This window comes from Arachis hypogaea, chromosome 6 (assembly GCF_003086295.3).
Source record: "Arachis hypogaea cultivar Tifrunner chromosome 6, arahy.Tifrunner.gnm2.J5K5, whole genome shotgun sequence".
Taxonomy (NCBI): Eukaryota; Viridiplantae; Streptophyta; class Magnoliopsida; order Fabales; family Fabaceae; genus Arachis; species Arachis hypogaea.
Genome location: NC_092041.1, coordinates 41,874,730 through 41,946,818, shown reverse-complemented (window position 1 = coordinate 41,946,818; position 72,089 = coordinate 41,874,730). Strand labels below are relative to the sequence as shown.

General features: G+C 36.7%; 2 protein-coding genes, 1 non-coding gene and 1 pseudogene across 3 annotated transcripts; 2 read left to right on the top strand and 2 right to left on the bottom strand.

Annotated features, from left to right (window-relative positions):
- The first annotated feature begins 32,512 nt into the window (after window positions 1-32,512).
- On the top strand, window positions 32,513-35,856 carry LOC112696564 (probable xyloglucan endotransglucosylase/hydrolase protein 32). The gene is made up of 4 exons (XM_025749374.3): window positions 32,513-32,953; window positions 33,057-33,157; window positions 33,238-33,455; window positions 35,327-35,856. Exons 1-4 carry the CDS (start codon window positions 32,758-32,760, stop codon window positions 35,691-35,693), a joined length of 882 nt encoding a protein of 293 aa, XP_025605159.1. The 5' UTR covers window positions 32,513-32,757; the 3' UTR covers window positions 35,694-35,856.
- A 1,702-nt stretch (window positions 35,857-37,558) lies between these two features.
- LOC112805538 (fibrillin protein 5 homolog) lies at window positions 37,559-39,363 on the bottom strand (annotated as a pseudogene).
- A 10,009-nt stretch (window positions 39,364-49,372) lies between these two features.
- LOC112699827 (small nucleolar RNA R71) lies at window positions 49,373-49,480 on the bottom strand. The gene has a single exon (XR_003152764.1). It is a non-coding gene; the product is annotated as a small nucleolar RNA R71 (small nucleolar RNA).
- A 13,049-nt stretch (window positions 49,481-62,529) lies between these two features.
- On the top strand, window positions 62,530-63,597 carry LOC112805535 (protein FAR-RED IMPAIRED RESPONSE 1-like). Its single transcript, XM_025847908.1, has one exon. It carries the CDS (start codon window positions 62,530-62,532, stop codon window positions 63,595-63,597), a length of 1,068 nt encoding a protein of 355 aa, XP_025703693.1.
- Window positions 63,598-72,089: the final 8,492 nt, after the last annotated feature.

Below are 72,089 nucleotides of genomic sequence, written 5' to 3'. Positions count from 1 at the left end.
ATCGAGGAAAATACACTTCCTTGCCCTCCATCACACAACCAATCAAAAGTAGCATCTCCATAGGGATCTCAGAAAAGTGGGTGGTGGGCAAGATGTAGTGAGCAAATATCATATGCCAAGTCTTGGCCTCTCTAGTCAGATGAGCAAAGAGCATCCCTTTAGGCTTAGTGTTGGTCGCATCCATGACCCAAGTGGCATCCGGCAAACCAATCACGCGCCTAAGTGCCTCAAAGTCAAAGGTCATGCTGTGAATAGCTAACTCAGCCTGCTGATGAGCGCAGGTGCCATCAGTGAGATGTCGGCACTGCAATGCCTCCTCTATGGCTAACTCAGTGATCATAATCTCTCTACCCCTCACCTGAACTGAATCCAAAGTGGGACGGAAGAAGTTGCAATAGAATTTCTTAACCCAAGAAATGTTGATATCTCCCAAATCTCTATCAACAAAGTCCATACCCAACTCTAGGATGCGACTAGTAATGGCGCGTCTCACATCACTGGGTAGGAGTAATTTCTTCTCAGTATTTAGTTTCGTCGTCCGATATTTTTGGAAGCGAAGCTTACAGTAAAGATTGGGAAACTTTGTTGGATCGGTAGAGGGTAGCAACTGATTTTCCTTTTCTTCCTCATTCAACGGATTCTTAGCATAATTCTTGTAAGTGGAGGGGATAGAGGGTGTAGAATGTTTTCTTTTCTTGGAGGTAGTGGCTATGGCTTTTCCTTTATCCGACATCCTGAAAAATATGATAGAATATAAGCAATGAAACACTTAGCATGTAACAGAGAAAGCATGTTCAGAATATCAATTGACTAACAACAATTATGATGTGAACTGAACTTGAAAAGAATTGGTAAACAAGTAAGCCTAAGTGAACAAGGAAGCCAAGAATGCAATGTTCACTAAAGTCAACAACTCTTACTCAATAAGCAATAATATCATCATACTTTTGAAAGAATGCTTAAAGAGGGTTAAATGTGAGTAGAGGTTAAATGGTTAAAGAAATTAGTAAGTTAGAAAGGTGGATTAGTGGTATGATGATATTTAGGCTCAAATAAAAGAGAAGTTCTGGTTCATGTTCACAATGATTGGTGCAAATCCGGGAAGTCAAAAGGAAACGGAAATTAGCCCAAATTAAAATAGAGACTAAAATGAAAATAGATTTCTTGAAAATTGGGCAGCATCCCGGCTTAAAATTGGACGTTCCCGGATAGCAAGGTAGCACAAACAGCAAGAAGGCAACATCAATTAAGCACAGCAGCGGTGGAAATAGTACCCAGCAACACAAATTACATAAAAATAGCAACCCAAAATCAGCATACAACACCCAAGTAAACAAACAGCAAATATGCGCAAACGGAGCACTTATCAAGCCTAGAATCCTCTATCCAGTCCTAGCTACCTAACCGCAATTATTTCTAACTAACCTAACATGCAAAATTTCAATTCTAACTAACTAACAGAAAAATAATGGTAGCTAACAGTAATCAAAATTTACAGGAGTTGGAGCAGAAACCTGGAGCAGAGTGGAAATGGAAATAGCGCAGGGGAGTAAGGAAGTGAACGGGCAGAGCGCCGCCACGGAGGGTGGCAGGCACGGTGGAGCAGTGATAGTGCTCGGTGGCATAGAGGCAGAGGGAAGGGGAGCTCGCGGCGGTGAGAGAGGGAGAGTGAGAGGAGAGTGTGAATGGAGAAAGAGAGGGAGGTGCCGCCGAGTACTTGTCGCCGGCGGTGATGGCGGAGTGACGGCGGAGGTGGTTCGGGCAGGGACGGGTGGTGTGCAGAGCGAGAGAATGAGAGGTTGGAGATGAGAGAGAGAAACGGAGTGGTATGAGACGGACGAAGGTGGTGGCGACGGCAGTCGCTGTTAGTGGCGGGGGTTGGAGGAGGAAAGAGGAAGAAGACGGTAGGGGGAAGAAGAGATGTGCGCGACTGCGCAACACCTTCGCGCATTAGGGTTATCTTTTTTTCGAATCGATGCAGGCGCGCACCGTGCGCGTCCGCGTACATTGATGAGATTAAGGACCTACGCGTGCGTGTACAACGCGCTCAAGCGTGGATGGGAAAACTCTATAGGGGCGCGTGCGCGTACAGTGCGCGCACGCGTACATTGAGTTGGGCTAGAGGCTTAGAGTGGGCTTGACACATACCCAACTCTTTGGACAACGGCCTGGAGTGGCGGCATCAGCTAGGGGACGCGCACGCGGCAAGTGCGCGTTCGCGTACGTTGGTAGTGCAGCATAAAGCGCGCAAGCGCGACGCGTGCGCTCGCGTTCTTTCCTCCTTTTGGCATATGGGAGCGCAGCGAAGAGTGCGCGTCCGCGCGAGGTGAGTCGGGCTGGAGGCTCAAGGTTGGCCCAGATCTAGCACAACTCTCTGTAGATTGGCTCAGAAGTTGCAGCAGCAGATCGACGCAGACGCTGCAGGTGTGCGTCCGCGTGCACTTCCTTGTTCTCGTGATCGGCGCGCACGCACGTAGTGCGCGCTAGCGTGGGTTGTGTTGGGCTCAGGGCATAGTGTTTGCCCAAGAGAGGCCCAACTCTCTGAAATTTGGGTGATGATGCATCCGCTCATGGACGCGTGCGCGTACATTGTGCGCGCGCGTCTAACCCCCTTTTTTTTATCCTTTAAGCAGAAAAATTGTGCTCAGGTGCTCCCTACACTGCTCACAACTCTTTATTCAATCAACTATCATACAATTCACAAAAATGTAGTTTGATATTATTCATCTACTACTAAACACAACATACATGTGACTATGCTAACAATTAAGTTGTACAAACAAATTTATATGAAACATCTACCTACAACGGCAACTCAAATCACTTATTAAGCAAAATTAAAAGAGAATGGAAAGAGTTTACCATGGTGGGGTGTCTCCCACCTAGCACTTTTAGTTTAAGTCCTTAAGTTGGACATGTTGAGAGACTCATTGTCATGGTGGCTTGTGTTTGTACTCATCCTTGAATCTCCAAGGATCTTTGCTTCTCAATTGGTTGACAGAATTTCCAACCATCTTCACCAATCTAGGGTAGAGTTCTACCCAAGATATGAGTTCCCATAGTTGGTCTTCACTTAGCGAACCGGGATCCCATATCTTATCTTCACACCCATCCATGAGTTGAGTTTCATGATTTTCCCGTACCGGTGGTTGACATAAGGGCGATCGACACATAGAATCCTCTTTAGTCCACCCATTCTTCCTTTTAGACCCATACGAAGTGGTTCTTGTCCCATCATAATCCCTATACCTTAAAGCTTTGACCTTAGTGAGCTTTATACCAAATTTCCAACCACTACACAATTCTCTTTTTCCTTTAAGTCCACAAAGGGCTCTAAGTTGTTCATCCGTTTCAATCAAACCATATTCAAGTGAGAGAGTAAAGCTTAGGGATAAGAGTTTTATCCACTTAAATGTTGTGTTGGATGGTGACTTGGGAAGCGAGACCTCCCCACACTTAGACAATGCAAGGTCTACTTCCTTGTGCTCTTCTTTGTGTATTTCCACCTCTTTACGAGCTTCTTTAATTTCAACCTTTTCCCTTTTATCACTTGGCTTGGTGTTGTCTTCAAGAACCTTGATTTCTTGCCCAATAGGAGGTGCTTCAATTTTGGATAGGAATTCATTGATGAATGAATCCATTTCTTGGTCAACCTCTTCATATTCTTCAATTTCGATATACACCATGCCAACGTTTTCCTCTTGGTAGTTCTCTTTCTCATTGCTCACCAAGGGTACGGGAGGTTGTGCACACTCTTCTATAATTTCAACTCCATGTCCAATGGGAGAGGATTCCATTGTGGAGAGAAACTCATCCACGATTGAATCCATCTCTTGATAAGCCTCCTCCAAGTCTCCAACGATGATATGCCTTGGAGGTTGCGCACCCTCTTCAATATCAATATCAAGCTTCTTGGAAGAGTGCTCCATGATGCTACATTCCCTTGGACTTTCAACATCTCCTAAATCTTCGACCACTTCTTCCTTTTCTTCAATAATCATGGCTTCCTCTAGTTGCTCTAATACAAAATGGCATCCCTCATCCCCCACCGGAGTTTCCAATCTCTCCTTCATGCTTTGCTCTTCTTTAGGTTTTCCACATGTGGCTACAGGGGGAACTTGAGTAATCAAACATTGGTGGGCTAGAGCATGCACCACCTTGGTCAAATTGGTCACAAACTCAAATGTATCCCGCTTCATGGCTTCTTGCCCTTGAAGTAACAAAGTGAGAGAATCGTCCATTGGGGCTTGGGGTGAGTAGGAAGGTTCATTATTTTGGAGAGAAGGTTCATGGTAGGAAGGTGGTTCTTCTTCGTAGAATTGTGGAGATGGTGAGTATTGAGGTGGTTCTTGGGGGTATTCTTGATAGGGTTGTGGTGGTTCTAAGGGTTCTTGCTCATAATGGTCATAAGAATATGGCATGGATGATTGGTCATATGGTGGATATGGATCATAGAAATGTGCTTGATGTGGAGAGGCTTGTGAGTATGGTTGAGGTTTATGTTGAGGATATGGTTCATAGGCATATGGTGGTGGTTTTTGAAAGTCACAAGGTGATTCACCATAGCCATTGGAGTAATATGCATCATAGAATGGCTCTTCTTCATAGTGCATTGGTGGAGGTTGTTGCCAAGAGGATTGATCATATGCATATGGCTCCTCCCACCTTTGATTGTCCCATCCTTGATACACATCCTCATTGAAGTTCTCATCTCCTACAACATAGTTGTAATCACACTCATAGCCAAAGTGAGAATTCATGGTAGCAAGAGAAAATAAGAAGCAAAAACTAATAAGAAATAATGAAACAAAATACTAAGACTAGCAAAAACTAACAAGCAATCCAAAAATCAAGCTATTCACAATATTCAATTACTCAATTCTATGTTTCCACCACTCTTATCATGAATTCTTGCAAGTTGCTTCACTTTAATGATTTAGATCAATTCTCTAGATTTTGAATGCATTGAGCTACTTCTTTGCTTGGCCCTATATGTCTATACTTTTGCTTGGAATTTGATTGTTTGTTTTCACCAAATCAATAGGATACTATAGATAGATAGATAGATAAAGAGAGAATATACATATTTGCATGCATATAGATAGTTGTACTTAACAAGTTGATTACCCCTTTTCATCCTTCTCCTTATTGGTTTAGCATGAGGACATGCTATTGTTTAGTGTGGAAGAATTGATGAGTCCACATTTGATGATATATTTTGACTCAATTTGGATGGATTCTACACATAAACTCACACTTAAGCACCCAAATAGCATGCTTTTGTGTTTTGTCCCTAATTTGATCCTAATTGTGAAAAATGCAATTTTATGCTTGAAATGAGAAATTTAATTCTACTTTTATCCCATTCGATGCCATGAATAGTTTGTTGAGTGATTTCAGGATATTTGAGCAAGAATAGATAGCCAAAAGAGGAAAAAAGCATGTACAAGGGAGAAAACATGAAGAAAACAAGGAAAAGCACACACAGCGAAGTGTGCGTGCACACAAGAAGGAATTTTGATGTGTGCGTGCGCACGACCACCTATGCATACGCACAGGTCTCCATTCAGCGAAGTGTGCGTACGCACACATCTATGCATACGCACAGGACCCTGCACGTGATTTTATTAACGAAACATATGTTGTGCATTTTCTGAGGGCTTTTGGCCTAATTTTTGGAGGCTTGGAGCTGAATTTGGATGCTATATGAAGGGGATATCAACACAAATAAAGAGAACAAGCTTTAATTAGGTTTTAGTTTTAGTTTTTCATATAGTAGGAGTAGGAGTAGTATAGAGTAGAGAGCTCTCTTAGTGTTTATGCAATTTTAATTATTGCATTTTATAGAAGTTTTGATCTTTGATTTTGTTCATCTTTATTGTAAGTACTCTTAATTTCCTCTTTAATTAAAGCACTTTTACTTTCCTTTCCTTTTGGTTCATGTTACTTTGTTCATAATTGCAATTTTGAGTTTCTTGGAGTTTTGATTGATGAATTTAATGTTTTATGCTTTCTTTATGTTTGATTGCTTGTTTATACTTGGTTTTGTGAATAGTTGGTTATAGTTTATCATTTTTTTTGCAATTTCTCATGTTTTAGTTTTATGCACACAAAGTGTTTGTGAAAATGCCAATTATAGATTTTGAGTAGATTTTCACACCTTGGCTTGGGATTTGAGTTCCTAGGATACTAGAGTCATAATGTCTGACATTTAGTGGTAATTCTTGGGTAGTTAGTTGACTCTTGTTTCCATTGACTCTAGCTTTTTATCAACTAGTTTGGTAAGTTAGCTAGGACTTATGGATTAAGGTCAATTATGCTTGCTTGACTTACTCCTCGATGTTTGGGGTAGACTAAGCGAGATTGACTCATCATAATTATCATAGTTGTGGTTATGCGATGATGGGATTCCTTGGATCCTCATTCCCGAGTCATGGTTCTTTTTATGCATTTATAGCATTTTCACTAGTTTTGATCTTGTTGCCCTTTTCACTTGCATTAATTTCAATCTTAATCATTTCCTTGTTTTTTTATTTCTTAGTTTTTTTAATCTTTTGTTCTTTGATTTCAAAACCCCTTTGTCTTAACAATCGAAAGCGTAACACTCCCAATTGCCTCCCAACTCCCAAGGGAAGAACTACCCGAGCTTTAACTACTCTCGATTTATATGTTTTGTATTTGAAAAATCAAACTTTGATGATTTGGGATTGAATTGCCGGTTTGGACTATACTCACAACGAAAGAGCTATTTTTATCTAATTTCCAAACCGGTGGGAATCCCAAATCATCATGTTCAGATATATCCGATCGAATTAGCTCAATATAAAAAAGAACAGTTCGAGGTAACTCTTCATGCCCCCCACTATGTTGCTAGACAAATGGGTTTTTCTCAAGCCATCCTATTACCTGTTCCTAAAAAGGACAATGCTCGTTGTCATTTTGAATTCAATTCGAAAAAGAGTATCCAAAGATGTCTCGACGTCAATCAACAGCATCAAAACAACTACTCTCATCTTCTTTATGCACGCAATGCATTTGTTACCAAATCCTTTATCGAATGGTGGACTAAGTATTATTCTTGATACAGTTGCACTTTAGATGAGATCAAGGCATCCTCAACAGAGGCTCACCAAAAAAAGCTCAAAAAATGAAAATTGAAGCTACAGTACAGCCCAAGCAACCACGACAGAAAATCCAAAGAGTTTCAATAAAATCTTCTAAAAAGTAAGCTCTTATTTGAACTTTTTTCTAAACTTTCATTATCATATTTATCTGAATATACCTTTTCTGTACATACCTCATATTAACCTTTCTATCTTAATTTAGAAACAATCATCAAGTGAAAGCTCCACTGACGAAAGTCAACAATCATTCGAAAGAGGATTACTCAAAAGAAACTCTAGTCACAGCCTCTGAACCTCAAGATGTCGAGTTGGCTAAATTGGTGGCTATCTTAACCAAAATTACTCAAGAAGAAGTAACTCGCATCTCGAGTCTCACCACTGAAGATTTACCTACATCAAGTCTTCTTGTAAATCTCAACCAACAAACTTTTAAACAATTAACCACCATATTGAAGCTACTGACACATACTGCAAATGAATGGGGTGAGCAACATGATTTAAATGGCCTCTTGCCTGACATCTTAAGTTCTTCTCTTGAATTTTAGGTTCCTCCTTAGTTTTCTTCTATAGTAAAAAGATTTACAAAAGTCTCGAACAACTGCGCTATTATTCAAGATAGGTTAAAAGAAGCCAAGGAGAAGGTGGCCAAAATTGAAACAGAGTCAAAAGAAGTTAACACTATTCTCCAATCGATGCAAAATTCATACAAGGAATATGACTTGAGAGTTGCCCAGGCTGCTAGCACTCAAGCTTATTTTGACAAACGAGAGGAAGAACTGGAAAAAGAGCTTACTAGAATTTGAGAGAGAAGAGCTAAACTGGCAAAGCCCTATGCTATAGCGCAACAAAAGAAACAAGAACTTTTTAAGGAAGTTTTCATAGTAGAAACTAAGCAAGAGGAAATTAATAGAAGGTTCAGTAGAGCTCAAGATGAAGAACATGATGAAGTCGAAGCATATTCTGCTCTTGATGGTGAAAGAGCTCAACTTCATTCCAAACTTTGGGAACTGTTCTGAGGGTTACCTGAAACAGAAGGTCGATCCCGAACGAGATCTGCTGTTCCGGCCGGAGCTGTCGTGTCTGACTTGTTGGACTTGTTGGTGCTGCTGATCCTTGATCACCGGAGGATGGTGGTACTTGCAAGAGACTCTGATGCTTAAGTTAGCACGTGCTTTAGGAAGGATTTTGTGTAGAATCAGAGTATGAGTTATACCTGGGTACTCCAGCGTATTTATAATGGTGTGGGGTGACCTTTCTAGAGATAAGTTAGTTATCTTATCTTATCTTCTGTGTGAAGTCACCTTATTTTTTTTAGGGGAACCGTCTTATCTTTTTAGGCTTTTGCTGCCTTTAGATTGGGCTGTGTTCCTTTGTTTGGGTCTATTTTGGGCTCCCGTGGCGATTTGGCCAAACTCTTTCAGAAGAGGTCGGTGGTGACCAACCTGAAGAGGTCGGTCGCTTGTGTCTTTGGACAGCCCAGGTCGTACAGCTCGATCCATGGTATGAACAGGAACCTTTAGCACCTTTCTTTCCCAAAGTTTAATTTTTATAAACTCTTTTTTACTATTTGTACTTCTTCATATATTTAAACTTCATCCTCCATGCATCGAAATTGCTTCAAATACTTTCCATTAATCGACTTAATCGCATTCCTGAATCAATATCTTTAATTTGATACACATTTTCGGAATACAAATCAATCACCTGAAAAGGCCCCTCCCAATTATGGGACCATTTACCAAAAAAATTTGACTTTTTCTCTATTGGTAAAATAACTTTCAAAACCAACTCTCTTATACCAAAACACTTTCCTTTCACACGATGATTATAACTTCGAGCAATATTATCTTTTTGTTGAACTATATGTTCAAGTGCCAGAATGCGATCTTGGCTTAAGTCATTCAATTAATCATACATTGTATTCCAATAATCCTCAATTGGTAAGTCATCCTGACTCATTACTCTTAAAGTATTAAGATTAATTTTTAATGGCAAAACTGCATCATGACCATATACTAACTTATAAGGAGATGTACTTGTTGACCCTCTCGGTGAATTTCGATAAGCCCATAATACTTGCCTTAAAGTTTCATATCAAGTTCGAGGTTTACGACCAATTTGCTTTTTTTGTCAAATTGATCAATATTTTATTTTCTATTTCAACTTGCCCATTTGCTTATGCATAATATGGAGTTGAAGTTATCATAGTGACATTTCTCGAAGTTGCAAAGTTTTTAATACATTAGCCAGTGAACATAGTCCCCCGATAAGTACTTAATGTTTGAAGAATTCCAAATCGATGGATTATATATTCCTCAATAAAATCAATGATTTCATTTTAACCTGCCTCTATTAAAGGAATAGCTTCAACCCATTTTGTTAAATAGTCAATCGCCACCAAAAAAACTTACGATGTTTAAACGAAGGTGGGTGTATAACTCCAATCAAATCCAAAGCCCAACCTCGAAAAGGCCATGGCTTAATAATCGAATGTAATTCAAAAGCTGGAATCTATTGTATCACTCCATAACGTTGGCATTCTTGACATGCTTTTGCATAATCAATACAATCTTTAATCATGGAAGGCCAATAAACACGATCTCGTCGAAGTACCCACTTCATTTTTATTCCAGCCTGATGGGCACCACATATACCCCTATGAACCTCTCCCAGAGCAATATTTTTATCTGACTGACTCAAACACCTAGAAAGACTTCCATCGATGCCTTTTCTATACAACTCATCAGCCATCAACACTAAATTCATTGCTTTTAACTTTACTTTTCGATCGACCTGAATATTGGAATTTTTTTATTTTTAGCAATTAGCTTTCTCCAATCATCATCATCCTATTCGGCTAAAGTCAATGCCTCTCTTTCTTCGATGAGTAGTAGGATTTGACGCACTTTTGCCAATTTTTCCAATGTTTCCGGGAGTATTTTATATCTCGATGCAGTTTGGGCTAACTCATTAGCAATTTCATTTCAAATCCTTAGAATATGGACCAATGAAACTTTTCAAAATGATACCAACAACTCCCATGCTATTGATAGATACTTTTGCAACTTCTCATTATTACACTTGAATACCTTAAATAACTGTTTTAAAACCAACTGGGAATCACCAAGGATTTGAACGTCCAAAGCCCTTTTACCAATCAAAATTTTAAGACCTAATATTAAAGCTTCATATTCAATCACAGTATTCGAACAAGGATATTTTAATTCAAAAAGAAATTCTGATGGAACACCTTCTGGAGAAATAATTAAAATTCCAACTCCAACACCATCTTTGTGTTTTGAACCATCAAAATATAGTTTCCAACAACCAGACAGTACATCGATTACATTTTCCCCCTAGTTATTGGGGTTGTTTGAATGATCCACTAAAAAATTTGCAATGACATGACCGTTCACAGCCTTAGCTGGTACATGTTGCAAATCGAACTCTGTCAAAGCTAGCATCCATTTTCCTAATCAACCTCTCAACATAGGATAGGATAACATATACTTAATTAAGTTAGTCTGTGCAATTACATTCACAGGTTTTGCAACCATGTAACACTTTAACTTTGTGCAGGCATAATAAAGAGACAAACACAATTTTTTGATAGGAGAATACCTTGTTTCTATGTTAGTTAACACCCTACTAAGATAATAAATAGCCCACTCATGCACTTCCTCATTATCTTGGACCAACATACATCCAATAGTATTCATAGATGCAGCGACGTACAATTTTAAAGGCTCATAAGGACGAACAGTTGCCATCACTGGTGCTGTTGATAAATAAGCTTTGATCGAATCGAAAGCTTTTTGATGTTCTACTATCCACTTGTACTATGTTTCATCTTTTAACTTCACCAAGGGTACAAATATTCGAGTTCGCCTAAAAAGGTTTGAAATAAACCGTCAAAGGTAATTGAATTTTCCAAGAAAAGATTCCACTTTCTTTTTTTATTTAGGAGGAGACAAATTTAAGATTATATTAGACTTGTTTTTATCAATGGCAATCCCTTTTTTATGAACAACAAACCCTAAGAAATTTTCTGTAGACACACCAAATGCACACTTCAACAGACTCATCTTTAACCATTTTTTTCGCATTGTCGTAAATGCCTACTATAAATGATCAAGATGTTGATTCACTGAATTCGATTTAACCATAACATCATCGATATAAACTTCCATAAACTTTCTAATAAATTCATGGAAAATGGTATTCATTGCACGTTGATATGTTGCACTAGCATTTTTTAAACCGAATGGCATTACCACCCATTCATATGTTTCCAATGCCCTAGGACATTGAAAAGAAATTTTAGACACATCATCTTCTGCAATGAAAATCTGATTGTATCCTAAGTAACCATCATAAAACTCAAAATTTCATTACCCGCTGTAGAATCAATTAACATATCTGCTATAGGCATAAAATATTCATCTTTTGGAGTAGCATTGTTTAAATCTCAAAAATCAATACATACTCGTAAATTTCTACTCTTTTTCATCACGGAAACAATATTTGATACCCATTACACATAACGTGCAGTCTGAATAAATTTTTCTTTAATCAAACATTCAATTTCTTCTTTAATCTTTTGATTAATTTCAGGAGCAAAGTGTCAGGGTGTTTGCTTCAGTGATCGAGCAAATGGTTTTAATGCTAATCTATGTTCCACAAGAGAACGATCGAGACCAGGTATCTCATGATAATCCCAAGCAAAACAATCTTTAAATTCATGTAAAAGACTAAGTAATTCTGTTCGAAATGGTTCCACAAGGTTCTTACAAATATAAGTAATTCGAACATCATCAGTAGATCCCAAATTAACTTGTTCTAGAAGATCTTGCGACTAAAAACCTTTTACGTCATCATTATCTTTTACTAAATATTTCTCAAAACCCAAAGACTCTAAATCATAGATGCAATCAAAAGATAAATCAATAGATTCATTTAAACTGAAACATACTTTATTATCAACCAAGTCAACAACTAAATTACTTTCAATACAATGGTCTTTTGCTATATCAATAGCAGCCTAGTTGATAACATCATTAAAACCAGAAAAACAAAACGAAATTAAACCATGACTGAATTCGATTGAAGAAATCGAATTTGTACTACAAACTGAAGAAGCTAAAATTAAATTCCTATGTGATTCGACTTCATCAGAAGAACCACTTTTATTTTTAACAGAAGAGAAATTACTTAAATAATTACTTAGAGTTGCCAAGTAATTCGAGACATCTTTATCATCAACCATGGGAAGATGTCTTCAAACTACCGCCTATGTAGAGCAATCCCAACCAGTCGAAGAAAAGTCGAGCTGTGGATAACGGAGCTTCACATTCAGTCCATCTGAAGTCAAAAAACAACCATCACAATTAAAAAAATTGAGCACCTTGTCAAAATTCATAGGCTTTAATTTATTATTATACACCTTGAAATCAACGTGCAACTGCTCAACATATAAACTCAAATCAGCTTTTATGACTTTAGGCTTTCCTTCATCTGTCCACAGAAGGACACTTTGATGCACAGTCGATGGAACTGCTCCAACACCGTGTATCCAATTACACCCTAGCAATGCGTTATAACTTGCCTTCGATGATACCACCACGAAGACCGTGTTTTGATCAGAAGACCCAATTTACACCCCAAGGGTTACCAACCCTTTTGCAGAAGTGGACACTCCACTATAGTCAATCACATAAATATTAGTAGGGATTAAATTATCTGGATGTTTCCCTACTTTCATTAACATCCTCTCAAGCAATAAACTTATTGCTGCTCCTCCATCGATTAAAACTTTATTCACCTTGATTCTACCCATGGAAGTTGTGATATGTAAGGGACGAACATGAGATTTTTGTTTTCGGTAGGCCTCTAGAAATAGCCTTGTTCATCCTCATATCGAATGAATGAAAAAACCTCCTCATCTTCTACATCATAGTGTTCACCAGGATTCCCCTCATATTCTCCCAGATATTCAGTTGGAATTATCGAAATAGTGCTCACCATTTCATCATCACCCTCTTCCAAGTACTCCTCATCCAAATCAGCATCTTTCTCTTTAATAGCCTCTAGGGCTACTATCACAGCCTTGCTTTTATCTAATTTAACAGGGGATGGAATTTTCTTCAAATATGTTTCTCCATCAGTAGGGAATACCACCCTCAAATGAACAAAAGGAGTTGCCTCCTTAACTTTTTCACTCTAAGACGCCCTTGGAACTTGACATCTACCCCTTCCTCTTTGATATGCTCTTGCTCAACCTTGAAAATAAGGATAACAACCACGAGGAGGACCTCGATGGCCCCATTATGGATTTCACCTGGATTGGGCATCCCTATTACAAACTTCTTGGCAATTTTGTATCCATTGGATACTTAAAGCTATGAATGGTTCAGAGGTGCAGCAGGACATCTTCGAGGGCCACCAGAACTCTGCCTCTCTATTCTTCAATTTGGTTGTCTTTGTCTTACCTGATCTTCTTTGTGGGCCATTTTTTTCTTCATTCTTTCCTTCTCGAAGATTGCTGCAGCCTCAACATTAAAAACTGCATTACATCGAGGACACAAAGATACGTCCCAATTTTTTATTTTTATTGCATTAAGAATTCCAACAGCCCATCACCCACTCCAGAGTAGACCGCTCGAACATTAGACTCGAAGTCTCCCAATGCAGTATTGAAATCAAAAGTAAAGCCAACCATATTTACGCCAAAGCATGGTTCAACAAAACTAGCCACAACATCAAAGGGATCAGAATTAACCTTCATCTCTTTCTTTCCATCATCGAATTTCAACCACCCTTCCATGATTGCTTCTTGTATCAAGTCCCTGAAAAGGACAAAATTATTAGTCGAATGGCTAGTTGCTTGCTGAAACTTACAGTAAGGTTTCCCTTTTAAATCTTTTATCGAAAGCAAAGCTCTGCCTTCAGGTAAAACTAACTATTTATCTTTAAGCAACACATCGAATATTTAATCCAATTTTGAAATATCAAAACTATATTTTTTCCCACTCTTATGTTTTGAGTCACTCGATCTATCACCATTTGGGATCTTCCTAAGTAAAGAACAAACCTTAAGCGGTCCTTTCTTTAGTTCAGCCAAATCAACTTCTTCTTCTAAATTTGATTCCTCACACGAAGATTCCATTGCTACATATGATACCTTCTCTTCTCGAGAAAAAAAACTTACTTTTCATCTTTCTCTCATCATTCTTATATTTTTCTTTTTCTTTCCTAAGAATTTCTACCTAACGCACCCTTTCTGCCAAATGAGCTAAATCAGGTATATGAACGTTAAGCAACTTTTGACGCATATAAAAACTTAGCCACATAGTTGCTATTTTCACTACTTCACTCTCAGGAAGAGACACATAACATTGACTTCAAGTGTTTTTGAAATGAATCATGTAATCATCCATTGACTCTTCATCATCACGTTTCAAAGCCACTAGATCGGTAACCGCTACATTTAACTCTCTTCTATAAAACTGAGCATGAAAAGCATTCTCTAACTGTGCCCAACTCGTCATCGAATTAGGCCTAAGATTTGAAAACCAAGTAAATGCATTCTTTGTTATCGAAGAAGGAAAAAAATTCATTTTCAAATTCTTATCATTCGCCAGATTTTCGATTTCAACTAAATATCTAGCAATATGCTCAGTAGTTGATTCGCCAACTTCTCCAGTGAATTTTGTAATTATCTTAGGATTCTTCACTCTTCTAGGTACTTCTGCCATTCGAACAATAGCAGAGAAAGCAGAGACAAAATAGGGTCGATTCGTAAAACCCATATTGAATCCAACCCTGTTAAAAACATCTTTAACAATCCTCCTAACCTCATAACATTCACCAATTTGATTGACATGCAATCGAGCCAACACGTCATTAGCGTTTTGACCACGATGAACCATCTGAGGACTTTTCCTGTCCACAAGAGTATCATTTTCATTTTTAAATACATTCTCAATTCCCTCATGGTTTCCTCATATATTTTGTCTCTTACCCTCATCATAATCAACAATTCGAGCAATCCGCTCTACTTGCATAGTAAGACGCTCAAACTTTGTCTCATGATCTGCCATCAAAGGATTTAAGATTGTAGTCATTTGTTGGGCTAACAAGTTAACCAAATCATGATGACTTTCTTCTACATGTTGTCAAAATACTGTTATTGAATTAGAAACATTCGATGTAGAATGATGATCGGATTTCCTGTCGGTAAAGAAATTCACAAATATCATTGTGTTGTAAGTATAGCTTCTAAACCAACAGAAAATTCTTTCGTACAAATATTTTGGTTGTCACAAGTAACAAACCCAATAAAATTTATAAACCGAAGTATTCAAACCTCGGGTCGTCTTCTCAAAGAATTACAGGAAAGTATGATTTATTATTGGTTATAGAAAATGGTATTTTGGGTTTTGAAAGGGTTTTGAACAGGAGAAATAGATTGAAGGAAATAAATAAATCAACAACTAATAAAACTCTTGGTAATGTATGAAAACTGGAAGTCCTATCCAAATTATCCTTATCAATGGTGCTGAGAATTATATTTTTTCTCCCACTAAGTCAACCTCTAACTATGAAGGTCAGTTAAGTGGACAAATTAATATAACACCTAAAGTCCTAGTCAACTCCTTAAGGAAAGACTAGAGTTATAGGAATCTAAATTAATCAGCAAGAATAACAATTATCAATCACGATGAGTTTGATAACTCAAGAGTTACCAATTAATCAACCAAAGCCAAGAAGGGGAAAATCTAAATTATTTACATAAATAAAGGAAAGCAATCATGAGTCTGAAATATCTCAAATTATATTAATTAAGAAAATTACAACATGAATGGTCCATAAGCCAATTTGGCAACATATATAATTAACAAATAAGAGAAGTCAAAATAAATGAATATTGAACCTGATACGAAGATGAGATAATCCTAAAGTTAAGAGAAACTCTAAATCCTAAATCCTAATCCTAAGAGAGAGGAGAGAACTTCTCTCTCTAAAGCTACATCTAAATACTAAAACTATGTATGAATGTATGTTGTATGATCTATTCTCTCCCTCATGAATGGATGGATTCCTCCATTTATAACCCTTTAATATGTGTTCTCTGGGCTTAGATCTGGACCAAAAGGGGTCCAGAAGTTGCTGGGACCAACTTTTGCAAATTCTGCAGATCGTGCATGTCACGCGTCCGTGTGGGTTACGCGGTCGCGTCATCTGGAGTGTTGCTCTTCCACGCGGTCGCGTCAGTCATGCATCCACATCAGTTGTATTTCGCAAGCCACGTGTTTGCGTCGTTCATGCGTTCGCGTCGATGCTAATTTACGCAAAGCACACATTCGCGTCGTCCATGCGGACGTGTCGCTGCCAGTTTCTCCAAAAACTCCAATTTGTGCTTTCCTTCCATTTTTTATGTTTCCTTTCCATCCTTTAAGTCATTCCTGTCCTATAAAACCTGAAAGTGCTCAACACACAAATCACGGCATCGAATGGTAATAAAGGATAATTAAAGTTGATTATTTTAAAGCATAAGAAACATGTTTTCTCATATGTCATATCCTAAAAAAGGAATTGTAAAACCATGTAAATTTATATGAATAAGTAGGTGAAGAGTTGATAAAATCATTCAATTTAAGCACAAGATTTATCATAAAATAGTGGTTTATCAACCTCCCCACACTTAAACAATAGCATGTCCTCATGCTAAATCCAAGAGAAAAGAGTAAAGGTACAATGGTGGAATCATGTGCATTGCAATCTTTTATAAATGTAACTACCTAAATGAGTCATGTAATTCTAGTTATTATTCACCTATATATAAAGCATACATGTAGTTAAATTAATTCATATCTTCAAGGAATCGTGTATGTACAATTAAGGCCAAATCATATTAAAGCATAATCACAATTGAGTTGAGTTAAGATAGTCCACAACTTGCAAGACAATTAATAGTTAAATATGGACACATGAGAATGAGCTGTTGAACCCTCACTGGATTACGTGTTTATTCTTTAGTCACTCAGTGTTTGGGGTTAATCACTCTCTTCTTTTCTAGTCATGCTTTCTAAAACTTTGTTTTTCCTCTAATCAATCAACAATTATTGAATATAGACATACAAAAATCATAAAGTCTTTTCCTAGGTTGTAATGGGGCTGAGGTAAGGGTAAGGATGTATATGTAAGGCTAAGTGAGCTAACAAAGTGAATCCTTGACTAGTCTAAGATCTCACCTAACATATACATATTTAATTTCATAATTTTTCACCTAGCTACCCAAACCTTTCCACTTTTGTGTTACATGCTCATGCATTTTATTTTTTACTTTTGTCCCATGTGCATTGATTATTTTGTAATCGCATTCGGGGTAATTCTTGTATCCCCTTATTTAAACACTAAAATATATATTTTTTTCAATGCACATGGTAATTTAATTATTCTGATTTCACATAAGCATGCTTCCCAAATAATTGAAACATATTTTTTAGTGTAAATCCCTACTTTTTTCTATCATCCCATATTCCCATAAAGTTTCCCACACTTAAATTATACACAATACCTATCTTAAGCTAACCAAGGATTCAACTTGGAATTTTTTATTTTGTTTTTCTGCTTAAGGCTAGTAATGTGGTTATAAAATGAAGGGGATTAAAAAGCTCAAGGGGGCTAACAAGGATGGCATAAAAGGTAGGTTTATTTGGGATAAGTAGGCACAAATACAAATAATGGCCTCAATCATCTCTTGGTATATATCTATATTCCATAATTGGACATATAGATTAAAACAAAATAAAGATTGCAAGCATAAAAAAAGAAGTGTGAAACACACAGGAATGAAATTTATGGTTTGATGTAACCATACAATTAAGCTCAAGACTCACGGGCTGTGTGTTCTTTAAGCTCATAAATCACATATCAGTTATGTATGTCATGCAAGTAGAAATTAAGAGTTTCCATTCAACTCAATATAAATTTTTAAGGTGCCCCTTAAAATCTTAGTGTTTCTCCTTGATGAAATGTTGTTAACTAACTAACATGTAATGCTATATATACAAGGTGTGTGGATTATTTTAATGTACTACGGTTCCTAGCTTACTCTTTTTATTTTTCAATTAAACCAAACTATCATATGCTAAAAAGGGTAAACTATACTAATTAATCCACTTAATATATAACTAGTAAACTAAGATGCAAATTAAGCTAAAATATCCAAGATATATATAGCCCAAAGTACAGAATGAAAAAGTACAACAAAAGTAAAAGAGAGAAAAATGTGCAAATAAAATACAAAAAATGAACAAAATAAGATAAGAGTTTGTAATGTTTCACCAAAAGATATGCCAAAGATGGCAACCTCCCCACACTTAAATAATAGCATCATCCCTGATGCTCACTCAAACTGGGTGCGAAGAAGTGTCATCTCTGGAAGGGTAGGATACCGGTGTCTCGGTAGTGGTCTGAAGATCTGCAGTCTCTGTGAGTGTAGGCGGAGCGGTCTGCTGAAGCGGAGGCTCTGTCTGTAGAGGAATGTCTGGATCAGTGGCCTGTAGCTGGTGGTGCTCCTCATGATGTGGGGCAGTGTGCTCGGGACCTCCCTACTCAGCCTGGGTAGGTGCCTCCTCCTCATGATCGCTTACCTCCTCATCAGATGTGTCGGATGGCGTGTCGGGCTCGGAGGGTATGTCACCACCGGATCGGATCATCAGCTTGAGGTGCTCATAGCGTCGCTTGTGGCAACGCTCAGATCTCTCATAACGTCGCCTATTGCGACGTTCAGACCTCTCAAAGTGCTGCTGGTGACGGCGCTCTATCTGGTCTAAGCAGTCAAAGAGTCGGTGTACTAGAAGATAGACGGGCTCAAGAGCAGGTGGGGGTGCAGTGGGTGGTGCTGGGGCAGTGGAAGCAGAAGGAGCATCTGAAGATGTAGCTGCCTCAGTAGAGTCAGTGAGAAATGGAGGTCGGTAGCTGAAAGCCTGAAACTTCCGACTGTGAGGGATGATCTTTCTACAATCCGCGGCGGATGGCTTTTCATCGACAACCTCTTAAGGTACCTTAGCTTGGCGACCCAACTGAGTAATCCAGAAAGGAAAAGGGAGGGTGCCTCTGACATGGACTCTGGTCATGTAATGCCAGATGAAGCGGGGTAGATATAAGTCTTTACCCGTCATCACACACCAGAAGAGGGTAATCATAGCAGCTGGCACCTCCGTCTCATGAGTGCTCGGCATCACGTAGTTACTCAGAATCTGTTGCCATAGCCGAGCCTCATCATTCGGATATATTAGCCTGATTCCCTTGGGTACCACTGTGCTCTGTCCCATGACCCATGGAACAGTAGGATCAAGAGTGATATCCCGTTTCACTGCATCCCAATCAAACCTCATGAATCTCATATCCTCTTCAGCTTTCTGGTAATCGTCAGGCTTATCTGATTTAGGTGGGAGCTAGAGGATGTCTTCAATTGCTTCCTCAGTAATCAAAACTTGCTTGCCTCTGAGTTGTACTGTGTCCAAGGATGATAAAAAGTAGTTACAGTAGAATTCTCTGACCCAGGATGAGTTGATCTCAGTCAAGTTTCTCTCCAAGAAGAACCAGCCTATTTGTTTGATTTGATCTGAAGTGTACTGCCTGAGTTCCTCTGAAATTTTGAGTGTCCTTTCCAGGTACAGGTTCCTGGATGTGGCAAAAACTGGGTATTTTAGCTCACAGTATTTGTTTGCAAATTTAACCGGGTCAGCCGCAGGTACCAACTGATCAACTTCTCCTGCGGGGTAAAGTTCTTCTCCCGCCAGGAATCATTATGTAAGATGCCAAGGATGGATATAGAGGATTCGCCTCTTTTCCTTTTGTCGGTGGTTACTTTGCCCTTTCCTCTGCTTTGAAAGTCAAACATCCTGAAAAATAGAAATTCCAGGATATAATTGAAGAATAAAAGCAGGAAAATAAGTAGGCAAATAGGATAATAGCAATATAAGCACAGAGTGGCAAAAGAGCAAGAGAAGCATGAATTGAGTCAAATATGTGTGCATTCGGGATTGTGTTCAAGGGAAAAAGTCGGAAAATAAAAATGACAATCCAAAATACATGATAATTGGAATTCATGTTAATAAGGAAAATAGTGATCATGCCTTGAGTTAGACAGTTAAAGTAAATAAAGAGAAACCGAAAGGAGAAGTTTGAAAGTTAAAATGGTTAGGATGGAAAAAGGAAGTTAGAAAGTTAAAGAGTGAGTTAGTGAAAAGAAGGTAAAAGTAAGTGGCATGAGAATGGTTTCCTAGGTAACAATAAATTCACAAATTTAAAGAATAATCCACTCATATTCAAGCAGGGATAACAGGGTATTGATGATGATTCATATAGAAACAGAAGTAGCAAAAATTAAAATCAAATCATCAATAATGCAATTTATTAACCAGGAAGCCGAAAGGAATAAGAAAGCAGGCCCGTACATTCATGAATTGGTTTGGTTGTCGCTAAGTAGTCCAAAATAGAAAATTGTCAAAACCAATTCTCGAATGTAAAAAGGAAACAATTTACAGAAAATTGGATAGCATTCCGGCTAAAATTGGATGTTCCCGGGAAACAAACAGCAACAAAAAGCAGGTCATATAAATTGAAATAAGGATACAAATAGACACAAATAACATGAACATGAAAGAGCAGTGTAACAGCAGCATGAAACAGTAAAGAGCAGCATATGAACAGTATGAACATCACAGCCAGAGCAAAATTACAGAATAGGTAAAACAAGCAACAAGTACGGCGCAATTATCAGGCCTAAATCCACTAACCACATCCTAACTACCTAACCACCTAGAATTCACTACAACATGCATCTCTAACTATCCTAATTTGAACATAAACTGGAAAATATGCAATTAATTACGAAGAAAAGAACAGTGGCAGAATCGGGTGCATAGAAGTACAAAGATATGGAACAGAAATGAGGACAGAGAGGTGGTGGTGGTGATGCAGCGGCGGTGGGGGCACAGCGTCGCGGTGGTGGAAGATGGCCGTCAGAGGTTGGCCGCGGTGGGGGCAGTGGCAGAGGAGGGTGAGAGGGAGGGTTGGGAGTGGTGGAGGAAGAAAAGAAGGAAGAGAGGGGGTGGGTGTCGCGGCGGGGTCTGGGCGGTTGGGGGTGGTGTGGCAGTCGGGGGTGGTTGGCTGGGGGAAAAGGAGTTGTAGAAGGGAAAGGAGAGGGGGTTTGGGGTTTGGGACGCGATGGGTTAGGGTATGCGTGATTTGGGGTTAGTGATCGCAAATCCACGTGAACACTTGAAACACGCAATCGCGTGAGTAAGGGGGAAAGATGGGTGACGCGGACGCGTGAAGCACGCGAACGCGTCGCTGGAATTTGTGCTAGATGCACAGTTCCAGCGTTGTTTTCATGCAACTCTCTGTTTAATTTAGGGGCCATAATATCCATGCGACGTGATCACATCGCTCACGCTTTCGCGTGGGATGGGTGTTGTGCAAGTGACACGTTCGCGTCAGGGATGCGCATGCGTGGGTCATTTTTTGCTAAATGCACGCCAGTCACACGATTCCAGCCCAAATTTCTGGGCGTTGGATCTTTACGCTGATATCCAAAGGACGCATTTGCGCGAGTGACACAAATGCGTGGGAGGCATTTTTCTCAACTAACGCTAGCGCGTGGGGCACGCGGTCGCGTGGAACATTTTGTGCCAAACGCACGCCTCCAGCCATGCTTTTGCGTGACTTTCTGTTCACTTTCCTTGTCTTCCTAATGCACTTGTGACGCGACGCGTCAACAACACTGTCGCGTCGCGTGCTCTCTTTTTTTTATGCACTATGCAGAATGCAAAATGCAATGAATGTCATGCGAAAATTTCAGGTTCAAACAAAATTCAAAAACAGAGTAAAATAGAGAAGGAACGATCATACCATGGTGAGTTGTCTCCCACCTAGCACTTTTAGTTAAAGTCCTTAAGTTGGACATTTGATGAGCTTCCTGCTATGGTGGCTTATGCTTGAATTCGTCCAGAAATCTCCATCAGTGTTTGGAATGCCAGCATCCTCCGGGGTCCCAAACAAGGCACGTAAAGCTTTTGAGCAGTTTCAAACAAGTTTCCAAGCTCCCGGGGTGTTGAATGTCAGAATAGATTCCCGGATCCCAAACTCTACTTTAACACCATCTTTGTCTTGATCTGCATTTTTCAAATCGGGTGGTGAGTGATGAGTGGATATTTTATACGCTTTTTGGGGGGTAATTTCATGTAGATTTTAGTATGTTTTAATTAGTTTTTAATATAATTTTATTAATTTTTAAGCAAAAATTATATTTCTGGACTTTACTATAAGTTTGTGTATTTTTCTGTGATTTCAGGTATTTTCTGGCTGAAATTGAGGGAGCTGAGCAAAAATCTGATTTAGGCTAAAAAAGGACTGCTGATGCTGTTGGATTCTGACCTCCCTGCACTCGGAATAGATTATTTGGAGCTACAGAAGTCCAATTGGCGCGCTCTCAATTGGGCTGGAAAGTAGACATCCAGGGCTTTCCAGCAATATATAATAGTTCATACTTTGCGCGAAGATAGACAACGTAAACTGGCGTTCAATGCCAGTTCCATGCTGCTGTCTGGCGTCCAGCGCCAGAAACAGGTTACAAGTTGGAGTTCAACGCCCAAAATACGTTACAACCTGGCGTTCAACTCCAGAAACAGCCCAGGCACGTAAGAAGCTTAACTCTCAGCTCCAATACGCACCAAGTGGGCCCCAGAAGTGGATTTCTGCACTATCCATCTTAGTTTACTCATTCTCTGTAAACCTAGGTCACTAGTTTAGTATTTAAACAACTTTTAGAGGATTATTTTGTACCTCATGACATTTTCAGATCTGAATTTTATATACTTTGACGGCATGAGTCTCTAAACTCCATTGTTGAGGGTGAGGAGCTCTGCAGCGTCTTGATGAATTAATGCAATTGTTTCTATTTCTCCATTCAAACGTGTGTGTTCCTATCTAAGATGTTCATTCGCGCTTAATTATGAAGAAGGTGATGATCCGTGACACTCATCACCTTCCTCAATCCATGAACGTGTGCCTGACAACCACCTCCGTTCTACATCAGATTGAAAGAGCTTCTCTTAGATTCCTTAATCAGAATCTTCGTGGTATAAGCTAGAATTGATGGCGGCCACTCTTGAGGATCCAGAAAGTCTAAACCTTGTCTGTGGTATTCCGAGTAGGATTCAAGGATTGAATGGCTGTGACGAGCTTCAAACTCGCGATTGCTGGGCGTGATGACAAACGCAAAAGGATCAATGGATCCTATTCCAACATGATCGAGAACCAACAGCTGATTAGTCGTGCTGTGACAGAGCATCTGGACCGTTTTCACTGAGAGGATGGGAGGTAGCCACTGACAATGGTGACACCCTACATACAGCTTGCCATGGAAGGAATTTTGCACTTTGGAATTGAGTTGAATATTACATTACAGGAATTCAGAAGACAAAGCATCTCCAAAACTCCAACATATTCTCCATTACTGCATTACAAGTAATTAATTCACGCTCTTTTATTTTTCTAATAATTCAAATTGATAATTTTAATTGAAATCCTGACTAAGAATAATAAAATAAACATAGCTTGCTTCAAACCAATAATCTCCGTGGGATCGACCCTTACTCACGTAAGGTATTACTTGGACGACCCAGTGCACTTGCTGGTTAGTGGTACGAAATCACCTTAAGATTTTGAGATTGGGATTAGAATTTCGTGCACTAGTGAGTAACCTGAATTCTCACTGCAGTGACCAAACAGCTTCTGAGATCCTTTCAATTAAGCTTGACACCAATCCTTGCACCTCAAATTGAAGTGTGAAACATCATTGAATCTTGCATACTAGCACTGAGTGCAAGTCATTTCCCCTTTGCTCTTAAAGCCGCAAAGAGCTCTAAGCTGGCCATCTATTTCAAGCAAACCATACTCAAGTGGAAAAGTAAAGATAAAGGTCAAGAATTTTACCCACTTGAAGTTTGTATTAGGTGGTAATGGCCTTGGGATAAGTGTTTTCAGTGGTTCTGCAAGCTCTACTCCCTTGTGGTCTTCAGTGAATTCCTCGACATCTTTGCAAATTTCTTCCATTTCAACCATGTCTTGATCAAAGTCATTGATATCTTCCTCATCACTTGAGTCATAATTGGAAGGTTGAGAAAAGTCTACCTCTGCATCATCTTCGTATTCACTTGGGGAAGATTCTTCTATCTCAAAGAATTCACTTGCGAATGTAAGTTCATTACTAAGAGAACTTGACTTGTGATCATCATCATCAAGGAAACATGTGTCTTGGGTTATTCCGTCCAATTCCTCATAAGATACCTGCCTTAGGGGTTGTGCATTATCCTCCTTAGCATTAATTCTAACGTCTTCGACAGAATTCTCCACAATTCTGGATTCCTGCGGAGGTTCGACATCTCCTAAATCTTCAACCAACTCTTCTTTTTCTATAATGACAGCTTCCTCTACTTATTCTAGTACGAAGTTATGCTCTATACTGTCCACTGGAATTTCTAGTGTCTCCTTCATGCTATGTTCTCCATTATATTTTTCACATGAGGCCATGGGAGTCTGTTGAGCGTCCAAATGTCTGGAAGATAGTTGAATTATTGCTTGCTCCAGTTGATGAAGGATTGCATGAAATTGGTCTACTGATTCTTCGAAGTGAACTTGTGATTCTTGGCTTGATGGATATGGACATGGTGCATAAGGAAGTGGTGTTTTTTGGGAGTAATTGGATTGGCATTGGGGTGGATAAGGATCATATGGTGGCGAATGGTGAAAAGAAGCTTGTGGTGTGGTGGTTCGAAGCTATGTTGAGAGGATGGTCTCTGAGCATAGGGTGGGGCTTGTCGGTAGCTACAAGGGGGTCCACCATATCTATCGGCTTGGTATGCATTGTAGAATGGTCCTTGTCCATGATATTTAGGAGGGTGTTGTTGCCTAAAGGGTTGATCAGATCCTCTTGGCTCCATCCATCTTTGATTGCTATGACTGTGATGCAAAGTCCTATTATAGCTTCCATTCCTTTCAACAAAATTAGAACCAAACTCAAAGCGAGAGGGGTGAGAATTCATAGTAGCTATCAGAGACAAGAAAGGAAGACAAAAACAAATAAACAAGTAAAAGAAAAGTATTTATGATAACCAATAATAAGGCACACATTTGTAATTCCCCGATAACGGCACCATTTTGACGATCGGATTTCCTGTCAGTAAAGAAATTCACAAATATAATCGTGTTGTACATATAGCTTCTAAATCAACAGAAAATCCTTTCGTACAAATGTTTTTGTTGTCACAAGTAACAAACCCAATAAAATTTATAAATCGAAGTATTCAAACCTCGGGTCGTCTTCTCAAGGAATTGCAGGGAAGTATGATTTATTATTGGTTATAGAAAACAGTATTTTGGGTTTTGAAAGGGTTTTGAATAGGAGAAATAGATTGCAGGAAATTAATAAATTAACAACTAATAAAACTCTTGGTAAGGTATGAAAACTGGAAGTCCTATCCTAGTTATCCTTATCAATGGTGCTGAGAATTATATTTTTGCTCCCACTAAGTCAACCTCTAACTATGAAGGTCAGTTAAGTGGATAAATTAATTTAACACCTAAAGTCCTAATCAACTCCTTAAGGAAAGACTAGAGTTATAGGAATCTAAATTAATCAGCAAGAATAACAGTTATCAATCACGATGAGTTTGATAACTCAAGAGTTACCAATTAATCAAACAAAGCCAAGAAGGGAAAAATCTAAATTATTTATTATTTAGCAATCATGAGTCTGAAATATCTCAAATTATATTAATTAAGAAAATTACAACATGAATGGTCCATAAGCCAATTTGGAAACATATATAATTAACAAATAAGAGAAGTCAAAATAAAGGAATATTAAACCTGATACGAAGATGAGATAATCCTAAAGTTAAGAGAAACTCTAAATCCTAAATCCTAATCCTAAGAGAGAGGAGAGAACCTCTCTCTCTCTCTCTAAAAGCTACATCTAAATACTAAAACTATGTATGAATGTATGTTGTATGATCTATTCTCTCCCTCATGAATGGATGGATTCCTCCATTTATAACCCTTTAATCTGTGTTCTCTGGGCTTAGATCTGGACCAAAAGGGGTCCAGAAGTTGTTGGGGCCAACTTCTGCAAATTCTGCAGATCGCGCACATCACGCGTCCGCGTAGGTCACGCGGTCGCGTCATCTGGAGTGTTGCTCTTCCACGCGGTCGCGTTAGTCATGCGTCCGCGTCAGTTGTGTTTCGCAAGTCACGCGTTCGCATCGTTAATGCGTTCGCGTCGATGCTAATTTACCCAAAGCACGCGTTCGCGTCGTCTATGCGAACGCGTCGCTGCCAGTTTCTCCGAAAACTCCAATTTGTGCTTTTCTTCTATTTTTGTATGTTTCCTTTCCATCCTCTAAGTCATTCATGCCCTATAAAACCTGAAAGTACTCAACACACAAATCACGGCATCGAATGGTAATAAAGGATAATTAAATTTGTTTTAAAGCATAAGAAACATATTTTCTCATATGTCATATCCTAAGAAAGGAATTGTAAAATCATGCAAATTCATATGAAAAAGTAGATGAAGAGTTGATAAAATCATTCAAGTTAAGCAAAAGATTTATCATAAAATAGTGGTTTATCATAGAACCCACATTATAATCCCGAGAATAATTGGGATGTGGTTGTGGCAGTTGAACATTATTTACCCCAACTATACCTCTAAATCGAATTGGAGGAGCAAAACCACCTACTGGTGGTGTATACCTTGGAGGAAGGCTATAAAGAGGCCAACCAGTGATTACCGGGGGTTAAGTTTGTAATGTGTTACCACGTGGGTATCTATTACGCCCATTAATTCCCATTTGGGAACTAGTAACCACTACACTTTCACTCACTATATTTCCTTCCGGACGTGAAGTCACGTCCGAAGATTGTGCAACTACAGGTGCACTATCAATTGTGGATGAACCACCGTTAACATTCGAAACCTTGTCTGCCATGTGTACAATTCTTTCACTTCTCAATTGCATACACTATGGCAACATATAACCATTTGACACACCTGAATTTTCAAACTATTCTACTAGGTGTGCCAATTTATTTTGTCGATTTTTAACAAATCGAGAGTGGTTTGATATCTAGTGGCATGGGAGCAAAACCTACTCCTCTTTGTGGCACCAGTTTTCTAAAAGTGCATAAAAGGACATTTCAATTGATTAAAATAGAAAGAAAATTTGAAAGACAAACAAAGCAATTTTGAAAATAAATTGACTAAAATTGAAATAAATTGCATTGAATTTAAACGAAAGAAATAAAGTGCCTTCGATCAAATCAAACGGCTTTTGAAATTGAAATCAAAGTACTAAAATGTAAAATTGAACATGGAAATTAAATGTTGCTTTAAAAAGTAAATTTGCAAAGAAATTAAAGACAACAAAAAATGTAAATGAAAGTGTAAAAACAATGGAAGGTATCCTACAGAAAAGTAATTCGAGGCAGATTCAAAAAGTCTCTGGGATATGAGTGTGCTTGAGTGTTTTTTTCTGAAAAGATTCCAACCCTTGTTCCTTCGAGTCTTCTCATACTTATAAGAATCTTCGACCGATCAGATTGAGATGTAACTTCTACGTTCATTAGCCTTTAAACAACTGTTTCCGCTCTTTTTGCCTAACATAAATAACTGTTAGAAATAACCTTCGACACTTGAACTATTCGATTCAAACATATTAATCAATATCCTCGACTAAATTCATCGACTAACTCTTACTTCATATTCTCTGTCATAAACTTTTTCGATACAAAAATTTATTATTTTTTAGGACACAAACTTACTAAATCTCAAATTCAACATTTTTTAAAATAGAATATTTTCGGCTAACAATATCATATATGAAATGCTTCACCAAAGATGTGAAAAACTACTCTCTCCTTAAATAATTATCTCGTTTTCTTTTTAGATTTATTACATCATGTAGTTAATGCACAAACACCATAGCGCATTTTCCCCATTGAGAGATTTCCCACACCACCGGCTTTTCTTAATGCAGAATAGCAGCAAATCTTAGTGTCGGTAAGACTTTATCACTTATTTTGGATGGGGTATTTAATTTGTTCAATGATTGAATGCTTTTAGCTAAGCTTTTGTTTTGTTTTGTTTTTCAATGCATGCATGCTCTGTGGATGATGTAATAAGCATCCAAAGGCTATATTGAAAATTCATTTCAAATGTTTATGATTGAGATTACCCTCATCTTGTCTCATCATCATTTAATCAACTTGTTATGTTTGTAGGATTATCCTTTTTCCTCTTCCCTTCAATAATGTTGTCACATAATGTATATTCTTGGATAGATTATCCTTTAATTTCTTCTTATTGCTTTTTAATTTAATTTGCTTTTAACTCCCATCAGAAAAATAAAACAAAATAAAATTGCTTTTTCCATACAAGCATCTCAAATTTTCTTTGCTTGTGAGACAAGTAGATATACATAGAAATACAAGATAAAAGACGCACAAAAAAAAAGACATTTCACTTTGCATGTAACTGAAGCTTTTTATGGCCCCCTCCTTGTTTTTTTTTTCCTATGCGATGTTTGCTCAGTAAATTAAACGTATCGCTATCAACCTCTTTCAGCAAGAGAAATCATTCATACTAATTAATTTTCTTCCCTTTACGGTTACAATCAGACATAAAGTACTAACTATAGCACTATTTGGGAGTAGCGCTAATAAGTAATAACATAGTTAAGGAAGACTTACATTGATAGTCACATAAATTTTCGTCCTTAGAACTTTGAATATATCAGCGTATTTGCTTTACGGAAATGTGAAACTTAGTAAAAAAAATCATAATTTATTTTATTTAGTATTTATTAATTATTATAATAATTAATAAATATTAAATAAGACAAATTCTGATCGTGTTTTTAACGTAACAGTTAACAATAATAATATGATAATATATATATCCAGCCCTATCAATAATTTAGAGGTAATGTATAATGTAATTTCTAAAATTATAATGCTCATTAAAATGATCTTTGACTTTTAAAAATAATTAAATTATTGATTCTTAAATTTATAAATTATTAATTTTTATACTAAAATTTTAGTCATTATTTTATTGTTGAAAATATTATATCAATACTGTGACATTCTATGTCAGTACTATATTAACAGTAATTGAAGTAAAGAAAAAAGAATTTATAATTTATAAATCAGACATCAATTCAATTATTTTTAAGAAACAAGAGTTATTTTAATAAGTGCTGAGAATTTTATACCAATCTGAGCATTACCTCCAAATATATATGATTGGGGTGATGTAATGTAACAACAATATGTAATGGGAGCTAGGTCTAATAATAATCCATGATGAATGTTATTTTTCATAGACAAATTAAATCCTAACAAGTTGTGCATCAATAACATACACATCTCTGATGATATATAAAACAATCGGTTCTAAATTTCTAATTCAAGCTTCTTAGAGTCTTGTGAGTTTTTTATTTTGTCGGATAAGGGTGGCCCTACACCCAATGTGACCGACAAAATAGTGCACTTCTTTTGAAAAATAAATAATAAGCTCTATGCACTTATGCGGTGTTTGAAAACTTGAATTCAGTGTATATATATGTATTTCTCTTAGCTAGGCTTACTACCACATTAATAATTATATTATATATGTTTGCTTCATCTATCTCTGACTGCTAGCTATATGAGGCTGAATAATTCAATAATAATGGCTCTTCTTGTGTCTTGTGACTTTTTGGTATGCTTCCAGGGAGCCATGCCTTTAGTTCATGTTGTTGACAACTCTGAATTAAGAATTCCACATATATTGTTATATCATACAACATAGATGCATGGAGGCACTATATTGGTCCACAAGATCAATTTTTTTATTTTTAATCTTTTGTGTGTCTAGCTCCACAAGAAGACAAATTAAAATAAATTGGATCTCAAATTATTGATGGCTGGCCAAGCACAAATTAAAGTCCTTAGCATTGCATTTTAATTTGATTTTACTATCCAAATTTGCTCAAAATCTTTGTTAGTTGCATGTTTGGGGTTATAGTAATATATGTACTACCATTTATAGCTGAACAAAGTTTGTCTAACATGCCAAATCATGAGTATACCTGAGGAATCATTGACCTAAATATGGAAAATGAAATGTTGCATTAGAGCATGATGATATATTAAAATAATGAAGCATGCATGTTGCCTAGTGCTATTTATCATCACCAATTATTTGATTGTGTTCTTTTCCATATAGGATATTATATCTAATGTGGTTGGTTGTGATAATTTTGGACTTCTTTATTTAATTGATCAGTGTTAATAATTAAGATCACAAAATATTTGTACAATATAGATAGATTATCACTAGCTGGTAGCAAGGGACATATATTGATGATATACTATATATTATATTCTACGTGTCAATCAACCATTGTTGTGCCCCACTGATTAATGATTATATCAAATCAAAGTATTTGGGGTCCCTTATTGGATGGTTCATGACCCACTCCATTGATGAAGTTCACAGGATCAAGCACACCTTTCCTCTCTTTGATTCATGACATAATTGGTTCTATTAGCACCTGACCCACATTTTTTTTTTTTTTTTGCTATCCTCATCCTATCAATTGAAAAATCGACTTAATCATGTTAAATGTAAATTTTCACGCACTATTATATTAATTGAGTACAATATACTTGTGAAACGAATAATGCCATGTGTTATAAGTAAAGTAGAAAGTGCAGCCCTAGTTAGAAGAGAGAGAACAAACCAGTGAATCTATTTAGAATTATCAATTTACTTATGAAAGTACCTTTTGAATTTGTTAACCACACAAAAATTCTCAATATATTTTAAAATATGACAAATGTATCGAATCATTAAATATGATTAAAAAACTATTTTTTAAAGTATAAAAAATATAAAAATCAAATTTCTGTTTTTTTATGTATTTTATAAATAATTATCTAAATATTTTTACAAAATAGATCAAATGCACAGACGATTTGCATCCTAAATTTAAATTTTATTTGTCACTTATAAAAAAAAACTAATTTTTTATATTTTTCTTATATTTTTAAATACTTTTAACATATTTTTATTTCTAAGAAATTTGAAAGATACTTCTAATATACAGTGACTTCCCAATTGAGGGGGACTTATGTTGATTTACTTTATTTGAGAAATAATAAATAAAGTAGTAGGTTATAAACTTTAATTTTTTACATGTTTTATTAATCTGATTTGTATATATGTTATTTTTTAAATGTCGACTATTCATATAAAACATAATAAAGTAGAGAAATAAAATTTGTCTAGTAAATAAGGAGTGTAACATTCTTTATTTAATAAGAGCATTTAAAGTTAAAATACTTTTGTAAAATCTTATATTAATAAGGCTGATATTATTAATTAATAAAAATTCACATATGATATGGCCTAGGCTGAATGGTAACAAGGACAGCGAGAAAGGGAAATGGCAATGGTGAGTAGCACAGAGAAAAAAGATGGGGGTGGTTGAAATTCAGGGTTGAGTCACAAATTTCTGTAGCCTTGAATGAAATTGGAAAGCATAGAGGTACAAGCTATAAAACTTAATTGGTTGGAATAAAAAAAGGCCATGCAAACACAGAAGAAGATGACATAAATAAAGATCCACATTTAAGACACATTCATCTACCCTCTTCTGTATACCATCATCTTTTTCTAACCTTTCCAACCAAGCTAACAGGTTTTCTGTCATAACCAATAAAGAGAGGTGGGGATAAAAAAAGATGAAAGAAAAAAGAAGTAGCAATAACGGCAGAAAATGAAAAACAAATAAATTGAAAATATCCTAAGTTCCCTATGATGATTTACAAATCATTATTGCTATGTTTGCTTTATCCAATCTATTTGACCAGTGTCATTTTGAAATTCCACAAGCTTAATATTCTGATCTGTTGCAAATTTATGTTTGTAATAAATGTAGACTTTTATCTTAAACGTGGTTATAGAAATTATAAGAAAATAAACTGCACTTTTTCTAGCAATTATAATTTTTTTTATAATTAACTTAGATTAATATACTAATTAGTTCATTCATCTATTTAATCAAGTCTTATAAATTTGAATTCTTCTTTATATATGCAATAATTTATTGGCCAACAACAAATATTTAAATAAAACTTAAATTTTAGACAAATTAATGATTCATCTATCAGGTTAAGAAATATAGAAAAAAATAGAATAATAATATCTTTTAGATATATTATTGATCAACGTTTAATTCAGCTTAATCCATCCACAATTACAACTCACCATTAATTCTCTGAGGGACTCACTAATTTCTTGTTATTTATACCAAGCTCACTGCCATTACCATAACTCTTATTCCACATATATATATATATGCACCATAATTTGAGCAGTTTTCCCTTAACATTTGTCTTACTTAACAGTTAGGAGTTAGAACACGCACCCCTTGCATTGGTACACAACAGAATCACTCTGCTTTCTACTAGACACTTTTGCTCACTGGCCATTGCTTTCTTTCATTCATTCATGGCTCTTTTTGTATTTGCTATTTTAATGTTGATGGCCCCTTCAAGCAATGCTGAGTGGCCACCTTCACCTGGCTACTGGCCAAGTTCCAAATTCAAGACGATGAACTTTTACAAAGGTTTTAGGAACCTTTGGGGCCCCCAGCACCAAAGAATAGAACAAAATGCATTAACAATTTGGCTTGATAGAACCTCAGGTTGTAGTTTCAACACACTTCACTTTATATCATATGCTTAATTATCCAATCTAATTACTAACTTTTATTATTAGTTCAATGCTTTTCTGTTCTGCTTAAACAGGAAGTGGCTTCAAGTCTGTTGCTCCGTTTCGATCCGGATACTTTGGTGCTTCCATTAAGCTCCAACCTGGCTACACTGCTGGAGTTATAACAGCTTTCTATGTAAGTACATTAAGGAATCCCACTAATCATGTTTATCTAACTCGTTGCTAATTAACATGATTTTATTTTCTTAATCGAAGCTTTCCAACAATGAAGCTCATCCTGGATTCCATGATGAAGTAGACATTGAGTTTCTTGGGACTACGTTTGGAAAGCCTTACACTTTGCAGACCAATGTTTATATCAGAGGAAGTGGAGATGGTCAAATTATAGGCAGAGAGATGAAGTTCCATTTATGGTTTGATCCAACCAAAGATTTTCATCACTATGCTATTCTCTGGAGTCCTAAGGAAATAATGTAAGTCACTAATTGTATGTAATACATTGTTTTTCATTACTTCAATTCCTATGATCCATACATTAATATAGGTGCCATATTAAAAAGTTAATGTTTCTTCTAAATAAAGATAATTAAGAGTAGTAGATTACTCGAAAAAGAGTAAGCGTTATTTAGGATACGTTTGGTTTAGCTTTTAAGTCTAAAAATTCACATTTAATTTTTTTTTTAAAGTCTCAACTTTTTGTTTAGCTATTTTTCTTATTTTTAAACACAAATGTAATTCTATATTTAATTTCCGTTCACCTGAATTAACAAATTGTACCTTTTACTTTCAATTGTTATGGTTAAAGAAGTAATTAAAAATTATTTTTTCTTATCAATTTTATCCTTCATTCTTATACGTAAAAAGAGATACAAAGAACAATCATCAAAATTCTCATATTTAATGTTTTTATGATTATGTTTTACAAGTAAATATTTTAATTTTTTCATAATATTATTTTTAGTATTTTCTTTTAAATTTTGATTTTTTCTTATCAATTTATCGTTTATTTTTTTTGTTCATACTTCATACTATGAATGTTGTTTTTTTTAGCTTTTTTATTAAGAAGACCAAATTAATAAAAAAAATAAAATACTAAAAAATTATGGCAAAAGAATTATTAAATTTCAACACATAATTTTTTTAATTATAACAAAAAAAGTGTTAAAAAATATATAATTTTAAATAATAGAAATTCATATCTTTTTAAATAATTTTTATTTAAAAATAATTTATTAATAATATAATTCAAATAATATTTATTTTATTATATAATTTATTTTAATATAAAATTATCAAATATAAATTACGTTAATATAAAATATTTTTAATCAAAATTAATTTTATAAAATTAATTTGACACAGCGTATTTATAAACATTAATCCAAATCAGACGGTTTCGTTTTCTGCCGAAAGGATATGGAAGAAGATAAAAAGAATCCACAGTATGAACTTGGATTGGACTCTGTGTATGTGGCATCGATTTGATTGGTTCGTTCTGATCATTTTTGCTGTCCCGTTTTAGGAGCGAGCACTGTTTGATATTTTGGAAGATGAAAGAGAAAGGATTCCTCTTTCTCTGAAATTAAGATAGAAAGCTAAGCCAATAGAAATTTGACAGATTTTTAATACTTAATAATACGTTCTAGTGTCACATAAAAAGTATATATAGAATCAAGATCCCATGAATGGCACAAAAATCATCGTAATCTTGCAAGTGTGGGGTGAACAAAATCTGATATAACTTGACTAATGGAAAAAAGTTAAAAGTAACATTAACTAATTTATTGATGTAGCTATTCTTTTTGTTGACAGCTACTGAAACTATCAAATTGAGCACAACAATAAATCCGCATTATTAGAAAAAGGTGCATGCTATGTGCCTATATATTTATCTAATTTATTAACAAAAATAAAAGTTAATATTTAATGTAAAAAATATAAAAATAAATTATTTTTAAATATTTAAAATTTATCATAAAAAATACCAAATTTTTTATACACACTAAAAAATTTGCCTTGGAAAAATACAATCACCATATACTAAATGTTAAAAAGTGGCCGTTAATCGTTCCTTGCCTGCACATTCATATAAATGACTAAATGAGAAAATATTTTATGTACTCGTTATGACTCACATAATAAATTATTGTATATGCATTTAGAACAGGTAATTATTGATAGGAATAAATAGGAAAATGATAATGCAATTTTAAATTTTAAAAGTGACATTATATTTTATAAAAGTAGCATTATCATCTTTGGAATAAATATTCGTAACTTTGAAATATAATACGAAAATAAATATAAATAACTTGCATTTACTGACACTGAAATATGTGATCAGATTCTTTGTGGATGATGTGCCAATAAGGAGGTACCCGAGGAAAAGTGCAGAGACATTTCCAATGAGGCCAATGTGGCTTTATGGTTCAATATGGGATGCATCATCATGGGCAACCGAGGATGGCAAGTACAAAGCTGATTATAGGTACCAACCCTTTGTGGCAAGGTACACAAACTTCAAGGCCAGTGGTTGCACGGCGTATGCGCCGCGCTGGTGCCACGCCGTCTCAGCCTCGCCCTATAGGTCCGGCGAGTTGAGTAGGCAGCAATATAGTGCCATGAGATGGGTGCAAATGTACCACATGGTTTACAACTATTGTCAAGACTCCAAAAGGGATCATAGGCTAACACCTGAGTGTTGGAGTTAAAATAATAAAAAAAAAGGTTAGAAAAATTTAACATTCATATATGGACATTCGAAGTTGGCCAAATTGAGGTGTTGATAAATTGTTAATGGACTCTTCATTATAGGTTCCAAAGAAACACTGGTGCCTTGTGGTTTTATTTTATCTTTTTCCTATGTTTGACAAAGTTTGTTTCTTTTTTCATTTTCTTTTCTAAAAAGAAAAAAAAAATTATGAGGGGTAACTTCGATTTGAGATTGGGCCCCTCACATGACAGCAACATTGATGCAAGTGTTGTTTGAGCGTCCAAGGCTCTCAAGACAGGAGAAAATTTTGGAAGATTGTGAGGGATTTGTTCTTTTCATAATATATATATTTGGTTTCTTTTTTTCTATAACTTCTGAACAATAGAAGAAATTAAGAAGAGCGGAGGAAGAAGAAAGGGAAATAATGAAAGGGGATGCTCCCACAAAGTTAGAAAAAACGTCTTTTTATAAAGACGCCTACGTGTCGTCATATTATTGGATGTGTTTAGTGAACCGATTTTTTATAAATTTTTTAATTAATCAAAATAAAATCAATTTTAATATTTAAAAATCCGGTCAGACGACCGGTCTTACCGATTCAATCGAAAACCGACTTAAAAAATGGTCGGATTCACTTTCCAAACTCACCCCTTCTCCCCTAACACCCACCCATTTTTCCTAGTACCCACCCCACCCTCCAATACGTGAATCATATATCACTATCACCTGAAGTCTGAACCCATAGCACCTTCCTAACTCACCCTACCAAAATCCTAAGTTCACCCTGCAACGGGTCTGCCGCGGTGCCGCCGCCGTCCGTGCTGTCGGCGCCTCTGCTTCCTCTATCGTAGTTCGGCGTCCTCCTTCCCCCTGTCGCCGTCCTTTCTGGATTCTCTCGAACTTGGAGCAGCTCGCCGCTGTGTCACCACTCGCTGTCGTCTCGCCGGGCGCCGTCCATGTCACCGTCGAAGGTTAGCGGCACTGCCTTCACTTCTTCGGTTCTTCTCTTCCTTTTATGTCCTGTCGTTGATTTTTGAATGTGGCCTTGTTGATTTTTGAATGTAAAACTGTGACTGGGTTAATAGAAAATAAAATAATTGATTTTGTGCTGTTGCTCTTTTTTTAATTCCTAAAGCTTTTGTTGAAATTTTCTTGCTGCTGCTAAAAATAGAAATCAAATCATTATTGAAATTTTTGTTTAGCTTTATTGATTTAAAGTTTAGTGTGATTAGGGATTACTTGTTACTGATTTATGACGATTGTTGCTGAATGCTAAAAATGGAAATCAAATCAAGTGTTGTTTGCCTGAATCTCTTGGTCTCAGTTTGTATGTCCATGAAGGGCTTCTTCTCCATGTTTTCCTTTTCGCATTCCAACATCCTTTGCCTCCTCACCGTCGCCATCGCTGCCACCTTGTCCTTTGGTTCTTGGTGTTTCGCCTTTTCCTGCACGAAACCTCTGTATAAGTTAGGAATGTTCCGCAGCGTAGACTCCAAATTTTAACTTTGTAGAGAGTACAAGGCTGTCCAAAAGATTTTACTCAGGGACCACTTATTCAAAACGCAGTTGAAGCATAAAAAAGTAAATAACTAAACAAAGCATGAAGCAAAGATCATAATAAACCATACTCAAAAGCCTTCAAATATAGGAAAAAAACAACATAGGAAAAAGAAAATCTATGAATAAACTATAACAACCAAGTCTTGTCCAGTAGATGTCTAGATGAGTCAGTTATGGCCCGATTTGATAAAACTTTAACTTTTCAAGATTTGTATTAGCTATGTTTGGTAAATTAAAATAAAAGTAACTTTTAATATGCATAAGCTACAAAAAAATGCATTTGGTAAAATTACTTTACCATTAGTGAGTACTAATACTCGCAATGCAACAGTAATTATAATCAATATATCACAAATTTTCACCACTAGTTTCTATCAAGAAAAAAAGGGGACAAAACACTTAAAAATGGATTAATAAAAATATACATGTCTAACTCAAACCTATCGAGTTATGTTAAGACGACATAACCTTTTTAAACTCATCTTTAACTCCTTATTCATTCACTAAAGGATGGATGAAGAGTGAACTCACCATCAAAGAAAGTTCCACACTCTATCTTATGATGATGTAGTGATGAGTCAAAGTATGAGTTTTTAAAAATTGTCACCCCAACATTTATCGTAAATAAAATACTACTTAACCTTGAGGATTACGACTTCTATCTTCAATTTTTTTCAGCACAAAGATATTACCCTTGTTGTCCCTTCCAATCCTCATGGTGTCATCAACATATCTATGAGAAAATTGAAATAAGAAACAACAAGAATTTTCATCAATGATAGAATAAAAGACAGAGAAAAACAGCAAGTTTCACAGCCCTTTAGTTTGTCCATGATATGATCTTAGGATACGTGATTTCCAACCATCCCTCTGGATTGAAGATGCCCAATAGAAGATTATAGTTTTTCCGGAATACATGCATCAACTGTGAATGCAAGGAAGAAAGTAATTTGAACTTGGAAAAATCAGACAAATATTCAAATACAATTAATTAGGCTAGAGAAAAAATGCAGTATCTAATAGCATTACCTGATCAGGAGTAATGGTGGAGCTTTCAAAGTTAATGTCAACCCTCTGTGAATTTCAAGTATTATCTAATTAGGTAGTTACTCAGCAGCAATAGTTATAGATTACAGAGAGATAAATTAATATTGGTCAAACAAGAAGGTAGAGCTTTAACTGTTGCTGAAGCAATCTTGAAAGAAGCCTCAATACTAAGCTGTCCTGAAAACAAACTCAACCCCTTTGCACTGAACTCGACCACGTTAACTGCTTTGCTCTCCATTTTAGAATCAAATGACCAATGCTCAAACTCAGTAGATAAAAGTTACAAAGATGAAATACTGGAAACACAGTTTGCATCTTCTAATGTCAAAAGTTATATACAATCTCTCAACTCAAAATTTTGTAGTTTGTACCTTGGCTATGTCAATGGTTTGAAAAAACTCATCCAATGAGATAAAGTCTCTGAGACCTAACTTGGTTCTCTTTGATCTTAGAATTGTGATTGTGCTATAAACAAGCCTCTAGCACCCAGCCACCTTCCATGTAATAGAAATTATTGATAGGGATAGATCATAAATTATAATCACAATCATATATCAGATAATTTAGGCAGAGTTGAAGTTACCTTGTCTAGTTCTAGAGTTGGCTCTGGAGTTGGATTCTGAGATTCTAGCTGCTGCACCAAACTCTCAATTTCAAATTTCTTGGCAGATGGGAGTCCAAAAATTCCCCTGTTGATTCCTTGAAACATATTTTTTAGTGCAATTGATTTCAAACATATCACATACCCTTTCTTCATGGTTAGACAATGCTAAAAGCTTATAATGAAAAAGAAAATGAAAAAGTAGATTCAATATTGTTGAAATGGGATACCTTCCACTGCCTGGTAAAGCTCCCTTTTCAATACAGCAAGTGTGTCATCCTTAACCAAGCCTGAGCCAAAGTTTTGTACCCCAACTTTAACTATGGTGAAGGGTCTAAACCAGAGAGGTCTGTCACCAATTCTCATGGTGTCCATCCTTGAAAGATTTTCAGGCGCCTCTATCTTGTTTTTGTTGATAAAGACCGTGGTTCCTATTATTAGTGCCATCATTTTTGCTCTATCAAAACAGTGAACATGCATTTAGAGCAAGGTTGCGGTTTGTGGGTAGGGCTTTTGAGACATGTGGTTCAGAAATCAGAATCATTATGCAGTATTATGTGGTCCAGGAGATACCTTATGCTTTGGTCTCTCACTTGCCGAACTCATTAAACTCCTTATCCTAACAGTGACGGCATGTTGGGACACATTTCTCTCTCTTAAAATCAAAGTGCAAGTGTTGCGAAAATAACAAAACTCAAACCAGGAAAAACTTTCGAGTAAAAATGTAAAATTGTAAAATTTAACTATTTAAGTTAATAAGTTTTTATGCAGATTAAGTTCAATGGAAGAAGATTGCATCAGTATTCCTAGATTACTTTTAAGATTGTTTCCACCTTTTAACAATTTTCATCATCTAAACCAAGCATCCTCAAGTCAAAAAAGAAATTAAAAACATGAATCATTATTGAAATATTTGTTTAGCTTTATTGATTTCAGGTTTAGTATGAATAGGGGTTACTTGTAATTATAACAACGAGCATTAGTCAGTCACTTTCAAAGGTTTTAATTAATTAATACTAATAGCATTTAATCGAAAACTGTTATTCATTGAATACCTGTTATTATTTCATCTCATTAGGGTGCAATGGATGTTGACTCGGAACCACTCAGTTCACAAGACAACGTCGAAGATCCCATGATGACTAGTGTGGAAGAAAATGTTAACTGCACTTGTGATTGTGGTGGCAATAGTAGTAAGTGTATGTCTGTGACGGCCGATGATATTATAAACCAGACCTTTGAAACATCAGATGCAGCTTATAACTTGTATGTACGTTATGCGAGGTGTCTCGGGTTTGGAGTTCGCAAGGGTGATACAGCACGTGGAAAAGATGGAACACAGCGCAGAAGGAGGTTTTTTTGCAGCAAGGAAGGAAAGAGAGCCGAGAAATACATATCTAGTTTGAGTAGGAAGCGGGAGCATAGAGCGCTGACTCGCACTGGTTGTGAAGCCATGCTTGCGGTGTATCTTGACACTAAAACTTCGACTTGGAGGGTTAAAAAATTAGTCGAGAAGCACAACCACGATCTTGTCCCATAATGCTTGGTACACCTAATTCCAAGCCACCGAGGGTTGACTAAGCCACAAAAAGCTCAGGCGAATACCATGCATGATCATGGTCTTCCAACCTCTAAAATAATGGGACTAATGGTAGGCCAAGCCGGTGGTTATGCCAATGTCGAGTTCACAAAGAAGGACCTAGATAATCACTTTCAAAGAGCTCGTCGTGCAATGCTCATTGGTGGGGATTCCAATGCGACGATTAGCTATCTACTTGGGAAAGCAGATGTCGACCCGATGGCCATGACAAGGTACAGTGCTACTGATGAAGGTTGATGAGCGGATATTTTATACGCTTTTTGGGGGTAATTTCATGTAGATTTTAGCATGTTTTAATTAGTTTTTAGTTAAATATTATTAGTTTTTAAGCAAAAATTATATTTCTGGACTTTACTATGAGTTTGTGTGTTTTTCTGTGATTTCAGGTATTTTCTGGCTGAAATTGAGGGAGCTGAGCAAAAATCTGAGTTAGGCTGAAAAAGGACTGCTGATGATGTTGGATCCTGACCTCTCTGCACTCGAAATGGATTTTCTGGAGCTACAGGAGTCCAATTGGCGCGCTCTCAACGGCGTTGGAAAGTAGACATCCAGCGCTTTTCAGCAATATATAATAGTCCATACTTTGCGTGAAGATAGATGACGTAACTTGGCGCCAAGTACATGCTGCTGTCTGGAGTTAAACGCCAGAAACACGTCATGATCCGGAGTTGAACGCCCAAAACACGTCATAACTTGGAGTTCAACTCCAAGAAAAGCCTCAGCTCGTGGATAGCTTTAGTCTCAGCCCCAGCACACACCAAGTGGGCCCCAGAAGTGGATTTATGCACCAATTATCTTAGTTTACTCATTTTCTGTAAACCTAGGTTACTAGTTTCTATTTAAACAACTTTTAGAGACTTATTTTGTACCTCATGACATTTTCAGATCTGAAATACATACTTTTTGATGGCATGAGTCTCTAAACTCCATTGTTGGGGGTGAGGAGCCCTGCAACGTCTCGATGAATTAATACAATTACTTTTGTTTTCCATTCAAACACGCTTGTTCTTATCTAAGATGTTCATTCGCGCTTAATTATGAAGAAGGTAATGATCCGTGACACTTATCACCTTCCTCAATCCATGAACGTGTGCCTGACAACCACCTCCGTCCTACATCAGATTGAATGAGTATCTCTTAGATTTCTTAATCAGAATCTTCGTGGTATAAGCCGGATTGATGGCGGCATTCATGAGAATCCGGAAAGTCTAAACCTTGTCTGTGGTATTCCAAGTAGGATTCTGGGATTGAATGACTGTGACGAGCTTCAAACTTCTGAAGGCTGGGCGTTAGTGACAGACGCAAAAGAATCAATGGATTCTATTCCAACCTGATTGAGAACCGACAGATGATTAGCCGTGCTGTGACAGAGCATAGGAACGTTTTCACTGAGAGGATGGGAAGTAGCCATTGACAACGGTGACACCCTACATAGAGCTTTCCATGGAAGGGACTTTGCGTGTGGAAAAGGATTTCAAGAAAGAGTTGAAGTTCAGAGGACAAAGCATCTCCAAAACTCCAACATATTCTCCATTAATAAAGTAACAATTCCTTATTCCAAATACTTTGACTTCTTACAATTAAATCCAAATAACCTTATTGGCATCCTGACTAAGATTAATAAAATAAACATAGCTTGCTTCAATCCAACAATCTCCGTGGGATTCGACCCTTACTCACGTAAGGTATTACTTGGACGACCCAGTGCACTTGCTGGTTAGTTGTGCGGATTGCAAAAAGTGTGATTGCAATTTCGTGCACCAAGTTTTTGGCACCGTTGCCGGGGATTGTTCGAATTTGAACAACTAAAGGTTTATTTTATTTCTTAGATTAGGAAGATTTTGAAAATTGGGTCAGAGTCTTTTATTTTCTTTTCAAAAATATTATTTTTCTTTATTAAATTTTTATTTTTCTTTGAGTCTAGTGTCTTGTTATAAGTTTGGTGTCAATTGCATATTTTATATTTTTCTTTAAAATTTTCGTATTAGTGTTCTTTGTTCTTCCTTGATCTTCAAGTTGTTCTTGTTTATTTTTCTTGTTTGATCTTGAGTTTTTCTTGTTTTGTGTCTTTTCTTGTTTTTCTTGTACTTTTTCAAAACATTAACTTTCAAAAAAAAAAAATTTATACTTTTATCCATAAATGTAATACATCTTTAAAATCAGCACTGAAGTTACTGCCCAATTGGCTGGAGCTTTAGTAGTTGTTCTTGATAATTGGGTATCCTCTTTGGAATCTTTTTCAAAAATAATTTTTCTTTGATTGAATCTTGTGCCAAACTCTAAGTTTGGTGTTTTCTTGTTAATTTTTCTTTAATTTTCGAAAATTTATCTTGGTTTTCTCAAAATTTTAAGTTTGGTGTTCTTTCTTTTGTTCTTGGTGTTCTTGTGAATCCTCAAGGTGTTCTTGAGTTTTTCTTGTGTTTTGATCTTAAAATTTTTAAGTTGGTGTTCCTTGGTGTTTTCCCTCCAAAATTTTCGAAAATAAGGAGCATTGGATCTAAAAATTTTAAGTCTTGTGTCTTTTGTGTGTTTTTCTCTTTCATCATAAAATTCAAAATTCAAAAAAAATATCTTTTCTAACTAATTTTGAACTACATTTTCGAAAATTTTATATAAAAATTCAGATTTCAATTTCAAAATATTTTCAATTTCTTTTTATTTATTTCGTTTTTATTTTATTTTATAAAAATTAATTTTTATAAAATAAATAATATCAACATACATATCATCTTTTTTATTCTATCATGGAATTAAGTGGGAATGAACAGTCCAGGAGGACTCTGGGGTCATATGCTAACCCCACTACTGCTTCATATGGGAGTAGTATATGTATACCCTCCATTGGAGTTAGTAGCTTTGAGTTGAATCCTCAGCTCATTATCATGGTGCAGCAAAACTGCCAGTATTCTGGTCTTCCACATGAAGAACCTACAGAGTTTCTGGCACAATTTTTGCAAATTACTGACACAGTACATGATAAGGAAGTGGATCAGGATGTCTACAGATTATTACTGTTTCCATTTGCTGTAAGAGATCAAGCTAAGAGGTGGTTAAATAACCAGCCTAAGAACAGCATAAAAACATGGAAACAGCTGTCAGAAAAATTCCTGAATCACTATTTCCCTCCAAAACGGATGACACAGCTAAGGCTAAGTATCCAAGGCTTCAAACAAGGAGATAATGAATCCCTTTATGATGCTTGGGAGAGATACAAAGAGATGCTAAGAAAATGCCCCTCTGAAATGTTTTCAGAGTGGGTACAATTAGACATCTTCTACTATGGGCTTACAGAAAAAGCTCAGATTTCTCTAGACCACTCAGCTGGTGGATCTATACATATGAGAAAAACAATTGAAGAAGCTCAAGAGCTTATTGATACAGTTGCCAGAAATCAGCATCTGTACCTAAGTAGTGAACCTTCCATGAAAGAAGAAGCTAAAACAGGAACTGCTGAACCCAGTCCTATGGATCAGGCTAATGAATTCAATCAGCAATTAGACTTTCTAACTCAGCAGCTAGCCGAATTCAAGGAAATACTACAGGAAACAAGAATGGCTAACAGGAATATGGAAGTACAGTTAAGGCAAACAGAAAAGCAACTGTCAAAACAAATAGCAGAAGAATGCCAAGCAGTTCAGCTAAGAAGTGGGAAAACATTAAATACCTCACTTCAAAGCAGCAGGAAGCCAAGAAATGAACAAATGGCCAATCAAAATCCCTCTGAGGACAATCAGAGCCCGAAGAGGAATAATGCGGGCGCTGAACGCCCAGACCATGCTCATTCCTGGCGTTCAACGCCAGAAACAAGCATGAATCCAGCGTTGAACGCCCAAAGGGAGCATAGTTCTGGCGTTCAGACGCCAGTAACAAATGGGGAGATGGCGTCTAACGCCACTCCAGCTTCCACCCCTGGCATTCAAACGTCAGTAGGGGATCAGTCACATACAAGTGCTGATGACAACCCTTCTAAAAAGGCTTCCCAACCCACTTTTGTAGGTAATAAACCTGCAGCAACTAAGGTTGAGGAATACAAAGCCAAAATGCCTTATCCTCAAAAACTCTGCCAAGCGGAACAGGATAAGCAATTTGCCCGCTTTGCAGACTATCTCAGGACTCTTGAAATAAAGATTCCGTTTGCAGAAGCACTTGAGCAAATACCATCTTATGCTAAGTTCATGAAAGAGATCTTAAGTCATAAGAAGGATTGGAGGGAAACTGAAAAAGTTTACCTCACTGAAGAATGCAGTGCAGTCATTCTGAAAAGCTTACCTGAGAAGCTTAAAGATCCTGGGAGCTTTATGATACCTTGCACATTAGAGGGTACTTATACCAAGCAAGCTCTATGTGATCTTGGGGCAAGTATCAACCTAATACATGCATCTACTATCAGAAAGCTTGGTTTAACTGAAGAAATCAAACCAACCAGGATATGTCTTCAACTTGCTGATGGCTCCATTAAGTACCAATCAGGCGTGATTGAAGACATGATTGTCAAGGTTGGGCCATTCGCCTTTCCCACTGACTTTGTGGTGCTGAAAATGGAGGAGCACAAGAGTGCAACTCTCATTCTAGGAAGACCTTTCCTAGCAACTGGCCGAACCCTCATTGATGTCCAAAAAGGGGAAGTAACTTTGAGAGTCAATGAGGAGGAGTTCAAGTTAAATGTTGTCAAAGCCATGCAACACCCAGACACCCCAAATGACTGCATGAGTGTTGATATTATTGACTCTCTGGTAAGAGAGGTCAATATGGCTGAGAGTCTCGAATCAGAGCTAGAGGACATCTTTAAAGATGTTCAGCCTGACTTGGAGGAATCAGAGAGAATGGTAGAACCTCTGAAAATCCCTCAGGAAGAAGAGAAACCTCCAAAACCCGAGCTCAAACCATTACCACCATCCCTGAAATATGCATTTCTGGGAGAAGGTGACACCTTTCCTGTAATTATAAGCTCTACCTTAGAGCCACAGGAAGAGGAAGCACTAATTCAAGTGCTAAGGACACACAAGACAGCTCTTGGGTGGTCCATTAGTGATCTTAAGGGCATCAGCCCAGCAAGATGCATGCACAAAATCCTATTGGAGGGTGACGCCAAGCCTGTGGTCTGATGAGCGGATAATTTGTACGCTTTTTGGCATTGTTTTTAGTATGTTTTTGGTATGATATAGTTAGTTTTTAGTATATTTTTATTAGTTTTTAGTTAAAATTCACTTTTCTGGACTTTACTATGAGTTTGTGTGTTTTTCTGTGATTTCAGGTATTTTCTGGCTGAAATTGAGAGACCTGAGCAAAAATCTGATTCAGAGACTAAAAAGGACTGCAGATGCTGTTGGATTCTGACCTCCCTGCACTCGAATTGGATTTTCTGGAGCTACAGAAGCCCAATTGGCGCGCTCTCAACGGCGTTGGAAAGTAGACATCCTGGGCTTTCCAGAAATATATGATAGTCCATACTTTGCCCAAGATTTGATGGCCCAAACCGGCATTCAAAGTCACCCTCAGAAATCCCAGCGTTAAACGCTGGAACTGGCACCCAAATGGGAGTTAAACGCCCAAACTGGCACTAAAGCTGGCGTTTAACTCCAAGAAGAGTCTCTACACGAAAATGCTTCATTGCTCAGCCCAAGCACACACCAAGTGGGCCCGGAAGTGGATTTTTATGTCATTTACTCATTTCTGTAAACCTTAGGCTACTAGTTCTCTATAAGTAGGACCTTTTACTATTGTATTTAAAAGACTTTGGTAGCTATCTTCATTTTTATGCTATCTTAGATCACTGGGAGGCTGGCCATTCGGCCATGCCTAGACCTTGTTCTTATGTATTTTCAACGGTGGAGCTTCTACACACCATAGATTAAGGTGTGGAGCTCTGCTGTACCTCGGGTATTAATGCAATTACTATTGTTCTTCTATTCAATTCCGCTTGTTCTTGTTCTAAGATATCACTTGTTCTTCAACTTGATGAATGTGATGATCCGTGACACTCATCATCATTCTCACCTATGAACGTGTGACTGACAACCACCTTCGTTCTACCTTCGATTGGGTGAATATCTCTTGGATTCCTGATTGCACGATGCATGGTTGATCGCCTGACAACCGAGTGCTCGCCTGACAACCGAGCCAACTATTCCGTGAGATCAGAGTCTTCGTGGTATAGGATAGAACTGATGGCGGCATTCAAGAGAATCCGGAAGGTCTAACCTTGTCTGTGGTATTCTGAGTAGGATTCAATGATTGAATGACTGTGACGTGCTTCAAACTCCTAGCAGGCGGGGCGTTAGTGACAGACGCAAAAGAATCGATGGATTCTATTCCGGCTTGACCGAGAACCGACAGCTGATTACCCATGCTGTGACAGAGCATAGGCGACGTTTTCACTGAGAGGATGGGAGGTAGCCACTGACAATGGTGAAACCCTACATGAGCTTGCCATGGAAAGGAGTAAGAAGGATTGGATGAAGACAGTAGGAAAGCAGAGAGACGGAAGGGAAGGCATCTTCATGCGCTTATCTGAAGTTCCTACCAATGAATTACATAAGTATCTCTATCTTTACCTTTATGTTTATTTCGTTCATCATCATACATCCATTTGAGTTTGCCTAACTAAGATTTACAAGATGACCATAGCTTGCTTCATACTAACAATCTCCGTGGGATCGACCCTTACTCGCGTAAGGTTTATTACTTGGACGACCCAGTGCACTTGCTGGTTAGTTGTGCGAAGTTGTGTAATGCCATGGTACTGAGCTACCAAGTTTTTGGGGTTCATGACCGGGGATTATGAGAGTTGTGAAAAGTATTGTTCACAATTTCGCACACCAAGTTTTTGGCGCCGTTGCCGGGGACTGTTCAGTTTTGACAACTGACGGTTCATCTTGTTGCTTAGATTAGGTATTTTTTTTTCTTCAGAGTTCTTAAGAATGAATTCTAGTGTTTCAAGGTGATGTTCTTATCATCACCAAAGCTGATTGATCTTCATCAATTTAGCTCTTGAATGCAATGTTCTGCTGAAGCTTGGCTGACCATGTCTAATTCCTTTAGACTGAAGCTTTAGACTAACATTGCGTGATTCCTGGGATTCTCATTAAGAATTTTGATACCTTTTTCCACTTAATTTTCGAAAAACACAAAAAAATTTACAAAATCATAAAATCCAAAAAATTTTTCTTGTTTGAGTCTAGTGTCTCATCTTAAGTTTGGTGTCAATTGCATGCATTCATTCATGTGTCTTAAGAATGTTCAAGCAATTCTTGATGATTTCTTATTTTGATCTTTGAATTCAATTGACTTGAGTGTTTATGTGTCTCATATGCATTTTGTTAGTGTCAGTAGTATACAAACTGCCAAGTTTGGTGTCTTGCATGCATTGTTATTTAATTCTTGTTGCATTTTGATTATTAAAAATCCAAAAAATATTTTTAATTTGTGTCTTCTCAAGTCAATAATACAGAAAATTGAAGATTCAGAACATTCTGCAGAGGAATTACACAGAAAAAGCTGGGCGTTCAAAACGCCCAGTAAAGAAGGACAGACTGGCGTTTAAACGCCAGTCAGGGTACCTGGTTGGGCGTTTAACGCCCAAAGAGGTATAGTTTTGGGCGTTAAACGCCAGAATGTGCACCATTCTGGGCGTTTAACGCCAGGATGGCTAAAGGGGGAAGATTTTGTTTTCAAATCAAATTTTTTTTAGTTTTCAAAATCCTTTCACAATCAAATCTTTTTCAAATCAATTTTTCAATCAAATCTTTTTCAAAATCAATTTCTTTCCATTTTCAAAGATACTTGCTACCAATTAATGATTTGATTCAACGTTTCAAGTATGTTGCCTTTTCTGTTGAGAGAGGTTTAATGTTTGAATCATATCTTTTCTTGTTAGTCAAGTTTTTAATTTTCAAAATCAAATCTTTCTAAAATGTTTTTCAAATCACATCTTCTCAATCACATCTTTTTAAAACCAATCATATTTTCTTAATCACATCTTTTTCAAAATAGTTTTCAATCAAATCTTCTTGATTTCTAATTTCAAAACTTTTTTTTCAAAAAAATCACTTGATTTCTTTTCAACTTTCATTTTCGAAAATTAAGTAATGTTTTTCAAAAATATTTTCAAAATTTTTCACTTAATTTTCGAAAATCACTTCCCTTCTTCTCACATCCTTCTATTTATGGACTAACACTATTCCTTAATGCAAAAATTCGAACTCCATCTTCTTTGATAAGTTCGAATTTTCTACTTCTGTCTTCTACCTTTCTCTTCCTCTGACACTTCAAGGAATCTCTATACTGTGACATAGAGGATTCCACATTTTCTTGTTCTCTTCTCTTTCTTATGAGCAGGAGCAAAGACAAAAGCATTCTTGTTGAAGCTGATCCTGAACCTGAAAGGACCTTGAAGAGAAAGCTAAGAGAAGCCAAAGCACAACTCTCTTTAGAGGACCTGACCGAATTCTTCAAAGAAGAAGAACACATGGCAGCCGAAAACAACAATGCCAACAATGCAAGGAAGGTGCTGGGTGACTTTACTGCACCTACTCCCGATTTCTATGGGAGAAGCATCTCTATCCCTGCCATTGGAGCAAACAACTTTGAGCTTAAGCCTCAATTAGTTTCTCTAATGCAACAGAATTGCAAGTTCCATGGACTTCCATTGGAAGATCCTCATCAGTTCTTAGCTGAGTTCTTGCAAATCTGTGACACTATCAAGACTAATGGGGTTGACCCTGAGGTCTACAAACTTATGCTATTCCCTTTTGCTGTAAGAGACAGAGCTAGAACATGGTTGGACTCTCAACCTAAAGAAAGCCTGGACTCTTGGGAAAAGCTAGTCAATGCCTTCTTGGCATAGTTCTTTCCACCTCAAAAATTGAGTAAGCTTAGAGTGGAAGTCCAAACCTTCAGACAGAAGGAAGGAGAATCCCTCTATGAAGCTTGGGAAAGATACAAACAATTAATCAGAAAGTGTCCTTCTGATATGCTTTCTGAATGGAGCATCATAGGTATTTTCTATGATGGTCTCTCTGAACTATCCAAAATGTCTTTGGATAGCTCTGCTGGAGGATCTCTTCATCTGAAGAAGACGCCTACAGAAGCTCAAGAACTGATTGAAATGGTTGCAAATAACCAATTCATGTACACTTCTGAAAAAAATCCTGTGAACAATGGGACTAGTCAGAAGAAAGGAATTCTTGAGATTGACACTCTGAATGCCATATTGGCTCAGAATAAAATATTGACTCAACAAGTCAATATGATTTCTCAAAGTCTGTCTGGAATGCAAAATGCACCAAGCAGTACTAAGGAGGCTTCATCTGAGGAAGAAGCTTATGATCCTGAGAACCCTTCAATGGAAGAGGTGAATTACATGGGAGAACCCTATGGAAACACCTATAATCCTTCATGGAGAAATCATCCAAATTTTTCATGGAAGGATCAACAGAGACCCCAACAAGGTTTCAACAACAATAATGGTGGAAGAAACAGGTTTAGCAATAGCAAGCCTTTTCCATCATCTTCTCAGCAACAGACAGAGAGTTCTAAGCAGAATAACTCTGACTTAGCAACCATGGTCTCTGATCTGATCAAAACCACTCAAAGTTTCATGACTGAAACAAGATCCTCCATTAGAAATTTGGAGGCACAAGTGGGACAGCTGAGCAAGAAAATTACTGAACTTCCTCCTAGTACTCTTCCAAGCAATACAGAAGAAAATCCAAAAGGAGAGTGCAAGGCCATCAACATGGCCGAATTTTGGGAGGAAGGAGAGGCAGTGAACGCCACTGAGGAAGGCCTCACTGGGCATCCACTGGCCTCCAATGAGTTCCCCAATGAGGAACCATGGGAATCTGAGGCTCAAACTGAGACCATAAAGATTCCATTGGACTTACTTCTGCCATTCATGAGCTCTGATGAGTATTCTTCCTCTGAAGAGGATGAGTATGTCACTGAGGAGCAAGTTGCTAAATACCTTGGAGCAATCATGAAGCTAAATGACAAGTTATTTGGAAATGAGACTTGGGAGGATGAACCCCCTTTGCTCACCAAAGAACTGGATAACTTGTCTAGGCAGAAACTGCCTCAAAAGAGGCAGGACCCTGGGAAGTTTTCAATACCTTGTACCATAGGCACCATGACCTTCAAGAAGGCCTTGTGTGACTTAGGGTCAAGTGTAAACCTCATGCCTCTCTCTGTAATGGAGAAGTTAGGGATCTCTGAGGTGCAAGCTGCAAAAATCTTACTAGAGATGGCAGACAACTCAAGAAAACAAGCCCATGGACTTGTAGAGGATGTTTTAGTTAAAGTTGAAGACCATTACATCCCTACTGATTTCATAGTCCTAGAGACTGGGAAGTGCATGGATGAATCCATCATCCTTGGCAGACCCTTCCTAGCCACAGCAAAAGCTGTGATTGATGTTGATAGAGGAGAGTTGATCATTCAAGTGAATGAAGAATCTTTGGTGTTAAGGCCCAAGGATATCCCTCTGTCATCATGGAGAGGAAGCATGAAGAGCTTCTCTCAAAGCAGAGCCAAACAGAGCCCCCACAGTCAAACTCTAAGTTTGGTGTTGGGAGGCCACAACCAAACTCTAAGTTTGGTGTTGAACCCTCACATTCAAACTCTAAGTTTGGTGTTGGGAGGTTCCAACATGGCTCTGAGCATCTGTGAGGCTCCATGAGAGTCCTCTGTGAAGCTACTGACATTAAAGAAGCGCTTGTTGGGAGGCAACCCAATGTTATATTTTATCTATTTTCTTTTGTTATTTTTTCTTTTTTGTAGGTTGATGATCATGAGAAGTCACAAAATCAATGAAAAAATCAAAAACAGAATGAAAAACAGGAAGAAAAACAGCACACCCTGGAGGACGCACCTACTGGCGTTTAAACGCCAGTGAGGCTAGCTGTTGGGCGTTTAACGCCCAGTCTGGCACCATTCTGGGCGTTTAACGCTAGAAAGGGGCACCAGACTGGCGTTAAACGCCAGAAAGGGGCAAGAAGCTGTCGTTAAACGCCAGAAATGGGCACCAGCCCGGCGTTTAATGCCAGAAATGGCTAAAAACGTGATTTTGTTTGCCATTTGGTGCAGGGATGACTTTTCCTTGACACCTCAGGATCTGTGGACCCCACAGGATCCTCACCTACCCTACCACTCTATCTCTCTTCTTCACCCAATCACCTCAACACCTCTTCCCCAAAAACCCCTCACCTATCAAGTCCCATCTTTCTCTTCACCACTCACATCCATCCTTCATAAAACCCCACCTACCTCACCATTCAAATTCAAACCACTTTCCCACCCAAACCCACCCTCAAGTGACCGAAACCTACCCTTTGCCTCTCCTATATAAACCCTCCTTCACTCCTTCATTTTCACACAACAAACACACCACTTCTCCCCTTCTTGGCCGAAAACAAAAGCCATTCCCTTTCCCCTCATTTCTTCTTCTTCTACTCTCTTCTTTCTTCTTTTGCTCGAGGACGAGCAAACATTTTAAGTTTGGTGTGGTAAAAGCATTGCTTTTTGTTTTTCCATAACCATTTATGGCATCCAAGGCCGGAGAAACCTCTAGAAAGAGGAAAGGGAAGGCAAAAGCTTCCACCTCCGAGTCATGGGAGATGGAAAGATTCATCTCAAGGGTGCATCAAGACCACTTCTATGAAGTTGTGGCTTTGAAGAAGGTGATCCCCGAGGTCCCTTTTTCACTCAAAAAGGGTGAATATCCGGAGATCCGACATGAGATCCGAAGAAGAGGTTGGGAAATTCTTACCAACCCCATTCAACAAGTCGGAATCTTAATGGTTCAAGAGTTCTATGCCAATGCATGGATCACCAAGAACCATGATCAAAGTGTGAACCCGGATCCAAAGAATTATCTTACTATGGTTCGGGGGAAATACTTGGATTTCAGTCTGGAAAGTGTAAGGTTGGCATTCAATTTGCCCATGATGCAAGGAGATGAACACCCTTACACTAGAAGGGTCAACTTTGATCAAAGGTTGGACCAAGTCCTCACAGTCATATGTGAAGAGGGTGCCCAATGAAAGAGAGATTCAAGAGGGAAGCCGGTTCAATTGAGAAGGCATGACCTCAAACCCGTGGCTAGAGGATGGTTGGAGTTTATACAACGCTCAATCATTCCCACTAGCAACCGGTCCGAAGTTACCATAGACCGGGCTATCATGATCCATAGCATCATGATTGGAGAAGAAATAGAAGTTCATGAGGTTATAGCCCAAGAACTCTATAAGGTGGCGGACAAGTCCTCTACCTTGGCAAGGTTAGCCTTCCCTCATCTCATTTGTCACCTCTGTTATTCAGTTGGAGTTGACATAGAGGGAGACATCCCCATTGATGAGGACAAGCCCATCACTAAGAAGAGGATGGAGCACACAAGAGACCCCACTCATCATGAGATCCCTGAGATTCCTCAAGGGATGCACTTTCCTCCACAAAACTATTGGGAGCAACTAAACACCTCCCTAGGAGAATTGAGTTCCAACATGGGACAACTAAGGATGGAGCATCAAGAACACTCCATCATCCTCCATGAAATTAGAGAAGATCAAAGAATCATGAGAGAGGAGCAACAAAGACAAGGAAGAGACATTGAGGAGCTCAAGCACTCTATAGGATCTTCAAGAGGAAGAAAGAGCCGCCATCACTAAGGTGGACCCGTTCCTTAATTTCCTTGTTCTTTATTCTTCTGTTTTTCGAATTTTATGCTTATGTTTATCCATGTTTGTGTCTTGTGATCATTAGTGTCTTAGTGTCTATGCCTTAAAGTTATGAATGTCCTATGAATCCATCACCTTTCTTAATAAAAACGTGCTTAATTGATAAAGAAAAAGAATTGCATGAATTTTGAATTTTATAACAGTTTAATTATTTTGATGTGGTGGCAATACTTTTGTTTTCTGAATGTATGCTTAAACAGTGCATATGTATCTTGAATTTGTGGTTCATGAATGTTGGCTCTTGAAAGAATGATGAAAAAGGAGACATGTTACTGAGGATCTGAAAAATCATTAAAATGATTCTTGAAGCAAGAAAAAGCAATGAAAAAAAAAGAGAGAAAAGAAAGAAATAAAGTTGTGATCCAAGGCAATAAGAGTGTGCTTAAGAACCCTGGACACCTCTAATTGGGGACTTTAGCAAAGCTGAGTCATAATCTGAAAAGGTTCACCCAATTATGTGTCTGTGGCATGTATGTATCCGGTGGTAATACTGGAAGACAGAGTGCTTTGGGCCACAGCCAAGACTCAATAAGTAGCTATGTTCAAGAATCATCATACTTAACTAGGAGAATCAATAACACTATCTGGATTCTAAGTTCCTAAAGAAGCCAATCATTCTGAATTTCAAAGGATAGAGTGAGATGCCAAAACTGTTCAGAGGCAAAAAGCTAAAAGCCCCGCTCATCTAATTGATACTGAGCTTCATAGATGTTTTTGGAATTCATTGCATATTCTCTTCTTTTTATCTTATTTGATTTTCAGTTGCTTGAGGACAAGCAACAATTTAAGTTTGGTGTTGTGATGAGCGGATAATTTGTACGCTTTTTGGCATTGTTTTTAGTATGTTTTTGGTATGATATAGTTAGTTTTTAGTATATTTTTATTAGTTTTTAGTTAAAATTCACTTTTCTGGACTTTACTATGAGTTTGTGTGTTTTTCTGTGATTTCAGGTATTTTCTGGCTGAAATTGAGGGACCTGAGCAAAAATCTGATTCAGAGACTAAAAAGGACTGCAGATGCTGTTGGATTCTGACCTCCCTGCACTCGAAGTAGATTTTCTGGAGCTAAAGAAGCCCAATTGGCGCGCTCTCAACGGCGTTGGAAAGTAGACATCCTGGGCTTTCCAGCAATATATGATAGTCCATACTTTGCCCAAGATTTGATGGCCCAAACCGGCGTTCAAAGTCACCCTCAGAAATCCCAGCGTTAAACGTTGGAACTGGCACCCAAATGGGAGTTAAACGCCCAAACTGGCACTAAAGCTGGCGTTTAACTCCAAGAAGAGTCTCTACACGAAAATGCTTCATTGCTCAGCCCAAGCACACACCAAGTGGGCCTGGAAGTGGATTTTTATGTTATTTACTCATTTCTGTAAACCTTAGGCTACTAGTTCTCTATAAGTAGGACCTTTTACTATTGTATTTAAAAGACTTTGGTAGCTATCTTCATTTTTATGCTATCTTAGATCACTGGGAGGTTGGCCATTCGGCCATGCCTAGACCTTGTTCTTATGTATTTTCAACGGTGGAGCTTCTACACACCATAGATTAAGGTGTGGAGCTCTGCTGTACCTCGAGTATTAATGCAATTACTATTGTTCTTCCATTCAATTCCGCTTGTTCTTGTTCTAAGATATCACTTGTTCTTCAACTTGATGAATGTGATGATCCGTGACACTCATCATCATTCTCACCTATGAACGTGTGACTGACAACCACCTCCGTTCTACCTTCGATTGGGTGAATATCTCTTGGATTCCTGATTGCACGATGCATGGTTGATCGCCTGACAACCGAGTGCTCGCCTGACAACTGAGCCAACCATTCCGTGAGATCAGAGTCTTCGTGGTATAGGCTAGAACTGATGGCGGCATTCAAGAGAATCCGGAAGGTCTAACCTTGTCTGTGGTATTCTGAGTAGGATTCAATGATTGAATGACTGTGACGTGCTTCAAACTCCTAGCAGGCGGGGCGTTAGTGACAGACGCAAAAGAATCGATGGATTCTATTCCGGCCTGACCGAGAACCGACAGCTGATTACCCATGCTGTGACAGAGCATAGGCGACGTTTTCACTGAGAGGATGGGAGGTAGCCACTGACAATGGTGAAACCCTACATGAGCTTGCCATGGAAAGGAGTAAGAAGGATTGGATGAAGACAGTAGGAAAGCAGAGAGACGGAAGGGAAGGCATCTTCATGCGCTTATCTGAAGTTCCTACCAATGAATTACATAAGTATCTCTATCTTTACCTTTATGTTTATTTCGTTCATCATCATACATCCATTTGAGTTTGCCTAACTAAGATTTACAAGATGACCATAGCTTGCTTCATACTAACAATCTCCGTGGGATCGACCCTTACTCGCGTAAGGTTTATTACTTGGACGACCTAGTGCACTTGCTGGTTAGTTGTGCGAAGTTGTGTAATGCCATGGTACTGAGCTACCAAGTTTTTGGGGTTCATGACCGGGGATTATGAGAGTTGTGAAAAGTATTGTTCACAATTTCGCGCACCATGGTCCAACCACAAAGGCGGCTGAACCCAGCCATGAAGGAAGTTGTGCAGAAGGAGGTCACTAAATTACTAGAGGCTGGGATTATTTATCCTATTTCTGACAGCCCCTGGGTAAGCCCTGTCCAAGTCGTCCCTAAAAAGGGAGGCATGACAGTGGTTCACAATGAAAAAAATGAACTGGTTCCTATAAGAACAGTTACAGGGTGGCGTATGTGTATTGATTATAGAAGGCTCAATATAGCCACCAGAAAGGATCATTTTCCTTTACCATTCATAGACCAAATGCTAGAAAGACTAGCAGGTCATGAATACTACTGCTTCCTGGATGGATATTCAGGTTATAATCAAATTGCAGTAGATCCCCAGGATCAGGAGAAAACGGCATTCACCTGCCCATCTGGAGTATTTGCATACAGAAGGATGCCATTTGGCCTGTGCAATGCACCTGCAACTTTTCAGAGGTGCATGCTCTCAATTTTCTCTGATATGGTGGAAAAATTCCTGGAAGTCTTCATGGATGACTTTTCAGTATTTGGAGACTCATTCAGCTCCTGCCTTAACCATTTAGCACTTGTTCTAAAGAGATGCCAAGAGACTAACCTGGTTTTAAACTGGGAGAAGTGTCACTTTATGGTGACTGAAAGAATTGTCCTTGGGCACAAAATCTCGAACAAGGGGATAGAGGTGGATCAAGCTAAGATTGAGGTAATTGAAAAATTACCACCACCTGCCAATGTTAAGGCAATCAGAAGCTTTCTGGGGCATGCAGGATTCTATAGGAGGTTTATAAAGGATTTTTCAAAAATTGCCAAACCTCTGAGCAACCTGCTAGCTACTGACACACCATTTATCTTTGATAAAGAGTGTCTGCAGGCATTTGAGACTCTGAAAGCTAAATTGGTTACAGCACCAATCATCTCTGCACCAGACTGGACATTACCATTTGAATTGATGTGTGATGCCAGTGACCATGCCATTGGTGCAGTGTTGGGACAAAGGCATGACAAGCTCCTGCACGTCATTTACTATGCCAGTCGTGTTTTAAATGACGCACAGAAGAATTACACAACCACAGAAAAAGAGCTACTTGCAGTGGTTTATGCCATTGACAAATTCAGATCCTATTTAGTAGGATCAAAAGTGATTGTGTATACTGATCATGCTGCTCTTAAATATCTACTCACAAAGCAGGATTCAAAGCCCAGACTTATAAGATGGGTGTTGCTTCTGCAAGAGTTTGATATAGAAATAAGAGACAGAAAAGGGACAGAGAATCAAGTAGCAGATCACCTGTCCTGAATAGAACCAGTGGAAGGGGCGTCCCTCCCTCTCACTGAGATCTCTGAAACCTTTCCGGATGAGCAACTCTTTGCCATCCAGGAAGTGCCATGGTTTGCAGACATTGCAAACTACAAGGCAGTGAGATTCATACCCAAAGAGTACAGTAGACAGCAATCAAAGAAGCTGATCACAGATGCAAAGTATTATCTTTGGGATGAGCCATATCTCTTTAAGAGATGTGCAGACGGAGTAATCCGTAGATGTGTGCCTAAAGAAGAAGCGCAAAAGATCCTTTGGCATTGCCATGGATCACAGTATGGAGGACATTTTGGAAGTAAGCGAACAGCCACAAGAGTCCTCCAAAGTGGCTTCTACTGGCCTACTCTCTATAAAGATTCCCGAGCGTTTGTGCTTAATTGTGACAGTTGCCAAAGATCAGGCAACCTACCTCACAGTTATGCCATGCCTCAACAAGGGATCTTGGAGATTGAGTTGTTTGATGTATGGGGCATTGACTTCATGGGACCTTTCCCACCATCATACTCAAACACTTATATTCTGGTGGCAGTGGATTATGTATCCAAATGGGTGGAGGCTATTGCAACACCCACTAATGACACTAAAACAGTGTTAAAATTCCTCCAGAAACACATCTTCAGTAGATTTGGTACCCCTAGGGTATTAATCAGTGATGGGGGCAGTCATTTCTGCAATAAACAGCTTTACTCTGCTTTGGTTCGTTATGGAGTCAGCCACAAGGTGGCCACTCCATACCATCCTCAGACCAATGGACAAGCTGAAGTCTCAAATAGAGAACTCAAAAGAATCCTGGAACGGACTGTAATTAACCGTAGAAGGGATTGGGCAAGAAGCTTGGATGATGCTCTGTGGGCATACAGAACAGCATTCAAGACCCCTATAGGGACCTCTCCATACCAGCTTGTATATGGAAAGGCATGTCACTTGCCAGTGGAACTGGAACACAAGGCCTACTGGGCAACCAGATTCCTGAACCTTGATGCCAAGTTAGCTGGAGAAAAATGTTTACTCCAGCTAAATGAGCTAGAGGAATTTAGACTCAATGCTTTCGAGAATGCAAAAACATACAAAGAGAAAGCGAAAAGATGGCATGATAAGAAATTGTCATCCAGAGTCTTTGAGCCAGGGCAGAAAGTTCTGCTATTTAATTCTAGGCTCAAATTATTCCCTGGGAAATTAAAATCCCGGTGGAGAGGTCCATATGTAATTACAAGTGTATCACCATATGGATACGTAGAGCTTCAGGATAATGAATCTAACAAAAAGTTCATTGTTAATGGACAGAGAGTTAAACATTATCTTGAAGGCAATTTTGAGCAAGAATGCTCAAAACTGAGACTTGATTAAAAGCTCAGTAATAGTCCAGCTAATGACATTAAAGAAGCGCTTGCTGGGAGGCAACCCAGCCATTCACAAAATTTAATTTTATTTGTTTTTTTTTCTAATTGATTAAGTTTTACAGGTAGATGCCAGAGTATCTTCAAAAGGTGAAATAGCAATTGATTGAAGTCACAGAGTTACAGGGAAATTTGGAAAGCTTACTGGCATCAAAAAGCCAGTAAGAAACGTTTTAGGTGTTAAACGCCCAAAAGAAGCACCCACTGGGCGTTCAACGCCAGTAAGGGTAGCCATCTGGGCGTTAAACGCCAGAAGGGAGCATCTTTTGGGCGTTGAACGCCAGAAAGAAGCACCTTCTGGGCGTTTAACGCCAGAACCACAGCATCCTGGGCGTTTAGAAAAAACGCCCAGTGACAAAGGACTTCTTGGCGTTCAACGCCAGAAAGAAGCAGCAGCTGGGCGTTGAACGCCCAGGAGAAGCAACATTTGGGCGTTAAACGCCCAAAACATGCAGCGTTTGGGCGTTTAACGCCAGGATGGTGGGGAGGAGGTAAAATTCATTTTTCTTCAAAAATTTTCTAATTTTTATGTTTTAATTCATGATTTCTTGCATAAACATGTTTCCAAATATCATCCATCAATTCCAAAAATTTTAATCCTAATTTCTAAAAACACTAATTTCTAAAATCTCTTTTTCAAAAATATCAAATATATCTTAATCCATAAACCCAAATCTTTTTCCAATCCAACTCTTTTTCAAATCTTTTTCAAACTCATCATATCTTTTAAATTTCGAAATTGCCTCTCCCTCTATTCTTCTCCTATCCTTTCTTTTGCTTGAGGACAAGCAAACATCTAAGTTTGGTGTGATTTGCCATGATCACTGAGCTAAAACTCATCAAGATCATGGCATTTAAGGGAACAAGAAGAGCAAGGATGTGACTTGAAGGAACTGAAGTGTCAGAAGCTATTCCTTGAAGGACCAAGCACCCCACAGACTAGAGGAACATCCACTTCCCAAAATAAAGGTCGTTGAGTTCTAATCTTTGCCTTAACTCTGTGATAACTGTTCTTATTAGAAATTTACCTTAGAAGTTATATATTAGTAGTAGTAATTAGTATCTCTACTTTGATTTTAATTCCAATTAAGTTATAATTTATTTTTCTCATCATCATCAAATATGAATAAAATAGTAGATTTTTAGAATAAAGAGGCAATATTTTTTTCGAGTTCTTAATAAGAAAAATTCTAATTATTTATATGTGGTGGCAATACTTTTTGTCTTCTGAATGAATGCTTGAACAGTGCATATTTTTGATATTGAATTTTATGAATGTTAAAATTGTTGACTCCTGAAAGAATGATGAACAAGAGAAATGTTATTGATGATCTGAAAAATCATGAAAGTGATTCTTGAAGCAAGAAAAAGCAGTGAAAAAGCAAAAGCTTGTGCAAAAAAAAAAAAGAGAATAAAATAGAAAGAAAAAGAAAAAGCAAGCAGAAAAAGCCAATAGCCCTTAAAACCAAAAGGCAGGGGTAAAAAGGATCCAAGGCTTTGAGCATCAATGGATAGGAGGGCCCAAGGAAATAAATCCAGGCCTAAGCGGCTAAATCAAGCTGTCCCTAACCATGTGCTTGTGGCATGCAGGTCCAAGTGAAAAGCTTGAGACTGAGTGGTTAAAATCGTGATCCAAAGCAAAAAGAGTGTGCTTAAGAACTCTGGACACCTCTAATTGGGGACTTTAGCAAAGCTGAGTCACAATCTGAAAAGGTTCACCCAGTTATGTGTCTGTGGCATTTATGTATCCGGTGGTAATACTGGAAAACAAAATGCTTAGGGCCACGGCCAAGACTCAATAAGTAGCTGCGTTCAAGAATCAACATACTAAAATAGGAGAGTCAATAATACTATCTGAATTCTGAGTTCCTATGGATGCCAACCATTCTAAATTTCAAAGGATAAAGTGAGATGCCAAAACTGTTCAGAAGCAAAAAGCTACAAGCCCCGCTCATCTAATAAGAATCTGAGCTTCACTTAAAACTCTGAGATATTATTGCTTCTTAATTTCTTTAAATTCTATTTTATTTATCTAGTTGCTTAAGGACAAGCAACAGTTTAAGTTTGGTGTTGTGATGAGCGGATATTTTATACGCTTTTTGGGGGTAATTTCATGTAGATTTTAGCATGTTTTAATTAGTTTTTAGTTAAATATTATTAGTTTTTAGGAAAAAATCATATTTCTGGACTTTACTATGAGTTTGTGTGTTTTTCTGTGATTTCAGGTATTTTCTGGCTGAAATTGAGGGAGCTGAGCAAAAATCTGAGTTAGGCTGAAAAAGGACTGCTGATGCTGTTGGATCCTAACCTCTCTGCACTCGAAATGGATTTTCTGGAGCTACAGGAGTCCAATTGGCGCGATCTCAACGGCGTTGGAAAGTAGACATCCAGGGCTTTCCAGCAATATATAATAGTTCATACTTTGCGCGAAGATAGATGACGTAACTTGGCGTTGAACGCCAAGTACATGCTGCTGTCTGGAGTTAAACGCCAGAAACACGTCATGATCCGGAGTTGAACGCCCAAAACACGTCATAACTTGGAGTTCAACTCCAAGAAAAGCCTCAGCTCGTGGATAGCTTTAGTCTCAGCCCCAGCACACACCAAGTGGGCCCCAGAAGTGGATTTATGCACCAATTATCTTAGTTTACTCATTTTCTGTAAACCTAGGTTACTAGTTTCTATTTAAACAACTTTTAGAGACTTATTTTGTACCTCATGACATTTTCAGATCTGAAATACATACTTTTTGACGGCATGAGTCTCTAAACTCCATTGTTGGGGGTGAGGAGCCCTGCAACGTCTCGATGAATTAATACAATTACTTTTGTTTTCCATTCAAACACGCTTGTTCTTATCTAAGATGTTCATTCGCGCTTAATTATGAAGAAGGTAATGATCCGTGACACTCATCACCTTCCTCAATCCATGAACGTGTGCCTGACAACCACCTCCGTCCTACATCAGATTGAATGAGTATCTCTTAGATTCCTTAATCAGAATCTTCGTGGTATAAGCCGGATTGATGGCGGCATTCATGAGAATCCGGAAAGTCTAAACCTTGTCTGTGGTATTCCAAGTAGGATTCTGGGATTGAATGACTGTGACGAGCTTCAAACTCCTGAAGGCTGGGCGTTAGTGACAGACGTAAAAGAATCAATGGATTCTATTCCAACCTGATTGAGAACCGACAGATGATTAGCCGTGCTGTGACAGAGCATAGGAACGTTTTCACTGAGAGGATGGGAAGTAGCCATTGACAACGGTGACACCCTACATAGAGCTTGCCATGGAAGGGACTTTGCGTGTGGAAAAGGATTTCAAGAAAGAGTTGAAGTTCAGAGGACAAAGCATCTCCAAAACTCCAACATATTCTCCATTAATAAAGTAACAATTCCTTATTCCAAATACTTTGACTTCTTACAATTAAATCCAAATAACCTTATTGGCATCCTGACTAAGATTAATAAAATAAACATAGCTTGCTTCAATCCAACAATCTCCGTGGGATTCGACCCTTACTCACGTAAGGTATTACTTAGACGACCCAGTGCACTTGCTGGTTAGTTGTGCGGATTGCAAAAAGTGTGATTGCAATTTCATGCACCAAAGGTCGGCTGGCAAATTTATTTTGGGCAGATGGCATTTGTAGGTCCGATTATCAGTGCTTTGGAGATGTGCTTGCATTCGATACAACCTACCGAAAGAATAAGTACAGAAGGCCCTTGGTAATCTTCTCAGGTTGTAACCATCACCGCCAAACATGTATATTTGGTTTTGCCTTGGTAGAGGACGAACGGACTGCAACATATATGTGGTTGTTGCAAAACTTTCTAGAAGTCATGCTGAACAAGTCTCCTAGTGTTGTGGTCACAGACGGTGACGAAGCAATGAAGGCAGCAATTTGAGAAATCTTCTCGGATGCAACTCACCGATTATGTGGTTGGCACATTCAGAAGAATGTAACGACAAACATAAAAAACAAAAATTTTTCCAACAACTTCAGAAGATGTTTGTATGCTCCATGGCATCCGGAAGAATTTGAAGAATATTGGGAGAATATGATAAAAAAATATGGGTTGGAGGAAAATGAATGGGTTCTGAATGAAAATGAGAAGAGGAAAAGTTGGGCAAGCGCTTACTTGAGGGATAAATTCTGTGCTGGATTTAGAACAACATCAAGGTGTGAGGCGTTAAACAACTTCATTAAGAGGTTTATTGGCTTTCGCCAAAGTCTTCTAGAGTTGGTCCAAAATCTTGAACATGTTCTTAGGGACTATAGAAACAATGAATTAGTTTCTCAATTTAAGACGCTGTATGGGGAGCCCGTTCTAACTACTGGGCTAGAAGCGTTGGAGCTTTCTGCTGCCAATTTTTACATTAGGGAGATTCTTGGAGAAGTAAAAAAGCAGATTCAAGGAGTAGTCGCATTAGATGTAATAAATGAGGAAAACATATCAACCACTGTTGTGTTAAAAGTTAAGGAGTGTGACAGGAGACAACATATTTATAACGTACTTTATGATCGCAATACTGAGCATATGGAGTGTGAATGTAGTCGGTGGAGTAGTGAAGGCATTCCTTGCAAGCACATGTTTTGTGCAATGAAAAGGGTAGGTTTACAGAAGTTGCCAGATAGTCTTCTTTTGAGAAGATGGTCGAAGGATGCTAAGAAGTATCTGGATGAAAGTTTTGCTGGAGGCACTATGCAAGACAGAGAAAGAGAATTTTTAATGCGCTATGGCGCATTGTCAATGGCAGCTACGTGGATGGTATTCTTAGGAGCTCAAGATGGTCCTTCTTTCCATGACGCTATGAATGAAGTCTGTCGTTGGACCCAAACACTAGAACAAAAATCTGACTTGAAAAGACAAACAACAGATTCTACCACGCCAAACTTTGTTGGTGACCCTTCGGTGGTCAAGACAAAAGGAGCACCCAAGGGGAAAAAGGAGAGGGGTAAATGGAGGTGCACTAAATGCAACAATGCTGGTCATGTAAAGAATAAATATCCTGTGAGGAATGACGGTGACGATTTGGGGGATAAGACTAGTAATGGCGCGCAAGCTAGCTTTGGTACCAAGGAGGTCAGTGAGATACAATATTGCATTAGTTGTTATTTGATTTAAAATAAACTGGTGACCTCTATATTGTAGTTATACTTGATAGAATTTTTGACTCCATGTATTAATTTTTCATAGGAGCTTCCCAAGGACCCTATGGCTTCTCAAGAGACATTACCAGTGCCAAATACAGAAGTAAATGTACCTGTGCAGCAAGAGTCTGGGCTAGGTGATTCAGGATTGATTAATGGCCATGAGAATCCCATCCCACCGTATGGAAGTCATCAGTGGCTATTACAGGTATAAATTTAAAGAGATGAATAATTGCATTGAGGAAACTTAGTGTTTTGGTAAGTCTTAAATTATTTGAAATCACATTATGATTCGCTGAAGTCATTTTTATTTCTCTCAAATTTATTTGTGATGTGGAGAACAGGTTGTACAACAAGGACATTATTCGAAGTTCAATGGGATGCAGTAGCATGTACTTGTATATACTCATGAGAGTATGGTTTAAGATGTTAGTTAAATTCTTGGATTTCAATAAGACTTTGCTTTGAGGTTGATAAATTTTTAATATTTAAATTTTTAGATATTTATCATAACTTGTCATCGTTACACTCGGCTGAAATGTGTAGAAAGTTTCAACAGTTTTTGATTTATATAACTAAAATCTTATTGATTCTTATTCATGCTAAAATTCAAAAGGGTCTCTTGTTGTTTCTTAGTCATGCTAAAATCCATACTAAAATTCTGTTTGATTTACGAAATGCATGGAAAAATTATTATAATTGTAATATACCTTCGATGGTTGATGTTCGATAAGTATCAATCTGTGCGCTATGCATTTATTATAAAGTTCATAATCTTGGCTTTTTCACCCACATCATTTATTGGTTTGAACTATGATCTTAAGTCTCCAAAGTTTGAGTTCCTATCACTTGCAAAACCTTCACTCTTTGAATACCCAAAGACTTGCGCCCTGGTGAGCCTGAAGTGCTCTCTCTCACAAACACACCCTCATCTACCACGTCAACTGCTGGTGGTTCAGCAGCAGGGTTGCAGAGTTTTGCATCAGCAATGGCTGTTGACGAGGAACCTCAACCATTTGAGTACACCTCCTAAGTCCGGCACTGATTAGCAAAGCTCAAATTTGAGGTGGTTAGATAATTGGTTATCCGGAGGAAAAGCAACTACACAAATGGTTCAAGCGACTACACTGTGAATTGGTTCTTACTATATGCAGTTTGATTGTTGGTTGTAATAGCATCTGAATTGGTTTTGTAGTAAAATATGAACAAAGCTAAGAAAATTGAGACTTTGAGAGTGATTCCTCTTATATGCATACTCTGTTAATTGTTGAATGCAGCTTCCAGAGTCGTTTAGTGTTATTTTCACATGGTTTGCCGCTGATCCCCTCCTTGTGTGGTTGGCTCAGTCACTTACAGGTGCTATTATAAAGGATTTTGTGATTCTAGAGGTACAAAAATTTCTGTAACACTATTTATATTTTGATGTTATACAGACAGATGGGTAGTACGTGAAGATATATATAAGACACACAAATGGGTAGTGACAAATTTTATCAGGTCAGAAAACAGTGGTGATAAATCACTATTATAGTTGCAGCACCACACCATGTATATTCAGCACCACACCTTTACTTAATTATATATATATATATATATATATATATATATATATATATATATATATATATATATATATATATATATATTCAGTACTAACCGGCATGTTTGTGTTGGTGCAGTGGCGAGCCATGACTCTGCCTGATAGATACATTGAGCATTGATCTCAGTAGGATCAAACTCAAGCAGCGGGGTTGAGTTCAAACCATATCGCAGCTACTGCTTTGACGTTAACCAATGTTTTTTTTGTGTGTATTTTATTATTTTTATCTAAAATATCACCTTATATTAGCCAAGTTATACCACATTACTTCGATATATATTATTCTACTTTCATCAGTGAATCCGCCAATAATGAGATGTATACACCTTTGGTTGCTCTGTGTTCAGGTAAATATCACTAACATACCAAAGTGAACTATTCCATGAATCGTAAATTATACACTATAAATATCATCTCACGCACCAAATTTTTCAAGATAATAACAAGAATAAAAAAATCCTAAGTGCAAGATATAAATCATTATAAATAATAAAAAATCCATATATTTAAAAAGTCAAAGAAATAAGTGCAAGATATAAAGTTAGCTTGTATTTTAAAGAAAAATAAAATAGCTTAATTCAATCCATAATTTCTAATAAAAAAGTTTTTAACGTCTTAAGTTTGCATGATAGACTGTTGTATCTTTTTATTCCGGTCAGTGACAGCAAGCTTCTCTATGATATCCCGCTTTGAGTTATTTTTGTCATTCACCAAATCCACAGCTAGACGCATCCTTGTGTAATCAGAAATAACCTAACAGACAATAACAACGATATTACAAAATGGAACAAACATAACTTCATTAATAATGTTATTTTTCTTACCCATGTCTTATTACCGAGGCTCCAATAGCGAGTGAGTTGCATTCATTGAGTGACCCAAATACCACAGTTATTCCTTTGCCACAATTCAATGCACATATCAACAAATGAAAAATAACAAAATAACAAACCGCCAGAAAATTGAATTTTTACTTTAATAAATGGTAAATTTAAACATACGATTTGGCAGATTGTTGCGGGACAGCTGGTTCTCTGACTTTATACTTTGAAAATTGAATGTTTCTAAAGGAAGGTGTTTCACCAAAATTCTTTTCGGACAAAAATTCCTCTAGGTAATTTAACAAAGTGTTAATGGCACTCATACGCTCTGTCACCAATGTGCCCTTTTTGAAAGAGTCCAGATATCTCACGACTCGTTAAGTAAATCAACCACTATGAGAAACCAATGGCTATTGAGGTGAACTGGCATAAAAATCTACAACAACATCCGGAAATAACCTTAACTAAAAACAGTCATGAAATATTATTATATGAATTAATTGAAAGTTCAATAAAATTAACGAACCTGATGTAAAGTGGCAATGTCTCCCATGAAGTTATCCTTGATGTATTTCATTGTGCGAACACAGTTCTGTTTCGGGCTTAACACAATTTGCTGCCATGAATATTAAACTAAGTTAGGAATCTTATTATGTTAATTTATAGTCTACCTGGGAAGATATATTAAATTTGAAGACTAATTTTCGATATGCCAAGGGACTTACAGAAAATGTCGATGGCTGAAACCATTGGTTAGCATATTTGTTTTCTTTTGGCCCAAAATATCTTTTGGTGAGCATCGAACAAACTAAGGTAAGGACCTATGGAGTACAAAAAATCAGAGTTATTCTGCACCAATCCAAATTTGATATTTTTACAAGGATAATAAATAAATAAATATTACAAAACTAATTCTTACATCACCAATTATTGGCTTGCCGGGTATTATAGTCAGAAGAGTCTTGCGTGTGCCACTACAATGATCGTTTGGAACAAGCACTTCCCTAAATTCATAAAATTAGAATATTATACTATAGTGGTATAGTAGATTATAAAAAAATTATATGACAAATTAAATATTAATTAAAAAATAAGTTAATTTTACTTACTTTGGATCCATATTGTTTCCAAATATGTAGGCAGCAATGGTCAATTCTTTATTAAAAAATTTCATCTCTTTAGTTGGCCGAAATAAAAGGTCCAAACACTAAAAAAATAGCAACAAAAAAAAGTTTAGTACTCATTTATTTTGATCAACAAAAAGTAAAAAAAAAATACAATTATAAAATAATATAAATAATTTATAAGTTCAATCTTTTTTTATTACCAACTATGATTACTAACCGTCTTTACATGTCATTTGTTTAGTCTTCCTTATGTTTTAAAAAGTTTGACTATGTCTATATACTCAAAGTGTACACACAAAATCGGCCAAATATTTTTTTGCGTATTAAAAATGAAAAATTTTTCATAGACTAACGGTTTTCAAATAGTTAAGTACTCACACGTGGCATGTCATCCCCGTCCATATTTGGATCGTGGTTGTCGTAGTAAATCCATGGAGACCCCGGAGGATGCTTTTTTCGCAAATTGCAATTCTTTCTGCAACTCCAAAAAATATGATAATTATTTTAGACGCTGTTACTTATTTGTCAATAATATCATCTCAAATGACACGACATCAATAAAATCATTATAAATATCAGCAAATAAAATTTAGCTCCCTAATATTATAAATCAACCTTCTAATGTCACTAACAGGCACTATTTGATGACCAAAGAAAAAATCGGTACTCACGAGCCTAAAATACTCAACAATGAGGCTAGACATCATGCCTAATGAAAAGGAGATAAGTTGAGGAAGAGATTGTATTTAATGACTTAACATTAATATAGCAATATGTGAGAATACTAAAAAGTTCTTCACACCTAAATGGTATTTAATGGTTGTTATTTAAAAATAAAAAGATAAAACCTTAACTGCGTTGACCGATAATCCACGCTTTTTTCCCTTGCACCTCCAAGTACTCTTCTTTGTGACTGGTTCGTCACCCAAATACATTGAGGGATTGGCATCAAGTATTTCTTTCAAAGGGTCTGACAGTGGAGTAATAGGAGTATTTGAAAGCTTTCTGCGTTTCGAAGTGTCCGACGGCGATTTAACAATTGGAGTAGTAATTCAAAGCTTTGCACCGTCACTCCCACTTTTTGGTGAAGAACCTAACCGTTTTCACAATTTCTGGGAGAACTGCTGTTATCCCTTGCACAACAGCTTCGTGAATCATCATCGACAGTGCCTCAGCAACACTCTTTCCAAACTACAAGATGCCATACAATAAGACGCGTTACTTGTATACTAAGGTTACAATACATCAATTATAAACATCATAAAAGATAATTAAAGACATGTTAAATAGAGTATGCCAAGAAAGTAATGCATATTCGAGTATTGTAGCCCAAAAAATGGATTACCTTCTCATCCAAGGCGGATAAGTCTATGTCTGATTCTTCCTTATAAGTTACAAAAGCATCCAGTGAGAGTTGCTCAAGCCAAATAAATTTTAGTATTTTTATTAGACTAAAAAAACTACTAAACAGAATTTACAAAGGACTAATAATCCTATGATTTAACAAAAATAAGCGTGATTACCTTACTCATGTTCTCTACTGCTCTGATCTGCAGTGATTGAAAAAAAGTGTTAGATTTAAAACATCACGATAAACACTGTTATTTATAGAGATAACTAACAAAGATAACAAAAAATCTTTTTTTTTTGGAAATAAGGATATCCTAATAAATGCGAAAAGATATCTAATTTTTAAATTAAATCCAATTTTTTGTTAAAATATTGTAACAAATAACTAAGATATTTAATTTTTTTTATTTGATATTCAAATTTAAATTAAATTCAAACTATCATTTTTTCAAATTGTTTATTCTTATAAGTAGAAAACGTATGGAAATTTACTCCTTTTTATCTTTTTAGTAAATGATTAAAAAATAAAAAGTTTGTCTTAGCATTATTCTTGGAGTATATGATTATATTATTAGGAAAAAGTAAATATTTTCATTTATTACTATTATATCTTTTTTAAATTGTACGATAATTTGATAAACTATTTGTTTTTAAATTATAAATTCAAATAATTGTATTATTAATGAATATTTTTTTCTATTAATATAAATATTATGCAATTATTTTATGATAGTTAGTTAAAATTTTTTTACCGAAAACATCTCTATAAAAAAGTTAGCAACTTTACAAATTTTTGCATAATAAAATCATTGGAGCTTACGATTATACATATACGCTAGATAAATACTCATATTTTTTGTTATTTTGAAGAATGTTATTTTTTTGTTTTCAATTTATCCTTTCATTTTTTTGTTAGATTTAATCATATTTATGGGCATTTTTTTATTCTTTTATTTTTATTATATTTAATATTAAAATTTTAATACAAATTGTTATATACCTTGTTATATTTAATTTTTATATATCAAATAGTTACCTCATTATTTTTTAATTTATTTTTTTATTACTTTGACTTTATTTTTTTAGTACCATATTAAGTTCACATTAATAAATGAGTTCAAATTACAATTCAGAATCCATCCCAAAAATCATAACCTTAAGTTATTAAACTGTTAACGAACCAAGTTACAAGAACGATTTGTCTTGACTCAGTTACAAATTTATAAACGAATCAAATTCAAGTTGTCACTATTATATAATACTGTATTAAAGTTGCATTAAATCATTAGTATTTTATTTTAAACTTGTTCCTGATAAAAAATATTATCTAAATTTATTTAACACTATAATATTGTATCATAAGTAGGCTAACTAATAACATTAAATAAAAAAATAATAAATTAAAAATATTATTTTTTTCTGCTACTTGGAATTATAGTTGGTGTAGCAAATTTTTTTGTAAGTATTAATATAGTATTAATATATTTTTTGTCTTCCAAAAACCTTTTTACTTAAATGAAAGTATTTTTACAATATATTATTTATATTTTGGAAAAAAATATATATTATTATAACTATTTATAATATCTTGGATTTCTTATCTTTATCTTTTTATAACTAGTAATATTTTTGTGTAAGTACACAAACATATCCTTAGTTTTTTTTTCTATAAACATATTACAATTGTTAGTATTCTATCGTAGTCAAAAAGATGGTCTGAATTTGAGTAATTTTTGTACATTTAGTCTGGTCAAGGTATTTTTATTGTTTGTAGTTGCAAACACAATGCTAATGTATAAATATCTAAGGTCTAGAATTCAATACCATAGATATTATTTGAATAACTGAATTCTAATATTAGAATTATATTAGTTTAATCTCCAGAAAACTATTCTAATTTAATAATAGTTGTACTATACATAAATTATACTAGTTATATTACAATTATACCTAATTATTTGTTCTTAGCCTAAAGAATCAAAGGGTTCTGACTTTTTAAATTTTTGACGAATACATCCCTAACAAAATTTAAATACAAAATTTATTAAAAAATTTTAACATTTTAGTATAAAACTATTGTCTATATATTAAATTAGTCATGATTTATCCCAAATATTTTTATTATTCCAAAATAAATTTTTTTCCTAAAATAACCTTAATTATATAACTTATGAAAAGGTACAAATTTTTGTTTCTAAGACTCAATTCTAAAACCTCTTGATCAAAATATGAAATAATCATCATAATAATTAACATCTCATTTATTATTATACATTTTTTTGAAAATTGGATTAATATGTACGTTAATGTTTATTTATACACCCGTCTTTTATAGCAACTGAAATTTTTTCCTTTGCAAAATTAGTTTACTGTGTTTAACATTATTCATATATTAGGAACATTATTTTTTAATTCACACAAAAGTATAGAATAAAACAAAATAAAAGTAAAACCAAACAAAATTCGATAGAATACATATACGCTAGATAACACTTATATTTTTTGTTATTTTGAAGAATGTTATTTTTTGTTTCGAATTTATCCTTTCGTATTTTTTGTTAGATTTAATCATATTTATGGTAAAAATTAATAAAAAATCACATAAAATAACAAAATCATATTCTTTCTCGTAAGATTAAGGTATATTAAATATAAAAAAAACAAATATTGAACGTAACTTAGAAGTCTGTGGCTCTTCTTTATATAATTCGAGATAATTATTTTATTTTATCCATCTTGTATTTTAATATAAAAGAAATATTTAATTTCAAATGTTGATTTTATTAAATATTTATCTTTTAAATTTATTATATAACAAAGATTTAAAAACATAATTTAATTTAAATATTATAAAATTAATATTAAATATAATTTTTTAAATATCTATCTTTTTGATAAAATTTTACTTGAAATCTTATAACTGACTGAATTGAATTCCCTTTACATGATTTAACAAATTAAAAGATTCAAAGCTTTACACTAGAGCTTTAGACCAGAGGCTAACAACATTAACCACGAGATGTAACCAAATAACTATACTCGGATTGAATGGAGGCACTTTTGCCATATTTCGTTAAATCCCCATATTTCGTTAATTGAGGCCAGTAAAATTCTTTATTATAGATAATTTTATACTCCATAAATACAACATATCATCAGCTGCGACCGAGTTGTATCTCAGAAAAATGAGACTATACATTTTTGGGAGGAAAAATAGAACAAATTTACAACGATAATTCCTCCATATATGTTATAACAGTCATGTCAGCAGATGTAGACTGTTTCCTTGGATAGAAAAAGAGCGGCAATGGTAGTTCAAGTTTTCCTAACTATATCATGCTAACATGCATCCACTATTTGCCACTCATGAAATGACAGCCTTGTCCAGAGTCACTGTCAAAAGATTGAATTCACGTCCCAGAGACCAAGTTAGATCATTGTGGGCATCAACGCTTAAGTTGTATTCCTTGAACTGGCCGTTGTAAATTATTACAGACATAATGGCCCTGGAAAATTGGAGATGTCGATAGTTCAACAAACATATAGGTACCATAAATTAATTGAAACT

Excerpts from the sequence above, each read along its gene's own strand:
- LOC112696564 (XM_025749374.3), top strand. The coding sequence starts at position 32,758 with ATGGCTCTTTTTGTATTTGCTATTTTAATGTTGATGGCCCCTTCAAGC. Across the intron at positions 33,158-33,237 it reads GAGTTATAACAGCTTTCTAT|CTTTCCAACAATGAAGCTCA; the intron begins GTAAGTACATTA and ends TCTTAATCGAAG. Across the intron at positions 33,456-35,326 it reads TGGAGTCCTAAGGAAATAAT|ATTCTTTGTGGATGATGTGC; the intron begins GTAAGTCACTAA and ends ATATGTGATCAG.
- LOC112805535 (XM_025847908.1), top strand. The coding sequence starts at position 62,530 with ATGATAAAAAAATATGGGTTGGAGGAAAATGAATGGGTTCTGAATGAA.